Genomic DNA, 72,089 nt, shown 5'->3' with positions numbered 1-72,089 from the left:
AACCCTGGAAAATGATCCATTCGTCAGCAGGTTTTTGTTCTTCACTATTAACATCAAAATCTACTGTACATCCAGCATACAGTCAGTGAAGCATCTCCAGCCAGCACAAAAGAACGTGTGTGTGCCAGCATACAGCCATGCTTGATTTGAAATGGGTGCATTTACACTGGTGGTCTGAGACCGTTCTGCTGTTGACACACACACTGGCCTAGTGTTTGGCCTGAGCATGCTAAACATGAGCTGCACAGAGATAGCATCAAGCTCTCTCCAAGCTCCAGTGAAACAGAGTCCAGTACAGCCAACATTGAGGGAAAGGGGAAAATAACTAAACTTTTAAGTAGTAAAATTAAGACTGAGTGAGCAGGGAAAATAAATCGTCTTTATGAGAGCGGTGTCTGTTAATCTTGCGAAAGACTGGACTTTGTGTTTGGTATGAAAACATGCTGCAGTTTTGAGGTTGCGTTGTTTGCCAAGTAACCCTCTCCCCTCATCTTCATAACCCCCTTCGTGTGTGTATGTATTTGGGGGGTGTGTATGCGTGGCGCACGTCACGGGGTAGGTCAGTGTTTCTCCTGCCAGGCTATGCACAAAGGCAGCTTTCAGGTCTCACCTAGCTTTTTACCTTTTTTCTTTTTGCCCTTCTTTTGCTCCCTTATTTATTCTTTATCTCTTATAAATGCATCGATTCAGTTCAATTCAATTCAATTTTATTTGTACAGTGCTTTAAACAATGGACATTGTCACAAAGCAGCTTTGTAGAAATAAGTACACTCAGGATATAAATGCTTCTGTTCTCTCCTATCAGTGCGATTACGAGATAATGCATCAGCAAATAAAAACTGTAAAATGTGTGATTACTAGATTATTCAGATTTTTTTCTAAACGTGAAATGCTATAACGCATTTTTTAATCTGTATATGTTTATATTTCCGTCTGCCCCAGATTTCTTCATAACCACCCCTGTTTGCAATACACCGTGCCACCACATACAGATCTTAGATCCGCTTCGGAGAAATCCAGTGGCAAGCTCCTCTAATTACCAATAAGCAAATGTCATGTGCCAGTTGGAAATCTTTCCCACAATCCTGTACTCTGCAATACTGAATAGGCAATAATTCCACATTTTTCTCCACATTTTGCTTTTTCTCACTAGGCTCCCAATCCATATCTGCTTGAATAGCAAACTCATGCACAAATTTAAGAATTCCCAGAGAGCAACAAATTACTCTATTCTGTTTAGTATTGGAATCTAGCTGTGTAGTACAATATGGCTTAAAAATTCTATTCAACTTCTACTTGATTTCTGATTTTTCTTCTCTTTTCACAGTCTATGTTTTACTCTGCTTTAACCTTCATTTGCAGCAACAATATTCAATTTCTTATTAAATACCTATAGCAAATTCAGGCCTATAGAATACAGTAAATCAGCAGCAGCTCTTGTCCATAGATTTTGTTGGGGCAGGACGACATTATTAATGACATAGCCTAAAGCAAAAATAACGCTGAGAGGCTATCACACTTGACTTATGCAGTAGGCTACCATCTACTGAATTTTTGAGTAACGCTGTACATTTGAAACACACAGTATATTTGTTTAACTGGGTTCAATACAATATGCGAGATGAACACAGAAGAGCTAATATTATTAACCAGGGTTGCCAGATTTCAGCAGAATTTCCAACTACATCTCAAACCACACAGAAGACTTGAAACTAGCCCTACAATTCAGGCACTGGAAAAGTGAAACACATTTTTCTTCTTTTTCTTGGCCTTTGCATATGAAACACATTTCTGATGTATGAATATTATCCACTTTGTAAATCCCCCATTTCCCTCCCAATCTTTGCAATACACTGTAGCTATCTGACAATAGGAATGTTTCTGTACATCATAGACACACGGCCTGCACTTACACTTTGCATTCGTTTGTGGAAATATTATTATTAGAATTAATTCTTATTATTCGCTATAAGATCTTTGGTAGCTACAGAGTGTTTTACACTAGCCCAATTTAGCATAAAAACCGTGACCCTGGTAAACCTGTCATTAACTGTGCTGTCCACTGCTCCTCTTCCTCTGAATATGTTTACAGAGTGGGCATGGGGCAGCATGAGTCCTTCCCCAGTGACCTCTATTAGTGCTCATTGCAGTTCCTATTTTTGAATAATACCCCAACACCTTTCTAGATGCACAACACCTAGAAAGGCGAGCAAATCCATTAAACACTGGCTTATATGTGGAGGTGAATGAGGACTTCATGAAGATGAATATTTATAGAATGGCTGATATATATGCTGTTGTTCTGCCCCACCTGTCCCTATGAGCCACCACCAATAACAATAAAATATATATGCACATTCTGCTACTATACTTCTGAAGCTGCTACTATACTTCTGAATACTTATGATATTTCTATATAAGTGTATGAGATGCATATGTATGAAGCTGTAGGAGGTGAACTACTTTATATTCATATTCATATATTCACACATATTGAGTGATACATGCTGTACGTTTAAATGCTAAATAAATAAAGAGTTCTACGGTTTGGTGTATGTACTGTAGCTCTTTCTCCTTAAGATACCACTAGAAATCATAATCGTGATGTCATTGATGTTACATACATTTTTGTAATACTATATGGAGATGTTGATCCTGATGCTTCTAAGATGCTCAACGTAATGATTATCCAGTGGTTCTCCAGTACAGAGTGCATCACTTTATTTTTCTAATTTGCATTTAGTTTAGGATGCAGCAGTATTGCAATACGTCTTTTATTTTATGTCTATAACATGTTAATGGAAGTTTCTTAAAAAAGAAACATTTTGATCAAGTTGAACTTAGATCACTGCTGTAACTGTATGATTCCAGAGGAATTCTCTCTAAACAGTCAGTAGAACTGTCAAGTGGGGGCAATATATATGACTATGAAATGTTTAGGAAATCCATAGCCATAAAAATAATCACATATCTAGTTGCTTTTCCGGAGGTCATCATTTTCCCATGTGCCAGTGTCTTGGCAGCTGTGAATAAGAAATGACCCACAGCTGGCTAGAAAACAGCAACCAACTGTCCTACAGTCCTTTAGTATTGTGAGGTCTACATGTAAAAAGGACTCAAATTTCTATTTTCTTCACTTGATATACGTCACTAGTCCTGAATAGCCAAAAGAGGGCCTTTGATTAAAGCTGACATTTTGTATTCTAACTTAAAAAAAAATTGTGTATCACAAAATTGCAGATGAATATTCCCTGCTTCAAAAGAACATTGCCGAAGAATAATAAAAAAAAAAAAAGTAATCTATATAAGGCATGTGATATTATTGTTATTGCTGTGTATTAATAACCTTTTCATATGTTGGTATCTATTCATGATTTCTGTAGGTGTTTTTTTTATGAAGATTAAATCCAATCACGGATGTATTTATTTGTCTGAACAGAGCTGATGGAAACACACTCGAATTTGCATAATGTTTTGGTGATTTGTCAATTTTTGATTTAATTCAATATTTATGTAGATGGAAACAAGGCTCCTGTTTCATTTCAAATCTAATGAGCTGCAGCACAATATCTAAAACAAAGATTCTGCTGCTGCCCAACTTTGGGCTTTCATTTAAATTATGTTTAATACGTCACATACACTGTATATGTGACTACGGGCATGTTTCAGTGCTCTATCTGCATGGATATAATCAAGCATAAAAGCGTAAAATCTATAAGACACTGCTTGCTCGGTGACGCTCCTCTCACCGTGTGCTATGTGCCGAGTGCTGATATTAGTTACAAAACAGATGCCTGAGATTACGTTACGTGCTGCTCATCAATAATTCATGCTTTCCTTTAGTTAAGACATTGATTTCCCTTCTTTTGTTTCATTCGCCTTTTTCTTACCTCGCAGGTGAAGTTAATCTCAATTTTCCCTGCGAATCGATTGCCGTTAATACAGATGTCCCAATAGCAGGGAAGCCCTCTGCAATCCCTTGCAATAGATGATAGGAGCAGGAGGAGGGAGATAGCCCAGCTAATAAATATAGGGCAATGCAAATCGAGGACATGTGTGGGCTTGGGGAACTCAGCAGCAGGCTACAGGAGTGAGGCTGGAGCTGACAGGGAAAGACTGGTTGAAGTGACTCTCTGACACGAGCTCAGCCGTCATCACAGTCTGTCACTGATGGCGTCTCGTTTTAATCGCTGTCGCTCTGTCATCTTTTCCTTATCTTTTCCTTCAGCGAATGTGTTTGATCTTCTGTGGTAAACACTGGGTACAGACGAGCCTCCAGAATCAAGGTTGGTCTAGAACGAGTTTGCAATGAATTCGTAACCGCTAATGAGAGCGTTCCATCATCCTAATCGCTCTGTCCAATCAATTCCATAATGCATTTATGAGACTATCATTTAACTGCTATGCCTTTTCATTTTCCTTGGACTTAAAAAAGGTGCACAAGAAAAAATGATTTATAGTGACTTGAAGGGGTAGAAGAAGCAGGTGCAGCCATTGTTAGCTGTGCCATACTGGCCAGCCCAGACGGCGGCAGCCTGGTTTGTTTTCTCACATGGAAGAGCTTGCGACAGCTGGACTCACAGCTCATCCCTTCTCCTTCTCATATAATTCCTCAAGAAGCAACCTAAGATTGTGTCTTGGTCAGATAAATGTGTCTATGCTCCATTATGGTGGGTGACACAACTACTATTATTTCTTCCAAGGTCAAGTTGTTTTTCAACTAGGATTCTTACAGATTAGCTCCAGGTGGTTTTTCGATTGGGTTCAAGGAGCCTGGCATCTGGCAGGGTGCAGTTACAGGAAAGAATGCACCTTCACGTCAACAAGAATCAATTTTAATGAATACGGCATGCCTGATTTGACATCCATCTTGACATTCTTTCTCAGTTCATGACCCACAATGGCCTGAGTAACAGACTACACGCTGTCAAAGTGCTGCTTCTGTTCTAATGACCTACAACCACGTAGGACTCTCAGACGATCACTGTCACTGTGGCTCGATCCCTCCCAGCCTGGAGACATGGCTGATTCGGAGTTTAAGGCAATCATTGTGTTCACACAAAACACATTTGTGTGCCATATTTTTTTTTTTCATCTGTGAAGACCTGTTATTTTGTAACTGAAAAATGTGTTTACACGGCTCCAAGTTTGATAAACAGGATTGTAAAAAAAATCTAAGACAGAAAATCTCATTTCACTGATTTATTGAGCTGAATTAACTCCCACTCACTGTAATGTAACGCACTTCATTATGATGCAAAAGATGAGTTTTTAATATTTATTGAATCCAGACGCAGTCTGACACACAGGCTATACACACACCAGCTCTTTTAGATTGTCATGTTGGCCTCTTACAGCTATAATTGCAAAATAACCACATTGTCTGTGCACAGAATGTCTGTTGTTGCTGGCCATGTGTTTTGGGTTGCTCTGTGATTTTGGCCCCTGCTTAACTGCAGCTGGCTTCAGACAGAACGTGTAGGTTGTGTACACGGTGGCTGTTTTTGGAAAGAAACAAATGGGATGGTGAGGTGAGCAAGGCAAGATTTATCTAAAATTAAACATGGGACTCTATCATTATGGGCTAGAGGGAAAGCAACGGCGGGGCAGCCGTGGCTGTGCTGCATGTTTGTGGCACTGAGACTGACCGGGCCTGAGGCGGTGGTTCGGTGTGCTGCTGCATCATCTGGCCTCACCTCAATTTTTTTTTTTCATTTTTGAGCAAACACGGCGTCCAAATGACTCCATTTGTGAAGGATATATAAATCTAGTGTATGCTGTTCTGAGAATCGGTGTTGTTTTTAGCAAAATTGTACTCCGTCTCCAAGTAATTTCACAGACATGCAAGAGGAAATTGTAGAGAATTAAACGAAAGTGTTGCCTCAGAGGGCTTGAAAGGGTGTGACTGAGTTAATAAGATGTTTACCTTTTACTGAAAGCCCCCTGCTACTCCTCACATTTTAATTTCCAATCCACAATAATTACGAGTCGGCTTGATTAATTATGTCTCAACAATATGCTGCCCGCGCACATGCCTTGAGGGCTAATTAACGAACAGGATGAGCGAGGACAATTACAGCTTTTCTCTTCTGTTCCAGCATTAGTAATCTTGGCTGTAAGAATACTTTAAGCACAAATTTCGGCTGTGCACTCCACGCTTTAAGATGCTGTGAATGCACAGAACCTCCTCTGTGCCATAATGCAGAGCTATTCATGCCTACTGCCCCTCCTCCTTTTCACCTTCCCCTGGCCCACATGAAGTCATATACATGTGCTTGCATGACGCTGTGGAATGAGTTATTAAACGCTGTCAAAAGGGCGCTGAGATTCCGGCCATTTTTCCGCCTTCGGACCCTGGCCCTGATCACACTCTGGACAGTGTACTGTAAAACTGAAACACTATAAAACCAGGCCAATATTTTAAAATAACCATGACAGATAATACATAATATCGGATAGCTTGGTTGAGTCATGGCCACAGTTTAGTGATGTCTCCTCTTGGGATCTCATTAAAATCGAACGACCCTGACAGACTGAGCCATGAAACCAGCACAAGCTTGGACACCAGGTGGGTAAAGTGTCTCATATAGAGCCATCTAGAGAAGAAAAACGCTATCAAGCCACTCATCTGACGTGTAACTCTGACACTCACATCAATAAGCCACTTGAAGCATGACTCCATTAGATAATAACGGTTTGGTGTGAAAGGACATTATCAGCGCCGTTCTTGCTGATTAGATCTCTGCACCTTCTCGTGTGAGTAGCGCATCAGTGAAGAGAGTGTGGTACCTGCTCTTGGAGCGCTCTTCCCCCGGAGTGGCTGCAGGACTCTCGCATCCCGTCGTGCTTTATTTAACGGATCCTCGCGCTCTCCTCCTGGACACTTCCTTCAGCTTGGGATGTGATAAAGAGACATTTCATAAGTGCCCGAGAAGCCTACTCCCTAAACCCGCATGTCTTAGAAGCTCTTAGTCGTTTACACCTGTGGCCACTTTTATTGCCACAGTCATTATCGGAGCTGGGAAGCGTGTGAACTGCCTCGCACCGGCGCTTTTCTCGCTTCACCAGCGGTTCAACAGGATTGAGTTACGCGAGCGTTAAGACGCAGATATGCGCTGCCTCCTCCCTCATCCCCGCTCCCGCCCTCCACCTCTATCCCTCCAGCAGGCTATCTCAGTCGGATACAGCGACAGATCTGGCATCAGTGTCGCCTGCTAGGCCAGGTACAGGTGCGCTACACGGATGCAGCCGTGAACGGCATAGCGCGCGCACGCGCAGCGCGTCTCTTGCATCACTTGAAAGCGAGAAATCAGCGCGCGCACTGGATCCTTTTACAGTTTTACAGTACATGCATTGCACGCAAAAAAAAAAAAAAAAAAGGTTGCTATGCCCCCCTGTGCATAAAACTCGCTTACTGCATTAAGGCTGATCGTCACGACGACGTGTCTGTGATCTAAAAGCTGTGATGGCGCTGTGCAGGAAAGCCGTTCAGCTCTACCCCAAGGCGCCGAATGCTATTTACAATAACACAAGGTATGCGCTACCTCACCCTGCGCTCCATCACTGAGCAGTCATACCCAGCCTGAAAAGCGCCCAGTCCCAGCAGCTCTCACTGCACGCGCTTCCTGCCTGAGCCTCCATTCAAAAAGAAGAAGAAGAAGAAGAAGAAGAAGAAAAAGATCGCGTCCGGCTCTCTGAGCTGTCACAGCACATGGGGTTATTATTGTCCATTTCCATTATCCGCTCAACGTTCTGCAGGCCCCGCCCCCCGGCGCTTCTGATTGGTCCATGAGCATGGAGGCGTCTTGGCGAGCACGCACACACACACGCACACACACATCTGGCACGCTCTCGGGACAAATGAACCTCAATCGACCTTGGCCGCTAAACTGACACTCAACCAACGATGACAGAAAATCGATAACAACAAAAATCCCTGTTTACTGGAACATGCTTTAGCACGCAGATAAAATCATAGCTGAAAATTTTTAAAGCATTGGAGCAAACAGGATGATTATGTATCCAGAATATAATACCCGGGATATTATACCCAGAATATTATACCCAGGATATTATACCCGAGATATTATACCTGGGATGTTATAGCCGGGATATTATACCCGAGATATTATACCTGGGATATTATACCTGGGATATTATACCTGGGATGTTATAGCCGGGATATTATACCCAGGATATTATACCTGGAATATTATACTTAGGATATTACATCCAGAAATTTATACCCAGAATATTATACCCAGGAGATTATACCCGGAATATTATACCCAGGATATTATACCTGCTTTAACAAGTGGCACTAGAGCAGGGAAATCACTAAATTATAGTTCCTGGCCACATAGGACTAGAAATGAAAACCATAGACCATTCAGTTCTGTCAGTTAATCCATAATCCATAATAAATGGCATAATAATAATAATATTAAGATTACACCCATTTCAGCATTTCAGAATATAAACAAAGTGAAGAACACTAAAATAATCAAACTGAATTTATGCGAGGCTGCCACTGCTTAACCTGTCTCTTTTAAAAGAGGTAAGGATGTTAGAGAAGGTGCTGCCATCTTGTGTTCATGTTTAGAACTACACTATATGCGGACTCTTGACCCTCACAGCCATACAGTACGTGAGCCTTCCTCAAACCTTTGCCACAAAGTTGGAAGCATACAGATGTCTAGAATGTCTCTTTCCTTTTACTGGAACTAAGAGGCTCAAACCTGTTCCAGCATATGCCCCTGTGCACAAAGCGAGATCCATGAAGACATGATGTGTGTGAAGGTCGGAGTGGAAGAACTCGAGTGTCCTGCACAGAGCCCTGACCTCAACCCCACTGAACACCTTTGGGATGAACTGGAACACCGGCTGCACCCCAGGCTTCCTCACCTGACATCAATGCCTGATCTCACTAATGCTCTTGTGGCTGAATGAACACAAATCCCCACAGCCACGCTCCAAAATCTAGTGGAAATCCTTCCTAGAAGAGTGGAGCTTATTATAACAGCAACTGAGAATATTAATGCCCTTAGTTCTGGAATGGGATGTTCAGTACTCAGGTGTCCACATACTCTAGTTACACAATCTTTTAGTGTATCTACAACTAAGTGTACCTTAGAAACAAAAATACGTTGTATCCTGGTCAGTGTCGCTGAGTCTATCCTGAGAACACTGGGTGAGATGCAGGAATATATTATGGATGGAACACCAGTTGATTGCAGGGCACCATGCACACACACATTCACACCTAAAGCCATTTAACATAGCCAATCCACCTCCTGGCACATTTTTGGTGTGAGGAAACCGGAGAACGCAGAGTAAACCCACACAAACACTTGGAGAACATGCACAGGAACTCTCTCCACACACACACACACACACCGTAACCCGAATGTAGTATATATGATTTATTTAAAATAACTTTTCACAGGTGTAGATCAAATGCATAAATGGAAACAACCTAAATCACTTGGGAATTTAGCTTTTTCTTTTGTTACCGTGAGCACTTGAACAAGGCAATGTGGAAAAAATAAGATTTTTTCTTTGAATACCTGCTGGACAAGCTAGTGGTTAGTGTATTGATGTTGACATGCATACAGGAGATTAAAAAAAAAAAAACAGAAGCAAACAGCAGCCATTTGATTTGTTACTTTTTCTGTCATCTGTTTTTTTTTTTTTTTACTGTCTTCTCTGGAGTGCTGCAGCACACACACTAGCAGGTAATCGAACCATCTATGGGAAAACATAATCACTGTTGTGTTGGAGCAGGTGGTGTGGGTTAAAGGGTTCCTGTGATTTTCTTTAAAGATAAAAACCCAGCCAGATGTGCAAAGAATAAAAATGTCTCGCCAGGCTGCGTTACAGTGTGTTCTTCCTCAGGATCAGGCTTTGTGCATGGAAATCTTTTAACGCTGCCTTCTGATACTATGATAACGTCATTAATGAGTTAGGTCTGATAGAATAATTAAGGGATCATTCCGTGGTTTCGCTGTAATCATTTCAGGTATCTGTTGCTCTCTAATGAGGTTCATTCTGCTAATGAGGTTCATTTTTCAACTGCTGTTCTGTGATCATGAGGTAATGTCACCTTTTGGAAAATATGCAATAATGATTTTGACATTAAAGGTCTTCTAAATTTTAAGGCTAATTTTTAGATGTGCAATACTGTCATGATGATTGACATATTTAAATATAATTTTCAGTATTACAAGGAATACAAAGGTGTATTATTGAGATTTAGTCACTTCCACTGATTCTTGTGAAGAAAATAGAGCATTTTTTAAATGTTTGCTATTTTGATTACCCCAATAATCCCCAGGCTGCCTCAGCACTCTTCTGTCTTGAGTATAGGGAAATATAGTGTGTGTATCTATCTATCTATCTATCTATCTATCTATCTATCTATCTATCTATCTATCTATCTATCTATCTATCTATCTATCTATCTATCCAAACTCTTTACTAAATTTACAAGATATTTTCTTTCACTAAAACATCATTCCTAAAAGTCTGTTAGTTAGTTCAAGTTGGTTTTTGGACTCAGCAGGTACACCTTCTCTAGAAGCGAGTCTATTCCCCATGCTTTATATCTTTCTCCAAAGGCATCTCTAGTCTGCACCAGCTCAATGTCACAAGCATCACCTGTTAAAACACATGCACACACATACACATACACTCATATATATGTATATATAATTTTACTTTAAAAATTTTCCTTTGCATTAGAAGCAGCACATCATTGAGGTAAACTCACCATATAAACTTTTCACAGCTTCTTCAGGCACAAAAAATGGTGGCCCTGTTGTGTGGAAAAACCATATGAGCAAATAGAAATACTAATACACATTCTCACCAGTCTCTAAAGCAGATGTCCAAAACAGCATAAGTCAACTTTACTGTTACCTTCGTAAAATTCAGGGTTGTATTCCAGTGTGTCCAGTAAATACCTGCAGTCTTTGTCCATCAAGGACATGATGAGAGTGGCATACCTTCAGGACACAAATAAAGAATATTATAGTCATCAACAATACTTTTAAATTTTATGGCACAACAATTTTCCTCATTCTTATATTATTCTACTATATTCCTATATTCTAACTATTTATACCACAGCAGTGTGGAATTCTTGAATAGGATTGGTCTGAAGGTGTTGATTAATTTTCTGTAACAGTACAGCTCTGTGAGTAGTGCCAGCTGTAAGGTTTATACGAATGTCCTTGCGCTAATACAGTAACGTTTCTATAGTAACAACTTACACTGGGACTTGTATGAGACAGTTTTAAAAATGTGTATCATCTTTGATATGGTGAAGCTGTCTGTGTTGAGATAGTCATGTACCATTTTGAGAAAGACTCTCCATTGTCAGTGCTTTGTAATAATCAGAGGTAAAGCAGTTCCTTGAGGTTTTCTAACAAGGGAAAGTCTTCTGGACAGAGGGAATTGCACTTTCTGGTTTCTTGCTAACATGACAAGTTGCATTTTTATGTCTTATTAACTTCAAGACAGAGCAAAAAACAAAAGAGAGGTTGGTGAAGGAATGACTGTTTATAGCATATATGTTAAAACATAGGTGGATGTTCTACAACATTAAACATAACTACAAATGAATGAAAAGTATGTGTTGTTCTTTAATCAATGCAAATTTAAATCAATGTCAAATTGTTGTGGTATAAGAGGAATAAAACACTTCAGGACATGCTGTTATTGGAAAATAATCAACTTCATGTTGGCAACAGTAACTCCACATCATGCTGGGCCGCATCACACCACCCTGTTGTTACTTTCCTATAACAACCATTGTGGACCATTGTGTTTTATTCCTTACTTAATGACTTCCCATAATAACCTGCAAAAGTTTTGAATGATGCATTTGTTTAGTGCAAATTCTGACAAATCCAGCGACTTACTTTTGCCTGTCACATGGGTTTATGGCAACCAGTGAACCCCTGTCCCAAATCCCTCCAAAGTGACCCTCTATAGCACTACAAAAGCAGAGAGAGAGAGAGAGAGGGGGAAGGAGGGAGAGACTCAGAGTCCACATTATTTTTCTCAGGCATGCTTCATGATCTAAAACTGTTAGGTACAACTCATACCTGGAGAACTTGTATAAATCGCACTGATAGAGGGAGATCTTTGCATCAGAACTCTGGGAACAGAGAAAGTACACTGGCTGAGTGAACACGACTCTGATGACTACAACAAATGTGAGAAATCAAATGATTATATGTTTTTTGAGCTTATCATAGATATCATCAATACCAATTGAAACCTGAGGATTGATAAAAAAAAAAATGAACAATTACATAGAGAACATGTTACCAACTAGTAATAATGCACTAATTAACTGTATATTGTCTAATTGTCCAGCTAACACAGGAATCATTACCTGTGCTTTTTGTAATTCATTTCTGTAATTCATCTTCCATCTCTAATTACTGCCTCTTTCTCAAGTATTATGTAAATACATATGCATATCTCTTTATTTATACAGCTGTATATAGAGTAAATAATGCATGAATCTTTACATACATCTTCTGTTCCAGATTCATACACATTATTATTTTTAATTTTTTATTGTTAAGTCTTACTATTTAAATGTTTTCTGTTCTCATGTCAGATATGTATGCATGCATGTATGTATGCATGTATGTACCAAGAGCACCTTAAAAAAACCCACAACAAATTCCTTGTGTGTCTATGCACACACTTGGCGAATAAAGCTAATTCTGATTCTGATTCTGATAATACACTAATTGAAACTGTGCAGTCACGAGTTGCAGCACTAAGCATGAGCATTCGAGTATTACACAATTATACAGTAACAGTAAGCGATCCATCTCCCAGCAGCTCTTTATTTATACCTATTCATTATTTCGGCTTTTTAAAATCTTAGGCCCTATACTGTAGACTGGTTTTGGAGTTTATAAACAATGCCTGAAAAAATGTCAGATGATGCTTTCTGTACACTTCTTCAAAATCAGCTGCACATACAGTCTATAATTATCTTCTTGCTTAAGGATAATCAGTGTCGGCAGACAGAGCAAGACAGTACAAATGCTTCAGCTACACTGACATTGTCACTGTATTAATAATAAATGGCCACTATGTGTACTAGCTGCAAAGATATTTTTATACACAGTAGACGGCATCTGTACAGCATCTTGGACTTGTTCTTTATCCATATTTTTTAAGCCATCATTAAAAAAGTATTTATCAGTATTGTATAATGTTCTTCTGATCTGCCTTTTGGAAGTTCGCACAGACAGGAACATTTTTAGATAAGCTGCTATTCACTTGTACATTACAATTTTTTTTTTTTATTTGTAAAAGTGGCCAAACTGTGTCAGGACTTCATCTTGAGATTCGGCCACAACTCTTAAAGAGAAATGGTCAAGGTTTCACTAGGTCACACAAGGTCATCTTTTTTCCATTTTTCAAGCTTCTCAGTTGTTTATCTGGGAGAGTGTCACAGGACCCTATCTGGTTGGAAGACTAACAGGAAGACATAACTTTCCCCAAGTAAGAATAGTTTTGTCTTATCAGGTTTTCAGTTATCAGATTCCTGAAAGGAGCCAATCCAGTTTCTACATATCAGTTTTGCGTCAATCCTGTGAAGAGCGCTGGGCCTTGCTGCGACGTCATCTTAGGTAATATTTAATAATTAATACTGCAGTTTTGGTTTGCCAAAATAAAGACCACTGATTATTTTTAATCTGAGATCTCCCTTCCAAGTGAGCTGTTTTGCCTATTTCTAATAAGTTCTAATAAGTGGTAAAATAAATGAGATGAATGGGAAAACTATAAAAGGATTGCACTATACCTTGAACACCTTTGCTTCAGGTATAGCCGGCACTGGCTCTTCTTTGTACTCTAGGCTGTGTTCTTCAAAAAACTGCTTTATCGCTTTCTCAGAAATCTCAACCCCAACAATCACATGACCCATGTCAGCCAGCCTGAGACAAACAAAATACAATGCATGAATAACTCTGAGACATAATAGCTTAGTTGTTTGTCTAACAACAGGCACATTCTGTACCACCCTACTATAATTGTAAACATATGAAAAATCGACCACCTACCATTTCATGTCTACGGCCTTACCACAGAGAGGGAAGAAAACCCGAACCTGCTGTCGTCCACACAAGACTTTGTCTAGATTATCCTTTAGCATTCTGAAGATAGAAGACAAGGGGAATCACATGCATGTAAGAGAAGTAAATACAGATTATTCATGCCCATGCATGCCATGCATATACCCTCTACAGATGAAAAAATGTCTCCACGTAGCCACAAAGGTTTCAGATTGTGTGAAAGCTCTTACCATCAAAATACAGCAAAGCAAAACATTTTACAAGATAGAGGAAATATTACTTTATCTGAAGAGATGCAAATGATTCATTATATGGCCAAAAGTTTGTTGATACCTAACCATCACACCCATATATGGGCTTTTACTAAACTGTAGAATGTCTTTGTATGTTGTAGCTTTAAAACTTCCCTTCACTGGAACTAAGATGCCCAAATCTGTTCCAGCTTGACAATGCCTCTGTGCACAAAGCGAGGTCCATGAAGACATAGTTTGAGAAGGTTGGAGTGGAAGAACTCGAGTGTCCTGCACAGAGCCCTGACCTCAACCCCACTGAACACCTTTAGGATGAACTGGAACACCGACTGCACCCCAGACCTCCTCACCTACTGTAACATCAGCGCCTGATCTCACTAATACTCTTGTAGCTGAATGAACACAAATCCCTACAGCCACGCTCCAAAATCTAGTGGAAAGCCTTCCCAGAAGAGTGGAGCTTATTATAACAGCAAAGGGGGACTAAATCTGGACTGGGATGTTCAACAAGCATATATGGGTGTTATAGCCACGTGTCCACAAACCTTTAGCCATATAGTGTACATAGGCGTACACATCTGACCATCCAATAGATGCATTTCAGACAGCCCTATTCTGCATCTCAGTGGACTACTGAACCCTCTTGAGCCACTCGCTCAGCCACAGACCCCTAACCCCCCTGCCCCCTGACAATGTCTACATGGAATGGTAGACAGAATGATTAGATAGTAAAAGTGCCACTTGCTGGTGAATGTGAGGTTGGTGGAAGCCAATCCTTCCTTCCTGCCATTTATCCTCCCATTCACTTAGTGCCATCACTCTGTCTATCTGAGCTGCCATCATCTTCAACCTGGCACTTCAGTACAGTAGTCTGGAAATGAAGACAAGCAGTTAGTCAGTGTACACACTGTAAAAAATGTACTGTAGATTCTACAGTAATTTACTGGCAACCTGGGTTCATCATACACAGTATAAAATAACACATAACCCACTATGTTGATGCATGATATAGCTGAGCTGAAGGGTCTTGCTCAAGGATCCAATCAAGGTAATTTGATGGTAGTGGGATTTGAGCACTTGACCTTCTTATGTGCAACTCAAAGCCATAACCACTGAGCTTCCACAGCTAGCGTCCACTGATTCATTGCAATCTTTTGCGTTAATTCAGTGCTAGAAGTAGTTGAATCAATGCAAGCTAGTTGTGATGACATTGTGCTGTTTTTGTGGTGGCTCAGTGGTTAAGGCATTGCGTCAGTGTTCAGAAGATTGTGCGTTCAAATCTCAGTACTGCCAAGCTGTCATGGTTGGCCAAGACCTTTAACTTTCAACTCATCTGTATCCTGCATCAGCCAAATGAGCATGTATACTAGGTTTTGTGTCATTTTATACAACATTAAGATATTACAGTACTTTACTGCAAATATATTTTACAGTTGTTTACTGTAAATTTTACAGTACTTTACTAGCAACCCATAGTGTCAGTAATTTACTGTAAAATTTACAGCAATTTATTACAGTGCAGGTAAACACTCATCTGTAAAAGATAAGCTTAGATAAAAGTTCAGACACATGGCAGTCTTAAACCATCTGTAACATGTTGTTTTGGGAGTCACGTGGGTTAGAGTTCCTCATGACATTGCAGTAAATAATCAAGTGACACAATCTCTGCTGTCAAAGTGTCACATGCACATTTCCACTCACTATATGAATAAGTGAAACGCATTTATTTTGGAAACAAGTGCACCTACAGTACACCTAATACATATCTGTAACATCGCACAGTAACTCTGTGGTCACATGCTAAATTTTAATTCATGCCAACTGTTAGTTCAGAGCCTTTTAACAGGCGCCATTATGAATTTATTTTCACAGGATTAAAAAAAAATACTTACTGTCTCAGGCTTACCGGATTTTCTGGACTTGGATCCCCGGCAACAGTTCATACAAAAGGTTTTAGTAGAAGAACAGGAAAGGGCGGGATGAATGAGCGGATGCTTTGCAGCTACAGGACCAGCTGCCTGTCTGTCAAAGTTGACTCCGCCCACTTATCTGGAGCAAAGTGTCAAGTGCTGAAATTAAGTGAAAGCGAAAGCGACAATGAATAATAAATATTACAAAAAAAAAAATTAATCGCATTAACATCTCAGAAACAAATTAGGTTTTGTTTTTAATTGTATCTTTTCTTCTTTTTCTTTTTTTCTTTCCTTTTTTCCCACACTTTTTTGTTTAGTTTGTGTGCAGCAGCCTCTAGTGGGCTGTTGTGGTGTAGCAGGTGCTGCTAATATTTTAGAGCGCATAATATACCGTATAATACAGCAACCATAATAATAACAACGTAATAATTAGCGTATAAACAATGAAACAACGCTTTTTCTGTACAAAATAACATGTAGCTGCAGGTTAATGTAGCATCCGGCCAGCCAGGTGATCAGATATGGCAGCTTTCAGGAGCCAGTGTCTGATTGGCTGTTGCTAAGATACGGGCTATCCGCCATCATTGTAAACAGCCTGGCTTGAAGGGGGAGTTTGGTGTAGCTGAAGGGAGATGGCAAAGTTGCAAAAGGAAACGGTGAATATTGAATTTATCCTCAAATTAATAGTGCTTAGGTATTTAAAACTGCAATGATAATTGTTTAAAATAATTTCATTTACTGCATTTCTCTTTGTAGTAGCAACAACCGAGAAAAATACAGGTTTCTTAAAAGTTTTTTTGTATTTCTATGGGAGGACATGGTGGCTTAGTGGTTAGCACTATTGCCTCATACCTCTGGGGTTGGGGGTTTGAATCCTGCCCCTAGGGGGTGTGTGTGTGTGTGTGTGTGTGTGTGTGTGTGTGTGGAGTTTGCATGTTCTCCCTGTGCTTTGGGGGTTTCCTCCAGGTGCTCTGGTTTTCTCCCCCAGTCCAAAGAGAGTTATTGTAGGCTGATTGGCATTTTCAAATTGTCCAGGGTGTGTGTGATTGTGCCCTGTGGATGGTTGGCACCCCATCCAGGGTGTCCCCTGCCCTGTCCCCTGCCCTGTCCCCTGGGATAGGCTCCAGCCTCCCCGCAACCCTGTGTAGGATAAGCTGAACAGATGGATGTATCTTGTATTTATGTTCTTCACAGGTTAGTATGCCTCCTCCTGGAAAATGGACCTGGAACAGTGAAACACAAACCCTGGAGTTCACTTGGTAAACTGACTTTCACATTCTGATTTTGTCAGAATATAATATAATCTATAATTAAACAATTAGACAATCACATGTATTTTATGAAACTAGAGACTGACTATTGGTTGTTTTAACAGTTTCAACATCTCTGCTGGGATTAAAAAGAAGAGAAAAGCCTCAAAAACACCTTCAAACCAAGAGCTTGTTAGGGAACATCTAGTAAAGTAAATATTTTTTTCTCTCTATTAATGCTGAACCATTAAGACTAATTTTTCATCCATACATGATGTTCTGATATGTTAAACATGTTTTCTTTCACCTAACAACATAACATCTAGTTGAACTCAAATCAAGGGACGATTTAAGCAATTTTTCATCTTCTTTCTAATTCAAAATGACCATTTCAAACCAGGAGGCATGGTGGCACAATTGCTGTCTCACAGCTCCAGGGTCCCTGGTTTGTGAACATGTGTGTGTGTGTGTGTGTGTGTGTGTGTGTGTGTGTGTGTGTGTGTGTGGTGCCTTAAGATGGAATGGCATGCCATCCAGGGAGTATTCCTGTCTTTCACCCAGTGTTCCTGGGATAGTCTCCAGATCCACCACAGCCTTGAAAGCAGTTACTTAAGATGACTGAATAAAATTCTAACCAGCATCTAATTATACAATTAGCAAATATTTAAGGGTATGCATTCAAATAGGATTCTGCAAAAGAACGTCTCAAAGGTGTTGTGGTATGATATTTACACAACTGCTTTACACATTCTTAGCCTAATTGTGGGTTTAATAGTGATAGTATTATTTCTGTGCTGCATCAAGACTGCATCAAGACTGCATCAAACTAACTGTAATTCATTGGATTTTTGAAGAATTTCACAATGCAAGTCTTCAGCCAAAGGAGGGAGCTCTGGTCTGAGGAAGAGTGTGGGACTTGCTGAGCTGAACGCCTACAAGACTGCTGCAGAAGGCTCACAGAGGCAGTCGATCACCATTGAGGATATAAAACGTAACTGATATTACACACCAAAGGTGTCTTGTCCTTGTGTAGCTAATTATGTTGATCATTTTGATTTATGAAGTTGACAGTAATCCTTATAACAATCTCTGTTACACTCAACACTGATGCAATGCAGACAGATTCATAATTCAACTTGCATCTATACAAAAAATATGAAGTTGGCAAACTCTATATATTACACAATTTCTATATATTACAGAAGTGGCAGTCTCGTTAATGCAGGAGAATGAAGCACTGCCCATTCCACTTTACTTTTTGACTGTGATTAAGTAAGTCATTCTACTTCTTATTAACTAGAAACCATGATCGTGATTACGGTCATATTAATATAGCAGCTGTATTGATAATGAAATTGTTTTGAGTGCAGGAGTAAGGAGCTGGATGAGTTTCTGGCTGGTCTTTTGCTGTACCTGCACTGCCTCTGGCAGAGGAAGGCTCTGGAGGAGAAGTCCAAGCCCCTCATGGTGTGAGTCTAAAGTTAGGGATTAAATGGGTTTGAAAGGGATTATAAATAATCTCAGGATTGTACTTGACTTGTGTTGTATTTAATAAGTGAGAATGTGAAATGTGTAGTGGCATACTTTAAAGTACTGATAACATAATATACCAGAGTGCTGTTGTATTATAGTTAATTTAAAAATTATGTTGTTATGAAACAAAGTAAAATGTATAATCATTGATATGGTGACAGTTTCTGTAAGGAGACGTTTATTTAACAGTTATGGAAGGAGTCTCGGATATCAGGGCTTTGTAATGGTAAGTTTTCCGGACACCACTTTCCAGTTTGGTAACATGAGAAGCTGTGTTTTTTGTCTTATTAACTTCATGACAGAAAAAAAGAGAGGCTGGTGAGGGAATAGCTATAACATAAATGAGAACAGAGACTAACTTGTGAATATAAAAGGTTAAAAAGTGTGAAGTCCCATTATACCATTGCTGTGGTATAATAAGAATAAACTTTGGGATGTGCTGTTCTTGGAAAATAATCAACTTCAGAGTGTTAACAGTAATTCCATTTCATGTCTGGCTTCATCACACCCCCATCCTTCATATAACAGGATGCCCCGCCGTGTTCCGTGTTATTCCTTAGTTACTTTTATTGAAGGAATTCCTATCTAATAAATTTAGATATACACATTGTTACACTATATGGCCAAACGTTTGTGGAGACCTGACCATTACACCCATATGTGGTTCTTCCACAAACTGTTGTCACAAAGTCTAGAATGTCTTTATATGCTGTAGCATTACAATTTCCCTTCACTGGAACTAAGAACGCGAACTTTTCCGGCACGACAATGCCCATGTGCACAAAGCGAGCTCCATGAAGACATGGTTTGCCATGGTTGGTTTGGGAAGAACTAGAGTGTCACACACAGATTCCTGACCTCAACCCTACTGACCTCATCACCTTTGGGATGAACTGGAACGCCAACTGCACCCCAGACCTCCTCGTCCAACATCAGTGCCTGACCTCACTAACGCTCTTGTAGCTGAATGAACACAAATCCCCACAGCCGCACTCCAAAATCTAGTGGAAAGCCTTCCTAGAAGACTGGAGGTTATTACAACAGCAAAGGAGGAACTAAATCTGGAATGGCATATTCACAAAGCACATATGAGTCTGATGGTCAGGTGTCCACATACTTTTGGTCATTGTATGTATAGATATTGAAAGAGTAAGAACTGCTAGCAACTAGCAACAGCAGTGCTTACACTAACCTGACCCACTGAACTAGTCATGGCTAATTGTAAATCTGGATTAGCATAATCCTGTTTTCTTTTGGTTGTTTCAGGGAGCAGAGTATGACAGAGCAGCAGATGAAAGCAGAAGCAAGCATTAAACTGGAGCTGGCCAAGAAGCACCTGGCCATCTGTTACTCCAGTCTGGTGCTGGGGCAGGGTCTCTCCCAACAGCACCACATGGCCTGTGGCAGGTCAGTGGCAAGTCGCCAACCATGAGTAATTTGGCCTTTCATTGTCACTTAAAGATACACTCAGACACTAATTCACAGTAGATTGCCACACTGCTGCTCATTTTAGAAGTAGGCCAGATCTGAATAATTGCAAGTTGTAGAAACCTAGGATGAATAATGCTCTTTTGTGAAAACAAAACATGGACTTACAGGACATCATCGGTACTGGAGAGTTTCTGCTGCATGATGTATGACTAATATGTTATCTATGACAACCTGAATAGATATGAATAAATATGTCCCAATTTAAAAATAAATAACTGCAGTGCCATTCTGCTGTCCTTATGTGTGGTGCTTAATCATTGAGTTAGAGTTTTATAACAAATTATGATTTATGTCCACAGGAGCAGGGTGTCGTCCACTTACAGAGACAGGCATCTGTATGAGGTTGGTGAAACAAAGAACAAAGAAAAGCATCTAATCATTGAGCTTTTCTGTAAGGAGACATTTATTTACTTTTATGTAAGACTCCAGTCTGAAGCTGCTCCTTTAAGTTTTCCTTTAAGTTTTCCACAAAGGGAGAGTCTTTAAAACGGAGGGCTTTGCAATTTTCAGCATCTCAGCAACAAGCTGCATTTATTATGTCTTATTAACTTCAAGAGAAATTGAAGGAACAATTAAACATGGCAATAAATGGATAAAAAAATATGATATCACTTTGGGGTAGCATCATATCACCCTGTTGTTGATTATTTTCCTATATTAGCACATCATGTTGTGTTTTATTCCTCACCAATCACACTTCATAGCCGTACTCACTGTACCATTTTTTTTTACTGTCTATTTTAATATATGTAAAATAAATGTTTTACAGTTTAACAATCATTCATTCCTCTCCTGCCTTCAGCAACCAGGTTTTTAAGCAAATAGGGGTAATTGAAGCTTGAAGCCAGATTTCAATAAATGTCTGTCTGCTTTGCCTGTATATGCCAGTGTCTGTACAGCTTCTTCTGCTATGTGGCATGGGTCACCTTTGGAAGGCAGGATCTAAAGGGCATTCAGACTGAAATTGGTCGCTTGCTACGTCCTGACACATTCAATCCTGCCCTGAGGGCTCAAAGCAATGGACCAGAGGAAGAAGAGGAGGAGCAAGAGATCACCCAGAAAGAGAGTCAGAGACCCGAGACCATCCCAAGCATCAGGTCTGTGTCTCACCTTGTACCTGAGTATTGTAACTACTCTATAATGTCACATTTTGTGGTTTAAATGAAATTGTCCCTATCTCTAGAGCACAGTTGGTGAGTAAAAATGAGAACCATTTTATAACTTAAAATGATCTGATCTGATCTTTGATACAGGAAGTCTCGGCACAGGCCGGGCCTAATCTCTATGTTGACCCGGTGCTCTCCTGTCATGATGTCCATCCTGCCTTCCACACAAGACAAAACATCTCATTTCTTCCAGAGCTCCAGCCTCCACAAGCAGCAGCCAGATAAGCTCATAGACACAGATGTTCTCATGGAGGAGCTCAGCCAACAGCTGGCATCGTGCAGGTGACAAAGGACTTACTCTAGCTGTAATATTTGTAGCTATATTCGTTAATTGCTCCTGTCCATTTTAACGTCTCTGTTTCCTCTGTCGGGTTCTTAGCTTTGGTATACTGGGAAAACCTCTGAGCCAGTTGAGACACACCACACCGATGCCCCATGGAGCCAAGAAGGAGGATGAAGAGGCGGACGATGAAGACCATGTTGACGATGGTGAAAACGATAATCCGCTAACAAATAATAGAGGTAGGAAGACAACCTTTATGCATCAGAGATCCTCCACAACAACAGCAGAGAAACGCAGCAGCTTGAGCCGGGCTCACACTGTGACCTCGAGAGCCACCACAGAGGCACCGCTGTCAGATACGGAATGAACTTCACTTCTGTGTGTGTGTGCATGTGTATGTTGTAGGCGTGTAATGCAATGCCATTATCTGTATCTGTTTAGTGCTCCAAAAATTAATATCTGTATTTGTATTCAGACAAGTGGGTGTAGTCTGTACCAGAAAGGTTTTTTTTTTATGTTAATTAGAAACACTGATAAACACTGAAATACAAAGCTGCTGTAAAAAAGAAGGCATATTTACCCACAAATTATAGCATTATTTTCTGCAAATAGCAATTTGCAAATGATCACTTTATTCAGCTCCTGAACCAGACGCTCTGTGGAACGTTCTTCTGTCTAATGTGACTAAATAAGCAAGCGAACTATTTTTCAAAACACCAAAACACCTTTCCCAAATCAACAATCTGTTTGACAACATTTGACAACAATAGCCATCTAATAACATTTTATCAAGTTTACTTTAGTTTTTCATACATTCCAGAAAGACCAGAAAAGTTTGCCGGACACACTTTCAGAATCTGTTATAAAACTGGGACACAAGCTGTGAGACAAAAGCAGCATTTCATTACAATTCTCATATGATTTTCTGAGAACAGTTTCTTTTAATTGAAAAGACGATCATTTAAGAATGACAAAAAATATACACAAGTTTTACAATATTAAAAAAAATAATTAAATGATTACCTTGCGCACTCTGCGTGAGCTATATGGAGCAATGGCTCAATATATGAACGCATATTTCTTTTGTTTGGACAGAAATATGGTAGAAATGTGGGTTTATTTTGGAGCTCAGTAAGACAGTCAAGTTAAATCCAAATAGTTCATCTCCCATTGTATTTATCATGCTCTTTTTTACGTTCTGTGAGCAGGGTTGCCAGCTTCTGTGTATAATGTCCACGTATTGCAGAGATATACTGCATTTCAGAAATGCGCACCACTATTAACTTTTTTAAAAAAGAAAAAATATATATGTTCCTTTCCCTAAGCTCGAACATTTTGGGATAGTTTCAAGTCTTTTTGTGTGATTTTTGAGCTATAGTTGTGGTGGGAATTTTGTCGAAACCTGGAAAACCTTCCCACAAGCATCTGCAAGACTGTTCTTTAAAGCTCAGAATTAAACCTTGTGCATTTTTTTTTGTTTTGTCCAGTGGGATTCCACAATTCCAGCAAACTTTCTAAAAAAAAAAAAACTATATTCACCTATTTTTTGTATCTGTATTCATATTCTTTTAGGATGCATTATCCAAATGCAGACAGTGTACTTGTATTCGATTACACCCCTAGTATATTGAGACCACGTATTTGATTAAGATTCTGCCATTTTTTTCCCTTATCATTTAATATTTTTATTGGTATGGCATGTTTTATATCATCCTGTTTGCATTTTATAACAGAAAGTCCCTAAAAACTCTATGATGAATCAGTATTATACAGTAGTAGTAAATCCATCATCATATACACTTATATATTATATGAAATAAAACGTCTTATGTCCTTTAAGTGCCAATTTGTTATTACACATGACATTCTAAATTCACTTCTTTATTTCATCGTCGGCAGTCCATATGGCGTAGTTAATGTTTGTGTGCTGAAACTTATAGAGCCTAACTAATGAGCATAGCAGAAGCAGCTTTGCTATCTCGCTAAATGAATGGGTAATCTGGGCCTTTGTGGTGAGTAATCTGGGTCTGTATAGGTCTGCTGAGGAGAGCAGGGCTGCACAGGGTGTGTGTTTGTATGTGTTGATTTTGTAGGGACAGGATGGCATGGTTTCATTTCTGAGTGTAGAGTCAATCACTTTAAACAGAGTCAATTAGAGTCGATCGCTTTTAAAAATCCAGTGTAATGCAGTTCCTAATTTGTAGTAATTGCAAAACCAGGTGGTTAACATTCTCAGCTGGGTTGTTTTTAATCACATTGTGCTGAAAAATGTCCCTGGGTTGGTTGACATTTGGACTACTTTTGTTGATGGTTTAAATTAGCTTATGGTGTAACTCAGTGTTACAGTATGAACTGATTTATATTTGTACCATATCTACGGTCATCTCCGAAATGAATGAATGTTGTATAAAATTAACATTAAACTAACATTAACATTCATCGATAACACTGATTCAGATTTTCACTCCAAATGAAGAAACTACTAACGTTTTTCTTCTTAGGGAAATCATTCTGATAAGTATTTCTATTTTTCTGCATTACAGTGTTTTCTCTAAAAACATAGCAAAATTATTGACACCCATAAAATGTAAAATAAATGCAAATAAATTGTCATTCTTAGAGAAAATATACATTACAGTAAGAAGCTGTAATTGCTATTTTGTTGTTTGTTTTGATAAAAGGCACACATGTAAAATCCTGTTGTCTGTTATACTGGGACAACCAGTGTGTGGGAGGGATGGCATGCTCTCTTCAATCACATCAACACTAACCAATCATGGGCTTCTGTGAGGAGAGTTAGCATTTTCCTCCGAGTGTGTTACACTACAGCATGAGCAGCAGTTTGAGAAGACGTGTCTTGGAGGGAGCATGTGAAGGAAGCCTTGGAGGGAGACGTGTCTTGGAGGGAGCATGTGAAGCCTCCACTTCCCCCTGTTAGGAGCAACCCTATGATAGAGGAGAGCTGAGGGTGGAAATTGGCAGGTGACCAAATTTGGGGAAAATGGGGACAAAAAAAATGTTGCCAGGATGAGAATGCATGGTGCAACTTATAAAATCAACTATATAACAACAAGCTGTTTGGAAAGAAATTGTTCCAAAGAAAATTTTTCTGAGATAAACAAAAAAAATACAGTGCCTGAACTTTCCCAGGCTTTTTTGGTGATACAGTGGAATTGTGTGTTGTGGTCAAATGAGACCAAAGGTTAACTTTATGGCCAAACACACCGTCATCATGGTGGATCATTGATGCTTTGAGGGGTTTTTTTTGCACGTAATGATCCAGGGGCTGTTGTAATGTTTAATTCCACTAAAAACCAAGATAATTATTCCAAGTTCTGCCTCTGCCAGCTTTACAATACTAATTGTACCAGTGCAGAAAATATTCACTACTTTTTGTGTTTAAAAACATTTTATGTTTGAAAATACATTTTCAAACATAAATCATTGCATATGTTATAGGTGGTGCGGTGGCACAACAGATAGCATTGCCACCATGTCACCCTTAGTGCTGTGTTACTCATGTTATATATTAATTTCACTCACCAACCACTTTATTAGGAACATCTGCACACCTGCTCATTCATGTGACAATCATGTGACAGCAGCACAATGTATAAACCCATGCAGAAACAGGTCAAGAGCTGTCTCAAACAAGCTGACAAGAAGGCTACAGTAAGTCAAATAACCACACTTTACAGCCATGGTGAGCTGAAAAGTCAAGAGGACCACATCGGGTTCCACTCCTGTCAGCCAAACACAGGAATCGAAAGCTACAGTTTACACAGGCTCACTGAAACTGGACAGATGAGGACTGCAAAAAAAAAACCAGGTGAAATTTTCAACAAATCTTCAACTGTACAGTTTATACTGATATAATTTATATACAGTAGATATAAAAAAGTCTACACACCCCTGTTAAAAGTGCAGGTTTATGTGAGGTAAACTAAAGGTATCAGATCTTTTTCCACCTTGAATCTGATATAGCAACCAACAAAAATTCAACTGAAAAACAAACAGAAATGTTTTAGGAAAAATGGAACAGAGAAACTTACAATAACCTGGTTGCATAAGTGTGTTCACCCTTTTATAATGGGTCATGTGACTGTGCTCAGAATTAACAAATTACATTCAAACTCATGTTCAAAAGTAATTATCATACAGCTGCAATCAGTGAAGTAATTCTGATTAACCCCAAATAAAGATCAACTGTTTCTGTAGGATTTTCTTGACATCTTCTTGGTTTCAACCAAATGCTGAAGCCATGGTCCACACAGAGCTTACCAAGCATATACAGGATCTCATTGATAGATGTACCATGGAAGACCATGAAGGCCATCATCAACAAGTGGAGAAAATGAGGCAGGACAGTGACATTACCAAGAACAGGACATCCCTCCAAAATAGAAGAAAGGACAAGAAGAGCCTGGTAAGAGACCTACAGCAACATTAATGGAGCTGAATATCTGTCATCAAGTACTGGCCACTCCCTGCATGTGACATCAATCTCTTGTATTCTTTACATGTCTGGGCTATGGGGTAGGGTGGCCAGATGGAAGCCCTTTCTCAAGAAAAGCCTACCTAAATCACCCTAAACCATGTAGAAAAAAGTGGTCTCATCAGACCAAGTTTGTTTGGGCGTAATTCTAAAATATATGTTTGCCACAAACACAAGACAGGTTATCACCCAGAGAACACCAGCGTGAAGCATGGTGGTGGCAGCATCATTCTATGGGGCTGCTTCTCTTTAGCTGGGACTGGGACTCTAGTCATGATAGAGGGAATCATGGATACCTCCAAATACCAATCTATTTTGGCACAAAACCTGCAAGCCTGTTAGACTGAAGATGAAGAAAAATTTTACCTTCCAGCACAATGACAAATCACAAATCCAAGTCAACAAGGGAATGGCTTCAGAAGAAGAAGATCAATGTTTTGGAATGGCCAAGTCAGAGTCCAGATCTAAATCCTATCAAAAACCTGTGGAATGACATCAAAAGGGCTGTGCACCCGAGATCCCCTCACAATTTGATAGATCTGGAGCACCTTTGTAAGAAAGAATGGAATAAAACTGCTAAATCAAGATGTGCTAAGTTGGTAAACTCTTACCCACAAGCACTGAGTGCTGTAATACAAGCAAAAGGTGCTTTAACAAAGTATTAGTTAAAGGGAGTATACACTTATGCATCCACATTTTTTCTTTTTTTAAATTTGTTTTTTTGCTTGCTATATCACAGGAAAGGTGGAAAAAGGATCTGAAATGATTTATCTCAGTTTCATTTCTTTTTTACATCACAAAAACCTGCAATTTTAAGAGCCCTGCTGGGGAAAAAAACAAAAAACAATAGAAACCCTCATTGAATCTGTCATTTTTTTATGGTTGTAATGGGAATTATATTGGTTTTAATGGAAACTGTAATGGTCCCTGTGGGTCTCTACAGGTAATTTGTTGCCTTCTATATTGGTGGCATGTTATTTCTAGTGGATACCACTAAGGACCAATAATGGTAATGGTTAGCTGATGGTTTTGTAAATGGAATTTGTAATGTAAAACATTAGAATGATGGCTTCTATTGTTTTTTTTTTCGGCAGGGATGTCTGTATAGACTTTTTATATCCACTGTATATTTTGCAGTTTGCTACTTTTTTTTTAAATATAAGACCAGAGCTTTTTTTTCCCCCTAAAGTGATACCCATGATTTCTCATAATTTCTCCTAATGGCAGAAGATAAATCATCTGTCTAACAAATCATGGAAGTAGGGAAGCTACTGTGCTGCTTATCTGTTATGACCTTCCCAGTAGTAGATGGTCCCCTAGATGTCCAGTAGGGGGAGACAGTTCACACCGTACAGGTGGACAAAGTCAGTGATGGGCAGAGTGTGTGATTTGTACAGAATTACACAAATACCAAAAATAGATTTTTTTTAAATTTAGGAATTACAAAGAAAAGAGTAGCATACCAAAAGAAAGGTTAGTGCAGAGAAGAGAAGAGAAGAGAAGAGAGCTATACCCCACCCACTCTGTCTCATAAGTGGTCGGTAGACATGTCAATCATTGCCCACCCTCCCCCCTGCCCTCCCCCTCAGCTGACCTGGATTTGCTGTTGTTCTGCTTTCAGTAGTGCAGGCGAGTGCGCGCGCTGAGTAACACACTCTACAGACTGCGAGTAAAATAAACAGTCATTTTCATGATTATTTCCTCACACAGCACTTCATATTCTGGCAAAAGAAAAAAAAGTGTGCTGCAGAGTAGTCTGAAGGTGGGGGGAAAAAAGAGCAACACGTATCCGGTGGGACTGGGCTCCTGAGTGGGTGAGAGAGAGAGAGAGAGAGAAAGAGAGAGAGAGAGAGAGAGAGAGAGACACACACGCACGCACGCGCACGCAGAGTTACTCAGTAGAAGAGATTTGCTCGCTTTGCTGCACGAAGCCTCGCGCTTGTCTGGGAATTATGAGGAACCTTTGGATGATATTGACCCTCTGCTTGACCTTCTTTCTTTCTGGAGAAAGGGTGAGTTTACCTTTTCTTTCCTTACTTTCTTACTGACTGGTGAAAAACTCTTCTGAAACAATCTCTGCCTTCTGTGTTGGGCTACACAGTAATCCCAAACCCCTGCAACCTTAAGGTTAGTTCCTCTAGAGTCATTTCAGAAAGGTGCTATTATATTGTATATTCCAGCAAACTGAAACCAAACTCAGTGTAGAGCTTCAGCTTCAACACAGAACCACAGACACTGCTTTTAAAGTTCACACAGCATGAGAGCCAACATGGTGCACAGCTTTCAGAGCCTTGGTTAAAGGTTAGAATTAAAAGTAGCCCATGGGAATGGGTAAACATTAATCTAATTAAATGTTGATCTAATAAGGGTCAGTGGAAAACAAATAGACATCTCTGCTGAAAGAAAAAGAAAAAACAACAACAATAGAAACCATCACAGAAATCCTAATGGTTTCCATTCCACTACAAGTACCATTACAAACCATCAGCTAACCATTACTGGTCCTTAATGATATCCACTAGACATAACATGCCACCTATAGAAGTTGAGACCCACAGGGACCATTACAGTTTCCATTAAAACCAGCACAGTTCCCATTATAACCATTAAAATCATTAATATCACTAGACATAACATGGCACCAATAGAAGGCAACAAATTACCAGTAGAGACCCACAGGGACATTACTTTATCCATTAAAACCAATGCTATTGTTTTTTTCAGCAGGGATATCACTGAACTTGCATTACATTTTCACAACCGCTTGTACAAGCCTTGGTAGTTCACGAGTGGGCGATTTTGATTTGAGTCTTTATTAAATGATGAATAATGTTAATTTGTAGATAATAAACCTTCCCTAGACTTGGCAGATTGCTTCAGTCTAAAATGACTCACACTGCTATCTGTCCATGCCATTAATAACTAGGACTCTGATAATTCTGTTTATTTATTTTCCTGTTTATTTACTTCTCTTTCTTCAGCTGGTTCTGGGGAAACTGATTAGGCTATTGGAAACGGATTGTTTGTATATATATATATATATATATATATATATATATATATATATATAGAAGCAGATATATATATATATATATATATATATATATATATATATATATATATATAAATATAAAATTTTAAAATGTTAGGCACTTGCAAAGAAATGCTGTAGAGCAAAGATGTCTTTCGAAATAATGAAATTTAATGCTTCTACATTTAAAGAAATACTATAAAGAATAACGAGCAGTAAACAGTAATAAATGCAACAAAGTCAATATTTGGTGAGAGAACCCTTTGCTTTTTTTTTTTTTTTTTTTTAAAAAAAAAAAGAAATTCTTGCAGAAGCAGCCACAGTTCTTCTGGAGACTTTGTTGCACTGGCGTCTTATTTTTGCAGCAAAACCCAGCAGCCTTCATTATGTTTTTTTTTTAATCTGACAAGTGGTCTCTTAGGTAATGTGCTGCTTTCTTTACTGACATCCAGACATTTTTCTGTAACATGTAATCTTCTGCTGGAAAACTAATGTTTGCAAATCTGAAATGTTTCTGTACTAAAAATAAAAATTTATGACAAAGTTTGTGCCAAAAAAAAAAAAAATAGGGTGTCTAAGGCTTTTGCACAGTACTGTGAGTGTGTGTGTGCGTTTATATATATATATATATATATATATATATATATATATATATATATATATATATATATATATATATATATATATATAAACTATAAATATATATAAACTATAAACAGACTCACAGTATACATGTATATATACATATGTAGCTGAAGGATGCATAGCACCCATAGCAGCTAAGAGTTATACTCTGTAAGCATAAATGCACAGCTCTGTAAAAGTGACTGGAAAACACAGTTTAAAGGTTTTAACCCACAGCTAGACATGTACTGATTATACAAATTTTCATTTCAACATTACTGCCTATTCCTATCATGCCTTACAGTAATATGAAAATGAAAAACCTACCTTTCATTTTAATTTGAAAAACCTACCTAAATATCTACCTGTAATTATCTTTTTGGGTGGGAAGAAATCTCGACAGGCTTTAACATCATTTTTTGAGGTCATGCGCACGTAACATTTGTTGACATGCACTCACTCATCATCCTGTCAGCTATATTTTGAACTTTCCACAATAGCAGTATGATGTGTATTGAATAATGTGGTATATCGTATCACCAAACATGAGGCATTTGGTCAGAGCCGCAAGGAATTTGCGCAGGGATGGAAGTTTGAGCCTGTGTGCCAGAAATACTTTTAGTGTACTTCTAGAAACTAGTTTGATGCTGCAGGATTATTTTAACAAGGTACTAGACAATGCAAGAAACCTTCCAGTAATATTACAGTAATCTACATTCTCATGTGCACTATTGATAATCTTTATTATAATAACACAAGAAAAACAACAGCAATAAACAAAGCTGTAAAGAAAAAAAAAAAAAAAAAAAAAAAAACGCATGAATTGTCCTGACATGCTTTTGGCAAAGTATTATAGCATACTATTTTGGCACTGTGCCTTCACACGGAAGGTATGCTCACAGTGTTCAAAAGTACACGTCGAAAATAGCTTTAAAATTTCAGTAATCTAAAAGAAAACATGGCCTTAACGTGGTTAAACTGTAGCCATGTTAGCTAACTTGCAGATGCATTACTAGCTAGATAATGTTTAACATTAAGTCTACGATAACTAAACTTGTAGTTACTCACTCTCCAGATGTTGCTGTGGTTCAAACAATCTTTCCATTCCTGTCCATTTTGCTCTCTTTCTCTTTGCCTTGTTACTGCTTTTAGGCTCCACTTCTATCCTTGTATGTCTGCAGAGGCATTTTTGTTCTGAGCTGGATTAATTTCATTTTATGCATTCAGATGATTGATGTTGGACTTCATACATATTGCTCAATTGCAGACATCTTTGCAAAAGAGCGTGATTTTGACAGCTTCATGACAAAGTAAGAAAAGGATCTTTAGGCTTTAGGAAAGTAGCCAGCCCCAACGGCAAGCAGACCAGCTGCACCGCTGTAATTGCGCCACTGAATTCTCCATGTTTAGTCCCTGAAGGCACAGCATATGCAATACAGGTTACATGGGAGACAGGCCTTGCATCCTATAATGCTAATTCCACCATTTAACTAAGTGATACTAAATCAAATGAAATTTAAAAATAAACATGTATTGACCAGCCAACCAACAAGTAGACAGTGGATAATTGCACAGTAACACTATTTGTTGCTGCTGTTTTTGGTCCCTACACCAAAGCATTAGATTTGAGTTGGGTAAAAAATTCCTCTCATCTTACACTGTGGATTGTGAGCTTTAATTGAACGTTATGTGCACTTATACACTTTTTATATGTAAGGGATAAAACATGACCAGGCATGCGGTTATAGGAAAATAAGCAACGGTGGTGTTTTATTTCTTTTATACCACAGCAACTTGCCAACAATTCAAATTTTTTGCTAATCAAAGGAAGAAATTTTACATTTTTATCCCTTTGGAGTTTGACAACATAGACATATTTAATGTTATGGAATGTCTGTGAAACTAGCTAGTTCCCATCATCACCTAGGTTATAACGGCTATAAACAGTCTTTCCTTCGCCAGCTTTTCTTTTTTTTCTCTCTTGAAGTTAATAAGACATAAAAACGCAGATGGTCATGTCAGAGAAACCACAAAGCCGTCTGTCCTAAAGATTTTCCCATGTCAGAAAACGTAAAGCTTTGCTTCTGACCAATCAGAATCAAGCATTCAACAGCACTGTTGCATAAATAGTCTGAAAGTATGGCACTAAACGTATTCTAACGATTGGCTGTTCAGTTTCTTGGGTAGTTGTGTTCGGCTGCATCTTTATTTCATACACAGATGAACTAACTGAAGGTTGAGAGTTAATTCTACTTGTGTTTTAGTGTCTAGATGTCTAAAGAATACGATTTAGGATGTAGGAATAGAGGTTGAGACTAGCATAAAGAAAACAGTGCAGCAACTAGAGTTCATGATGCACACTTATAAAGCCTTATAAAGATTTATGGATACATGACATGAAGATGAACCCCTACCAGTGGAAGAGTGATGGAAAGAAAAATGAAAAGCACATACCACCTTCTCTGTGAAACCTGGCGACATGGTTATGTACAGCTGCCAATGGAACTGACTCACTTCTCTTTAGTGATGATATGACTGTTGACAGCGGCAGGATGGATTCTGAGGTGTATGAAAGATTCATAACTGTTCCAACCATAAGTCTCAGAATTTACTGGATGGAGCTTCACCTTGCAACGATTTGAAATGCATTACCAAAGCAACTATGGGATTTTTTCACTTTCAGACGACTGAACTGAAAGCGCAACGCCCCTAAAACAACCACAAACCTTTTAATGGCTGTTTTAGAGGAATGACCAAGCAAAAGAGAAGATGCCTAGTGTCAGGTGACGCCTGAAACACAAACTTCATATGATGTCATATATTTTATCTGATGGTATCTTGATGTGTTCCGCTACTTTGGTGCCTCTGGAATAGACCTGTGTAAAAGCTTTCTATATGGGCTGTTCAGTTACTATATGGGCATTATTCACTTTAAGCTTTCGTGAAATATTTTGATTCGCAATGTCAAAAAAAGCTCAATTGCTTATGGGCTATGTAATACCAGTGCTTTTTGCAAATTGTGAGATGTGTCTCGGTGTCAGCGTGGCAAAACACAGCTTTTACACTCGCAGACAGAAAAAGACAGTTGTTCAGCTCTATTCTGGATTTCTGTAATTCGAGTGCAATACTGGCGTCATCCGCTGTGACACCATACATAATCATTGCAGCTGGAAAGAAGAACATGCTGGTGCACTGAGATCAGGCAATTCCTGATGTTTTCATTTGGACTAAAGCACATCTAAATATTTCAGTAAAAGTTTTGTAGATTACATCATGTCATTGCCCTAATTTCCCCATTGCATCATTTTTTTAACGGCACTGTAAGCTATTTTCAACTTTGCACATATGACTCATTTTTAATGATTGCGTTTCCTTAAAAAAAAAAAAAAAAAAAAAAAAGAATGTTGGGAATGTTGGTGTCATTGATCGAAAGATTAAATTAATGTTTAACACACTGATTCATGAGCAATGTGATTAGTATTTGGTGGGACTCAGTGGTGCAGAGGGTAGCATTGCTGCCTCACAGCGCCACGGTTTGATCCTGAGCTTGGGTTACTGTCGGTGTGAAGTTTCATGTTCTCCTCGTGTCTGCATGGATTTTCTTTGGGTTCTCTGGTTTCCCCCTATCTTCCACAGTAGGTGGATTGGTTATTGGACTGGCATCCCATTCAGGGTGTGTTCTTGCCTCACATCCAGTGTTGCTGGGATCGGCTCTGGATCCACCATGACGGGATTAAAGTGATTACTGAAGATGTTTGAATGAATGAATGAATGAATGAATGGATGAATTATTTGTTTCTTGCCTTTACCTTTTTAGCTTGCACCAGTTTAGAGAAATTCACCTTCATGCTGCGTCATAGCTTGTTAACTATTATCACATTTAGACTTTCCTGGCTAATACACTCATTAAATGAAAGTTGACCATTCCTTTTCACAGTGAGTAGTACATGTTTCTATGGCATCGCTGTACAACACAATGATTCATTGTTGTCGGTGAAGAAAGTATTTTATTTGGTCAGTCAGGTAACACAATACGAGGAGCAGATGTGGAAAAAAAAGAAGGCGCTAAAGTAAAGTGTGTTTATAGATTGCCATTTTATGGTCCAGTACATATTGTTAAAAGTTAAATCATGGATCTCATTAACTTGGTGCTTCTGTATTATCAGCTGTTGTTATGTTGTAATTTGGCTTAGTTTGCTGGCCTTGTGTTTTTAATGGCTCATTATTTTGCATGAGATCACTAATTATAGCAGTCAGCCATTAGAAAATTTGATAACTGGTCCAAGAAAAAGAGCTGTGCGTTTGAAGTACTTTTGAAATGCTTATTGTATCATGCACTCTTATTGCGTGGTTTTTTTGTTATGTAATGGAGGACTATCGGTGTACATTACCGCCTGTGAAGCAGGCTCGAATCTTGTCTAGGTTTTGGTGAAGTGCCATAGGACTGGCACCAGCCAGAGAGTAATTCCATGCTTCACTGGCACGCTGGTTTGTTCTGTGTCCTGTCATTGATTGGAGCCTCAGTCAGCGTGCCCTGTAGCCGTGAAAGCTGCATCAGTCTCAGTGAAAGCTGGCGTAGCACATTGATTCTCTATGCTGGCACTGTGTTGACATTGCAATTAAAGTGGCCTGTCTGGAAACCAGGCAAATCTGTGTTGATCACAGTTGATGCCTTTGTTGAAACCACATTTTGCCTGCTGACAAAAAAAAAAGGCACTAAAGGCTTTAGGCTTTTTAAATTTTTATGTATTTATTTATTATATTAGGGATGCTCTTTTCAGCTTAAAACTGATAGTCTATTAAATACATTAACACATTTATTAATTACAAAAGGTAACATTTAAATACTCACCATATCAATCAGCTCAATCTAAGATTGGGAAATGGTGGTTAAGGTTTCTTCTTTCCTGCGCAAGTCATCATGCATACGTTAAAACAGCACTAGCAACCTGTTCGCTGTTTCTTTAATGAAAAAAGCTGTAGAAATTGCAAATTGTCCGAGCTGCTTTAGTAATGTGTGCTGCTAGCTATGAATATACACATTTTTTTATTCAATACCTTATAATTTCATCCAAGGGCATAAACAAGAAACAAATTAAATTAATCTAATTTATACAGCAGTACAAAAAAGGCAGATTAAAAAAAAAGTTTCCGTTTTTCAGTCCATTGCATCTTTAATTGAATTTTTTGCCTTGAATTTACATTTTGTTGCATCACTAATTAGTGGCTCATTCACCTTTCGTTGTTGTCCTTGGTGGAAAAAGTTTTGTTTGAGTCTGCGAAGAAAGGGCTTCATCCCAAAACGGGTGTGCTGTGTTTTACTGTACGTGGGAATTTGTCAGAAAGTAAGGTCACTCTCCTGCTTTCAAAATGGAGATTTATGCGAGGTCACGAACACCTTGCCATCTGAGGCAGACGTCTAATAGCCGAGCATTGTGCCTTTTCTGAAGGCAACGACCCGAACTGTTAATTGTTTTGTCTTACTCACTCATTTCACTGTGTTGCAAATTGTCACGGCTGTGTGAAACTCATTTCGCAGCTTAGATTAACGAGAGTGACGTGGGTTTGCTACAGGAAGCGTCCGAATAGCAGATGAGCTTGATTGTTTCCAGTGAAACACAATTTCTCATTGTATCAGTTTTGTCAAGTTTGTGATGAATGCCTATTTTCTGCCCTTTTTTTTTTTTTTTTTTTGCTCTCTTAGGGATGGGCTTCCTGTTTTGTGTGCATGTGTGTTTTAGAGACGAAGAGTCAAAAGTGAGGTGTTCACACTGATTTCTCACCCTTCAGACACTCTTGGCTCTTCAGAAGCTCTTGGCTGTTGGTAAAAAGCTTGTACGCAGTCTAGTGCACTCCAAAAAACAAATCCTTAAAAACCAGAATTATCGGTAGTTTCTATTTTGTGTTTGATTTGCTATTGTTTTTACTGAGTAGAATCATTGTCTGAAATAAAAATATCCCTTTTGGCTTAGGGTGTACTGTATATTGACTATCAACTGGATCTAAAAAGTTGCTTTATAATTATTTACATGACAGTGCTCTTTCAAATTCTCGATTCTGATTGGTTAGTAGGTGTTGATTCATTTTCTATAAGAGCAGCTCTGACAGTGGTGCCGGCTACAGGACAAATCACAGGTTTATAGCTTTCACAACTCTCATTCTACTGTTTCTATACTAACAATCGGCACAGGGACTTGTATGTGATTTTAAAAAATGTGTGTAAAATGTGTGGAGCCTCCAGTGTCAGCGGAAAAGCTGTAGCTTTGGTAACATGATAAACCGTGTTCATTTTTTTTTTGTATTTTTTTTTCTTGGTTTTTTTTACTTAATAATGTAAGTGATAACAGGACTTGTCTCGCAGACTTTACACAAGCTTTGCACAAATGTAACTGTATTGCTTTGGTATAAGAGTAATAAAAAATACTACCAAGACAATTACTTTCCTATAATAGCATGCCATGTTGTGTTCTATTTCCTTACAGGAAATTATATTTGTGGCAAATGAGAATGGGATTTCTTTATTTGTATGTATGTATATTTATATGTAGTCAGTAATGGTGCTTTCAAACCAAGTAAATTTAGCCCTTTTGCAGGCTATTTTGCATTACAGTTTGGTTTGTTTGACAAGTGTGAGAGCTTCAGTGGGAAAAAAAAAAAAAGAGGACCATTGCCAGATTAAAAACACAGGTGTGTGACTTCCGTGCAGTCCTGGTGGGGGTGTTTATGGGAAACCGCACGTGTGAATATCAGCTCATTTAACTAGAAGAAGTGATTAGTGCAGCGGTTCCGAGCTAAGGATCATAGGTTGTGAGTTCAAACGCCAGCACCTTTAAACGAATCCCTTAACTCTGAACTGCTCGCTTGCTTTGAATAAATGTGTCTGCCAAATGAGCAGATGTAAATGTAATAAGTCTGCATGGGCTATCATGGATGCAGGTCATAGCTTCTTTGTAGTTTCTGATTCTACCTTCTAATGAAGTTGGTGGTGTACGCTTGTAATTGAGCCACAGTGGAAAAAGTGTCGATGCAAAAAATGCGAATGCAGGTTAAATTAAAAATAATTAAACATGCCAATGCACTAGAGATAAGATGGAAAATGTAGAAGCAGCTTAAATGACATGGCAGCCAGTCAGGTGTCTATTCAGTCACATGGCAGAGCAGAAACGCAGTGAGCCTTTCCAGGCATGTCGAGCTTCTCAATAGTGTCATGTGTCCAGTAGGTGAAAAAGGAATGATGGAAGATTGCGTGCATGGACTAACATTCCAGCTCCCTGATTGCTAGTGCTGTCACACAAGAGAGGAGAAACCTACTCTGTCAGGAACAGGACAGTACTGACTTTGATTAATAGAAAAGCGAAAACAACCTTATTTTTATTCGAACCCTTGATAAATAGAACAGACCTATTGCAAAGAGCAAATATTTGCATACATTTATGAGTATCATTATAGCTGGTCTCTTTCCTCTCCTTTATCTCATTTATCTCCTATTAAAATTGCCTTCATGTTGCTTACACACTGAAATGAGTTGTTCGAGCAGGGTGTCTTGACTCACTCTGTCTCTTCACATCGTCCTTAATGGCCTCCACAGGCCAGGCTCTCAGGACCGTGAAGGGACTCTTGCTCTTGTTTTGCCATCAGCCACGCACTTCCAGCCCGACCGATTCTCTCCCCGCAGTGCTATTATTACTCTGGCTAAAGCTGCTCCCATGAACACTGACATTATTCTTTTTCCCATTTTCCCCCCACAGATGGAAAGAATGATGAGGTGATGGTGGTGGTGGTTGGTGGTGGTTGGTTGAGGGGGGCGTTACTGGGAAGGGGAAATTTGTCTAGCTCCACTCTCCTGATGTTTACCGTGTATATATCAACAGCAGAAACATCTGCGGGACGTATGTGCATTTGTTTTCTAGTGGCCATTTTTTTCACCCTGAAAACTGGAAGCATGTATGTAAAAGTTTTGCTGTGGCAATTCACAGACGGTTCAAGCAGGGCCGAAAGCGGCAGAAAGTAGCAATAGTCCAAAGCTATTGTTAGTTATTGTAATTCTGGTTAATCCTAATTTAAGTATTTTTTTTTAAATGGCTTGTTAATAGGATTTTCCTTTTTATGAGGGTGATTCAAATGAAAGCCTTAATGTTTCTAAAGAAATGTATAAATTTTCTACATAAGCTCCATTTTATTCACTTCAAATGTTTCATCACGGTATCTGGATTTCGGTTCTAATTTATGTCACAATTTTAACGTTTGACTAACATTCTTATAAATAACCGAATAGAATTGTATAGCGCAGGGATGTTCAATTTGTGAAGGTCCAGTTACGTAAAATTTCTTGCACAAAGGTGCGGCTAAGCAACTAGCAAAACTTTTTGAAGACCATATTCACCTTTTATTGCTAACTGAACCATTAGTTATTAGTTTGTGGCTATGTTTTGGCTATGTGGCCATGTTATGTTTCACAAAAGCTAGAGCCACAGACTATGAACAAATAAGACATCCGTTTTGGGAATAAAGTGGAGAATAAACACTTCAGCCAACTTGAAACATTGTGTTTTTGTCGTATTGCCGTGTCATCATTTCCCTTATTCAGAGAGGGTAAACAAAACGTCAGAGTGGCAGAGTGGCGCAACAGAAAAGTGTTTGCCCTGTTGTTTGGAGATGGGAAGTTCGAATCCTGAGGATACCACATCCAAGAGAGCAAAATTTACCATGCTGTCTGGGTGGGAGGGGTGGCATACTCTCTCTCCTATCAATCACAGCAACGCTAACCAATCATGGATGTCTTCCGAGTATGTTACACTGCCCTGTGATGCAGCGTGAGCAGCAGTTTGAACAGATGCGGCACATGGAAGCATGTGATAGCATGTGATAGCACGTGATAGCCTTCTTCCTCCTGGGTTGGTAGCTGTCGTATGATAGGGGAGAATTGGGTGGACTAAATTAAGGTGAAAATAAAGAAAACTGAAGTTGTTTCTTTATTTATAATATTTTTGGTTCAATCCCCTAAAATACTTAACCGAAACTGCATCCAGACCGTGGTCGGCCAGTTGATGACACCTGGGATAGAGAGTGAGATTGTCAGATCAGATCTCAGACACTAAACATGTTCCTGAACAAGCTCCTCTCATTTCCTTTTGCTTTTAGCTCTGGCATGCCTTAACACAACAAACTGAATGCTCCCCTAGAGGATTATGTTTGTAGAAAACAGTAGTTAAAGTCAGGGAGGTGTGGAGAGTGTAGAACCCTTTAAACATTCTGTTTTCTGCATTTCAGCACAGGTCAGGGATCTGAGCGCCTCACCGTGAGGGCTCTGTGCTGTTTGGTGAGAAACAACAGGACACTCCGTGTGTTAATGCAGTCATGATGTGAAACAATTCAGCCTACAGAATGGTGACAAATGCTGAGACATGCTTCCTGGATGAGTTGTTTGTTTATTCGAAATACCATATGGAGATCAGAGAAATGCATGGCTCGGACATTTTGAGTTTTGCCACGCTGCTCTAAATGGATTAGAATGATGAAACGACTGAAACCTCAACTAATCTGGAATGATTACAGCGTGCATTTAATTTGACTCTGACACCATTCTGTCTACATAACATCCCAAACGCAAGCTGCAATTTCTTTGCTGACTTTGTCATGTCCCACCAAGGCATTAAGCTGACATCCCATAATTGTAAATGCCCCAATCCTATGTTGGCACAAACGTGTCACCATGTGGTCAGCGAACTTTTCCTTTGTGTGCTTTAAATTGCTGCGGAAAACGCCACGGTACATTTAGCACATCTGCAATCACTCATAATCACGACCGCTCTTTATTATCTCTCAAACACGCCTTATTGAAAGCTCCACTGTGCTTTGTGGAGCAGAAGAATGCACGTTAATGTAATTTCCATTCTTTCCAGCTTTATGGTCGGGCTACATCGCTAAAGCGGAGTCAGATTAGGCAGCATGCACGTGCATGCCAGTGGTTGCACACTTGCTGTATTTTACAAGCTTACGCCTTATTTCATCCTTCGAATCTATGATGATTAGAAATACACAGAATTGGAGTTCATATGATTAGAAGGTATACAGCTGTGTTTCATGGAACACACATTATCTTATCATCCCAAATCCTAATGTATAAGAAATCCTATGATCCCTATGGAGAGTAAATAAATATGACATTCCCTATGACATGAGTTTCTCAAAGTTCAAGTTGAGTGGAGCTCTTGTCTAGTTTCTCATTAAAAAAAAAAAAAAAAAAACAATTTTCTCTTTGGCAGAATTTAGAGTACTGAAAGTCCGTCTCGCCGGCTGCTGTGAAGCATCGATTTCTAGAGCACTGGTAGCAGACACCATGTCCAATGCATTTAAACTGTGACTACCTAATCAAGCAGCAAGAGGGTACATTTCACATAAAAGAGGGGCGAGACAACAAGGGGAGTTGTTCAAAGACTGGACAGAAGGAGAGATTTTGTTGATCTTTAATAACCGTGGGTCAAACAGCACGCAAACCGCCGGTGCAGTTTTTAACATGCTCAGACGCATTAATGTGACAGCTCTGAGAGCAGGAGTTAATCTGAGCTAACGCACTGTGTTAACTCTCATCTCCTTGCTGTAAACTCCTGCAGGCCTTCGTTTTGCTCTGTTTAAAAGACACTGGGGGATTGAGAAGCATTAGAGGGGCACAAATGTGTTTTCTTTTATGCAGATACAAATGACAGACTCCTTTTAGAGCAGTTCTTTGAGCACCGCATGTGGTCTGTCATCCAGAGCGGGAATTATTGGTCTCTGAACAGGGTAGTGTCATCCACAGATGATATTTTTGTTTTCCCTCTTTGCTCACTGATGCAAATTTGACAGAATGTTCCAAATCCCTTGGAGACAGTAATTACTAGGCATATATATATATATATATATATATATATATATATATATATATATATTTATTTTTTTCAGATTTCATGAGACGGCAAGCTAGGAGGTTTGAAAACCGTAATGTCGTAAAGTTTTTTGTAATTATTTTAAAGTGTACTGCTGTGCTGGTTACTCTACTTGATGATGAAAAAATGAATATAGTAGTGTTTGAATATGGCTTCTGAGTATCTGTAAAGGGTGCACAGTCAGAATACACCATGGGAAAAAAACAGACTGTTTGGCTTTCCTCTAAAAAAAAATGGTGCATGATGGTAATCACAAATCATCACAAAATACACAGTATTTGTAAGGAATAAACACGAGAGAACACGATGTTATGGGAAAATAATCAACAACAGCGTTGTGTGAAGCCATTACAGCCATTACAATCTTATTATCCAGTAACATCATGTCCAGAAATGCTTTAGTCCTCTTATTCCACAGCAGTTTGTCAACAATGGCATTTTATAAAATGAAACAGCGACATGTTGTACTTTTGATCTATTCAAAGTTGCATTTAATTTTGTCACTTAACAGCTATAATCAGTCGTTCCGTTAATAAGACAAAAACTGCAGCTTGTTACAGAGAAACCACAAGACCCTTTGCCTCTAACTGTTAAAAAGCTCTGGAGACTTTTTTCCAAAAATGCTAAATAAACATCTCCTCACAGAAAACGTATTAACAATTACACGTGCTTTTAATATGTTCATGTGGACTGTCCACCATAAAAGTCCTCGTGTAAGTCGTCACTATAGAAATGATAACATATAAGAAAGAGTACGTTAATATAAACCTTTGATTTGCCTTGCAGCAGGAACTAGCATTGCTGTTACATAAATTAATCATCTTTTGACCAATCAGAAGGTCAAGCATCAAGCATTCAAAAGATGTATGGTATAAATCACAATAATTTGGCTGAGGTTTGGCTAACAAAGCACCAACAACGGCTACTATAAGTTCAGAGATTTTTTTTTACAAAGAACAAAGAAAAAATGTGAACAAATGAAGTAATTGGTGCAACTGTCCAGTGAGTTACTTTGCACAGGAAGTAAAAAAAAAAAAAAAAAAAAAAAAAAAGATTTGTAAGAGCATTGATATCTGATGATGATAATCCTAAAAAAAGTATGGTGATGTTATTGCAATATTAATATTATATCATCATATTGCAGAGCCCTATTTAGTACAAATGGATATTGGATATTGTTGTGCAGCATGTCTTGGCTATGCCAAAGAATATTAACATTTAACAGGGGAGAGTTTCATAAAGGAGGAAGGTGGATGGTGCTATTTAGTCTAAGTCGAAGCAGATCTTGGTGAGAGATTCTGGGTTCTTGGGTTACTTTTAAAGGAGGCGTTGATTGCTAGTCATTTTGTTTTGGTTTGCTAGTGTATTCTGGTCCTAATTGAAGTAGACTAGTTGACGGAACATGCATAATCATGTTTGAAATTCCAGCAAGTGTTTAACTTCCTTCAGGTTCGATAAGATTTCTATGCACGCTACAGTTCTTACATTGCCGTGTTCAAGCACTTGTGATATATCTAGGCTCAGCACCGCATTGCGGCTCTTTATTGCTTTGTCTTTTACTCTCAGTTCCCTGCAGTTCTCTGTGTCTTTTTCTTTACTGTAACGGTTATTCGGGAAGCAAGAAGTATTTCCACTGTGAATGTGCTGCTTATTATTTTAGATGTGAAGGAGCGTGGTGTAAAAATGAGCTGCCTTGCACAAACCACACTCCAATTAAAATGAAGGTGAAAAATGTATACTGTTGAGAGCTTAAGCATTTCAGTTATATTAATTAATAAATACTCACTGCTAAGGAATTTGGATTAATCATTTCTTTCCTTTTTTTTTTATCATGCAAGTAGGAGTTGATGCTTGTGTTGGCTTGTGAAGTAACAAGAGAGGTGAAGTAATGGCATGATGTATCACCTTTAATGTACATGAAGCAAAAGCCTTTTTTTTTTGATAAATGTTATTTCTAAACTCTTGCCAATGTCTATTATTTTTCTATCATTTTTCTATGTTGCTATAATATTAAAGACAAGCCATATTTAATATATATCCAAATAAAAATTCCTTCATGCTTGGATCATTTTATACATTGGGAAAATCAGTTAAGTTCATATTGTCCTGAATGGTTGCACTGATTTCATTTAATTTATTTGTCTTGACGCTTTGAGAATAAAGGCCCATCATGACCTGCATTATAATAAATACAGGCACACAGTAAGATCATCTGGGACTGAAAAGCACTCGTTCCAAACACACCTCATTCCATGACTGTAGCCTGACGCACATCGAATGTCTGTATTTGTCTGCTGATCAAAAGAACATGACAAATCATGGCAGCCGATTTGTTTGTCATGGCAGACTAGGATTTCAATGCTTCCCTGGACAAGTCCGAATGATCCTGTATGAATTCTACATACGGTTAGCCAGTTTCTCAAGAGTGTCTCAGCCCACTATGGGTCAGGGTGGATTTATGACAGATTCTGGGATGGTGGAAAGGAAACTTGCAACCCTGTGAACTGCGTACATTTGTTCATAATTACAGCAGGGAGAAAATGGAGCAGGGCGAAACACCATGTGCAGTTTGTGAGACATTTGAAAAGTGATTTTAACAGGAACATTTAATGAATGATCTTTATCTCGTGTGTTATGAAGGACAAAATGGGCTGTTTTTATGCTTTAGTGTAAAGTTGGTCCCCTTGGTGCAGGAGCTTTCTGTTCTGATCCACGGCTTCAGGGGCCTGTTGGGAAGAGGTGCATCCTGCGACATGCTTTTCATCATGAAATATTTAAAGCACAGGCAAGCTCTGGGTACGTGACCTATTTCTGTTTGCTGGAATTATTTACATAACATAAAAAATGAATTTAAGTTATGGCCACATGCTTTGAATGTACTCCGCAGGCGATTGAAGTGGCCAGTGACATCCTCTGTGGTACTGCTCCATCCTCCTGTGTATGTGTCCTGATTTGGCTGGTGAACCCCAGGAAATCCGACTAATCTCCAACTTGTGCCACAATGCCCCTGCTCACTTCCCAAACTGCTAATCCCCAGTGTAGCCGTGCCTCTGTGTGAAAGGGTTACAGGCCTACAGGATTCCTGCTGTGTCTGGTTCTGTGTTGCAACAGTTCATTTTTGTACGTTACCACTCGTTTCACATTTCTAAAAGTACAACCAGTCTTTATGCTCATGATGAAATCCTCCATTTTGAGCTCTAACCGCAGACTATTCTAAGCTTAGATGCCATGAAGACTGAGATATAATGCCTTCCGTTCCTGGAACAGATATTGCAGGTTAACGCTGTTCATTGGTGTTAGCCTGGTGCTTTTAGTGCACAAACGGAAAATCTTTTAGTAGCGCTGCAGATTGTGGATAAGCCCCACATAATGAGATCACAAATCACCACCTGGTGCTTTCGCCTGCGGCCTGCATACCTCCTTTATGCTATTATTTTGTGATTCTCCTACCTGCCCCGGGAACACAAAAGTGTTCCTCCGCTTCTGACTGCAAAACCAGTTTAGACACCCATCCCCGATGTGTTTTATTTCTCCAGTCCTTGAGGTTAATGGCTACTCTCCTGCCTCTTAACTCAGTTATGTGAAAACTCCATTGTCGTTTTATCCTCTTATTGTTTTCACTTGCTTTTTATACTTTCTTTCATCTACTCGTCTTATTCCTTTTTTCTAGCCATCACTTTTTTGCCTTCCTGTGCGAATGACCAACCCCCACCAAATACCACAGCCTTCTGACCCCTTAGAGGCCAAATCCTCTTAATGGAAGACACGCATTAGTTCCATCGCTGTGAGGATTGCACTCACAGGATTGACTCACGGATATGAAACAATTTACCCTAAACTGTTATCTCTAAAAAAATAGAGGCCCAATTACTCCTCCAGATTAGGTACAGTCATCATGTACTGAGGTCTGTGTAAAACATGTCATATGTTGGTGCAAAGACTTTACAAAGTGTAACCATAATAATAGTTGGACACTGAAAAACCTGAGGGTGTCGCCTGTTTCTGTGGTTCTCACACTACCCTGGGGGGTCCAGGGCATGTTTAAGAATCAGCCCGAAGCAGATCTAGGCTCTCTTTTAATTTTCTGAAAAGGCCATTGTGGCATTGTTGTCTGTTGGCCTTTACCCCCTTGCCCGGTTGAGACTCTTTCATGGCCTGCCCCCACCGACCACAGAGAGGTTAATGAGCTGACACTTAAGAAGAGTTTCCTGTCATAGAGAGGAAAAAAGGCCAGGCCTGATACTGGACAAAGCATGCCACAGGCACTTGGGCAATAGCAGAAATCTGGATTAAATTAAACTTTGAACTGGCAGCTAATTTATACATCAGTGACCCACGAGTAGAGAACCCGAGGGGGTGCTTTGGAGCATAAAGCCATGGCTTAATGCTGACTGAGACCTCACCTATCTACATCTGGGCAGGCTGGAGGACGTATTGCCTGTTTAGAGTGAATAATGTGAAGGTCTTTTTGTGAGAACCTTAGTCACACTGTCGCTAAGGTTATCTCCCAATGTACATCATTGACACACTGCGGCTGTCTGGATACGGGGTCTGCTGTCGGTGCTTTCCTCTGCATGCTACTGAGGCTATTAGGTCTGAGTGAGTAGTAAACTATTTACTCACAGCGCTGTCTGTATATATGCCGTGGCATATAAAAAGTCCCAGCTGACACATTTGATTCAGACAAGCTTTCTTTCACATTATAACGCTTGAGTTTACTTAATTCTGTTTGGAGCTCTCTCAGTTATTGTCTAAGAAATGAACTGATTGTAATCTTTCAACCCCTTTGCCTAGAAACCGTAAATCCTCCCTCTTTAATTTCCCAGTGCCTTGGGCCTTATGTAGCTTTGCAGTCAAAATACATAACCAGCTGCGTTGCCTGCTGGTCCATGTGCTGTTCAGGGTGATTACATGTGCTATAAGGATGAGCTTCCTGCTGACTTCTTCCTCATGTGCCACCTGTGTTTAGAGAGCACTGGAGGAAATTCCAGACACGCTGCGGTCTGAAAGAGTTCATTCATCCTCATGGGCAGCGTGAGCAAAGCTGGGGGTTCCTGGAGCACTTTGGGGAATGTGTCGAAGTTAGGATGTGTGTACTCACGTTTGCTTTTCTTCTGCGGCCTGATGGATCAATTTGCTAGAATAGCCTTTTGCTATTAAAGGCTCTTGTGTACATTTATAACCACTTTCATAGTCAGCGAGTGTTGTTAGCGCTTGTTTGGACGTCGTTACATTGCCCAGTTGTAAAACATTCTCCTACGCTTATTAAACGTCAATATTCCACTTTGCGTCACACAGTAATTGGCGTAAAACTCTTGCAAAAAGCCGCTATTATTCAGAGCATTGGCAGGAAATTTCAGCTGGATTCTTTCTCCTTCATCCAAGAAAGATCTGGCATGTACACTAGAGACAAGTCTTTCGGTAGGGAATGTCATTTAAACACCGACAGCATGCAGCAGTGAAAGTGTCCGAGCTGTACCAGATACCAGCCAGCGGGACTGTCCAACTGGGTTTGGGATCGGCTGTCTGGTTGAGTTACACTTTCTCAGGCTCTGAGCTCAGCACATGACAGGCTTTTGTAACACAACCTCACTAACGGTTTTGTAATATGTGCACCTCCGTGCACACATTGCCTGTTCACTGGTCTCCTGAGAATGTACATGCTCCCCTCAGCTTATATTTCCAGTCCAGGCAATATACTGTGTTGGTGTAAGCCTGAAAGGTATGCAGTAAACCTAGAACACTGCAGCGTGCTCTGGTGTGGCCAGATGTGTGTTTTGTAGAAACGTCCTTCCAGAGTCAATGAATCTAAAATGGCTGTCTGATTTGTCCTTTGTTATACTATATGATATTTTAGAGGAGGTTGCTATCATTTGGAAAATAAATTAGCCTTGGCAGAAGTTAATTTCAGCTTGATCTTGTTAATCGCGCTACAGGTCATTAATTTTTTACACAGTTAAAGTTTGCCCATGACACATAACCCTGACGCATAATTTTCATGTCCATAGAGAAACTGTGTCTGTACCATAATATTACTTTGATATGGTTACTTAGGAGTTCAGGTTTGATTTTGTCGAATAGATTTGCAACAGAAGGCTTGGCTTGTTGTGTGACACTCATCCAAGGTAATAAGAAGTTATGCGTTCCCTTTTGTGTGTGTCATGTGAAGCGTTTGTGTGATTTATGAAATGACAAAAAAAAATTATAAGACAAACTTAGATAATTATGTTATATACAGCTTACTGTGTATTATGAGTCTTGTCAAGTTCATACCAGGTGAACAAAATAATCACACATAATTATGTGGCTACTTTTTCCAGTTGTGTGTGGTTTGTTTGCAGTCCTAGAAAGCATGCAGTGAGTCTTGAATTAGTTATGTAAGGAATGCAACGCAACTGGGAGTGCTGTTATTGGAAAATGAATCAAAGATGCGTTGGTGTGATGCCACCCTGAGGTTGATTATTTTCCTATAATAGCACATCCCGAGGTGTTTCTTTCCTCGTACACCCCAGCAATTTGCCACTAACAATTTTTAATATTAATCAAAAGATGATGTTGTGGAGCAAAGAATCAGTCATCCTGACACCCTCTCTTGAATTGAGACTAAAAAGTGCAGCTTGTCATGTTGCAGAGAACCTACAAATTCCTCAGTCCAGAAGTCGTTCCTGTGTCTGGAGACTCCTTCCATAAATGCTAAGTAAACAGAAAGCGTCACTATATCAACAATTACACACATTAAAAAAATCTGTTTATGGAAGTGAATCAATTAATAGGAAATTAATCAACACTTTGAATCAAGAATTCTAGAGCGCTGTGGTACGCAAAGTGTTAATGTGTGAAGGAAATGTAATAAATGTTCATTTAAGTGTTAACCGTATACCATTGTGAACAGTAGCAGCAGTAGTTTAAGCTTCGGCCTACTGATTAGAGGGTTGTGAGTTCAAATCCCAGCACCTACAAGCTGTCATTGGTGGGTTGCTTAGCAAGTTGTGTTCTCACCCATTTGGAAGTTGCTTTGGATAACAGAATGAATATAAATGTAAGTGTATTATTGGGGTTACAGGTGAGTAGGTGTTTTTCTCAGGCACTTTTTGCTCCATTATAGGCAGATTTGGAAGAATTGGCCCTTAAAGCCATTCTGTGTCCAGGCATAGGAAAGATTCCATGGTAGATTCCTTGGCAGTATAATAGAGATTTATATAATTGTACTTTCGGAGTGGTTATTTTTAAGATATAGCTTCAACCCATGCTCTTGACACATCATCAGTGTTTCAAAATGTGCTTCAAACCTACAGACAGGTATTCTGTTACCAACCACTACTCTTTCATTTATTTTTCCATGTAGTTTATCTCGTCTGCTTAGATATCAGTTTTCAATATGAATACAGTATATTTATAATGGAACCAGTTTTCCTGTTTCTGATGAGTAAAACCTATTCAGGATAAAACTAATTGCTCTTTTTTGGTCACTGTTATACACTGAGCTTGTTTCCATCTTTGACTTGAGCCTTTTAGAATCTGAGGCTTCTGAAAGCAATTTTCTGAAACCATATCCATGCGTTCCTCCAAACTCACCACCGACTTTTACATCCGCTCCTCCTGCCCCTGTTTAAACTTGACTGGACAGACCTGCTGCGCTGCACCAAATCTTTAAGTATTTTTATTCAAATCTTGACTCAGAGGGTGAAGCCCATTTCCCAGCATATAATGTTTCACAGCACACAAAGAATTCTTGGCTTTTCTGTGTGAATCAAAAGCTGTTTAACTGGGTCGAGAAATCACAGGGTGGCCATAATCCACTTTGGAGCCACAGGGAGCCAGGGAGATATGAGAGCAAAGCCCCATCACAACAGTCCTCTGGGTTCCATTAAAACTATCCTTGAAAGCGCTGTGAGCTAAGTTGTGCCTGTCAATGGCTTTATTAGGGCTGATGACTGTGTGTTTATGAAGTATATAGATTATAAAGCTTATGTTAATTAGACATCTTTATGCAGTAATGAGTCCGCAGTTCAGGACTCTTCATCTGCCAGTTTTAAGTAACACTAATCCATAGGAGATGTGATTATTGAATTTAGACATGAGTAGGATTTCATGATGTGTTCATCTGTGATTACTGCATGGAGATCATCAAACTGCCAATTAAAAAAAAAATGCAGCTACTCCACAACCCAGCCTTCATTCGATCTTAGCAACAGCTGGCTATGTCCTGTTTTAATTTGCTAACCAGATGACAAACTCACAATTGTTTACTTTTCAATTTTCACTGCTCAACTATGAAAATTCTTTTTTAAAAGAAATAAATAAAAGCAAAACTCTGAAGTTCCTTTTAGAGAGAGTACATTTTAGAAGATTCAGTTTTAGGTTGTTTTCTGGACTCGGAGCCATTTGCCCTGAGAGTTTAGTACTTTTTGTGAAGTGTGAAAGCCGTTTTCGAGGACTGGAGCACTGTAATTAGCTCACCTTTGTGGTTTGAGTGCTTGCATTCAGAGCATTGCAAAAGAAATCTCACTGGCCTTATACGAGAACGGTTCCTACTTTTCAGGTATACCTGCACAGTGACATGCCGTGCATCCAACAAAATGTTCTTCACCACTTGAGAGTTGGTACCAAAGAATAATAATAATAAATAAGAATAAAAACGGATGAACCTAGTGCCTGATATTTTGGAAGCCTGCGTGCACGTGTGGAATTGCACAAACAATTCGGAAATAAATGTTCTATGTGAACGCAAACCTGCAAATATGAGCCCCTCCCCCAATCGATTCCAGAATCAGTCCTCAGAGCGTTTAGGAGTATTATTTAGTAATTACGAATGACACACTTGTTGGACGGTGTGTGGCATCATCAAAGCATGCTCACTGTGGATTCGGTGCAAATCTGAAAGCTATTCAACAGACAGGTTGCTCTTTCTGGATGCAGTTTTGTGAAAACATGAAGAAGACAAGGTTTTCTCTGTAGAAAATCGGTGGTTTAGTGGATGTGAAGTGCCCATCGTCTGTCTAGAGCTATATATCTTTGGCGGTACGGTAAAGACACAGTTACGCTAGCTAGTTAAACACCCTCGACACCTCGTGAGAATGTTGTGAATTTAAATGAAATGCAGAGTGTGATAGTGCGTGCTGGCAAAAGCGAATTTAAAGTGATACACTCTCAAGGTTGGGTAGAATACTCTAAAATTGATTGGCTAATTGCTGTGTACATCTTTCTAAATATATTCAGTAATACTGTATGTTCCATAAGAATACATGATAAGGGAACTTATTAAAAAGACAGATGGGAAACAGTGGTAAAGGTGATAGTTAAGATTTATTTTAGACTTTAGTGTTATTACATATTTCAGAAAGTACTGAGGTCACAAAAGAGGGAGAATACAAACTAATACAAATGTGAAAACCAACACCAAGTGCAACAGAGATAAAACGAAACACAAATGCAGTCACAATTCTGACAAAATAATAGTAGTAACAATTACAACAATCCATTTTGGTGTGTGTGTGTGTGTGTGTATATGAGTGAGTGAGAGGTAACTATTTTACTATAGACACTGTTGTTCTCTCAGTAGTTTTCTTTTATGCTTTGGAAGGGTGAAGATAATTACGTTCGTAAAGGTAATTACTCTTTACATAAAATAGGCAGGGATCAACATGAATGGATGTGAAATGTGAGAAAGACCAAACTACTCAAGCTGTTTACACAAACTTTCTTTGTACTACCTATTATCATTAGTAGTTTAGATAGATCTAGCCTAGTTCAAATCAGATAACAGAATTAAAGTTTTATCAAAAGCACGAAACATTAAGCATACACTGATAGAGCAGGATAGAATTACACTGCATAAGGCTTTGAACTACAAAAAAAATCCTTCTCAAAATCAGATAAATAAGACATTACATGCATGAAGTAATGACTACTTTAAGTACTTATACCTATTCAAGTATACACGTTTTTTTAACCTTCAGTCAGAGAAGTGTGAAATCCATTCTACTGAGCGCAGACATTCATCAAAAACATACTGAATTCTGACTCCAAACCCAGTGGAGCACAAAGGGATGTCAGAGCAAAATGATACTCACTGTTTAATAGATTACAAAAACCTTTCGCCACTTACCGCTGCTATCTAGTATGGGCGTGGTGAATTTAAAATAGTTAATAAACAGCTATTGGTGGTGTTTCTCTTAAAAAGAAATTTTTGCCACTTTTATTATTCATGGTTAAAATTCTGTGCTGAACTGTCTTTGCCCTTTGGGCTGAAATCACATTAAAATTCAGAATGTATAATATCTGTAAGTGCTGTGGATAAAAATGGTCAGTGTTCATTAAAAACCTCTCAAAGCATAAATCATTTTGAAGCGCATTCGTTGTACTGTATCTGTGAAGCATTTGATAAGCCAGCCCTGAAAAACCACTAACATTCCCTTAAATATTTTTAGTGAGTATAATTAGATAAATAAGAAATGGGCTTCATGGTGTAATTGTTTTTGCAATTAGGTCAACCTTAAGAACAGATACTGCTTATGGATTTGAATAAGTAGCAGGAAATGCAGGTCTGGGTTAGACAGGATAGACGGTGAACTGGACTCTACAGTACTGAGTGTATCCAGCTGTTTGTGTTTTATATCATGACGTTATTGATTGATCTGCTGGGATAGATAGTCTAGGGCTTATTGTGCATTTGGGGCATATTGTTGTTTGGACTGGAAACCATGAAATTGAAAGTCTTCCTCTGAGGAAGCAATACTGGAAAGAGGAAGTCATTGTGGCAGTATGTGTTGTCTGATGGCGTGCCAACAGCTGGGGTTAAAAAACAAACTCTTTTTTGCCCCGTTGCTGCCTCAAAGTAAAGTAAAGTGAATTTGTTTGACTGGGATTTTCCATTGATTTGATTTGAGGTTCAAGGCACGCTTTAGATATACTTATTTTTGAGGATTTTTATGTGAATTTAATTAAGTGGGAGCCGTTTTTCTAAGAAGACCATGGAGGAGTGAGGTTCTCAGTTTCACCCTCTATGATGTGAGACTTCTGTTATCACAAGCTGATTAAAGTAGTTCAGAACCTAAAACACACTGATGTGTTATTACAGTAGCGATACCTATTGTGAATAGCAATGAATAAGCGATGTGTCCATTATCAGTTTAATATTTACTATTACCATTCTTTCAGAGATTCTTGGCCACATGTACCAACACTTAGAATACTTTCTAAGGAGATTTTCAACTATTAAACTAATTCTGTACAGCAAGGCCTAAACTCATTAGCTTACATGTGGATGATATGGCAGACTCATACACTTTACCATTTTTACTGTGTGAAGTCAAAAATGCATAACGACCGTTTAGCGTAAGGTAGCGCTTGCCTGATCTTTGAGATACACTTTTAGGCTAAAGCTTTGTAGACATCTGACCATCACATTCATTTGTGCTTTTTGAACGTCCCATTCGACATTTAGCCCCCCTTTTTTGTTATAATAACCTCCACTCTTCTGGGAAGGTTTTCCACTAGATTTTGGAGCGTGGCTGTGGGAATTTTTGTTCATTCGGCCACAAGAGCATTAGCAAGATCAGGCACTGACGTTAGGCGAAGAGGCCTGGGGTGCAGTCTGCATTCCAGTTCATCCCAAAGGTGTTCAGTGGGGTTGAGGTCAAGGCTCTGTGCAGGACACTCGAGTTCTTCCACTCCAATCTCGCCAAACCATGTCTTCATAGAACTCGCTTTGTACATGGCGCATTGTCATGCTGGAACAGGTTTGGGCCTCTTAGTTCCAGTGAAGGAAAATTGTAATGCTACAGCATAAAAAGACATTCTATACAATTGTGTGCTTCTAACTTTGTGGCAACAGTTTAGGAAAGAACCCCATATGGGTTTGATGGTCAGGTGTCCACAAACTTTTGTCCATATAGCTTACGAATGGAAATATATCAACATTAGTATATTTATTCTGTAGTTGGGCTGTGCTTCTGGCATGGTCTGCTGGTTATAAGTCTTCCTCTTACTGTTAAATCATGAAGATGAATGTGAATGCAGATTTAGCAGGTTCCCATAACTCATCACAGAAAGGTTTAGCATGGCTCAAGCTGTGACGCATGGTAATGGTTTACGTGTGTTTTGAAATATTATCTGCTGGATCGATGTACATTCTGGGCCTCCCTGCTCATAGTGCTTTCCTAAACTCTTGGAACCATATGAGGGCCGCAGAGACCTTGCGTGAAGTCCTGCCAAGAATGATCAGAGACTTTCACTCCACTTATACCTTCAGGCTTCACCTCACTCTGCAGTATTCCTCAGAACTGGATATGTCCATTGATTCCAAGATTTCACATGAGAGATTAGAACTCAGCCATTCTGCAAAGTGGATAGTGAGGCGTTTAAGTAATTGCTTTGATCTGTCTAAACCAGCTCCTTCGTGTGGTTTCACGTGCCTGACTGAGCATGCTCCTGTGCAGATGAACAAATTTCTGATTTGCAGATTAGTCTAATCTTGGTCCATGAATGATATAATTTCACAAACATTTTACCCCACCCACGTGCTGGACCATATCCAGGCCTCTCTGGTTTGGTCTTGACTTTGATTTGTGTTTGCTTCCTCCAGGAGCCCCCACTCCTCCCTCTTCCCTCGCCTCTCTGAAAGACTATTAATTAGTTCCTGATTATGATCCCCAGCAGTGCCATAAAATCTCAGGCTTGGGAGAATGTAGAAATCATACCACCCATTCTTCTTTTTTTTCAGGCTTTACTGCTGGAACCAATTTTTTAACCTCAAAATGTTTTCCATAAGCATCTTCCATTTCTTGAAAACCACTCACGTTTTGTCTGTATCACTCAGTTCGGCCTGTTTGTGCAGAATATAGCTGACCAGTAAATCACAGGTCAAGCATTAGGTGCTGTGTAAAATGGATATCGCCAGGTGCATTTGCGGTGCCTCTCTAGAGGTAGACTCCTATCCATTACACAGTATCACTCTTCCTTTTCCCTTCTGCACAGTGCAGAGACAGGAAAGCTATGGTCAGCGGTTTTCCTCTTCAGAGGTGATAAAGCTGACCTAATAATTTTGCTGCTGACTTATGGAATGGAAGAGGTTCTACCAGTGACTGAGGGATCAGTATTGCTTACAGTATAGATCTTTTCCTCTGCGGCTTCATAGATAAACTTAGATGTTTCAGTACAAGCTCAGCGGAGAGGCAAAGCAGTCTGAGCTGTCTCCCCAGAAATCTCTTTCAACTGAGTGAGGTTTTGAAATTGTATGCTGGCTGAACAAAATAGAGGCTAGTGGAATAAGAAAAACTGAAGACACATCTATTGAAACATTTCCAGGAAGTTAAGTTTCCTTTTTCCATCATAATAAGAATGTATTTAAAGGATCTCTGGCCAAAATGTAACCGTTAATACATGGGTAAGCCAGTTTTGTCAATAAACTTCGCCAAGAACTTCCTGCTTTCACAGAATGAGGCAGTTCTTACATGGCAGATGGCCAACCACAGACCTTCTTGTAGGCTGTCGTCAGACACGCGCCATTAACTGATTCAAACAAAACTCTTCAACTTTTAAAGGTGGGATTACGTGGACTTTTTCGTTCGAGTGACTACTTCTTGCGCCGAAAAGTTCACTGTGTTTCGCAGTGTTCCTCCTGAAACTCAGCATAAAGAAGTGCGTAGACTCATGCATGTGTCAACCTTCAAGATTTAGATCTTCTTGCCAGAAAAGTGTACAAAGGGTATCACACTGTGTTGCTGGTGCAGATTTATGAGACTTGCTAATTGTGCATCTCAGAGGTGGAAGTCAGTTTTGAAGGACTACAACTGCTTTCGGGATGGATATTTGTTTAGATGTTAAATTTTTTGTTTTCCTTTGCTAGCAGCCACACTGGTTAATGTGAAAGGAAGTGAGAGGTTCATGTACAGTATTATGTATTTGCATTGTATTATCCAAAGACTGATGGATGTGATGAATATAAGATTGTGCCAGAATCTCCCTTTAAGGTGAAAGATGAGTCCGGGTGGAAAGAATACAAGCCCGATTCCCCATCTCCCCTCCTTGCCATCCCATCTGCTGCCTGCTTGAGTAATAACATGACTTACAGCTAACCACACACTGCACCGAGGGACCCTTTCTAGTCTTTCAAAGGTTGCTAGGCATGAATGTGCAGTTTGACAGGCTTTTAGTGAAGTAACCTGCAGGCAACAGAAGTAATCTCTCTCACTCCTCTGCATGCTCCCTGTGTTGTTCCCTCCTCTCCCTTCCTCTCTCTGTCTGTCTTTTTTCCATTTCCTGTCACATTGTTGTTTCTCTTTTCTCCATAATCCATCCTTTGCTTCTGTGTGTGCATCTGTGGAAAGATGTAAGCCTCCATCTGGCTCGCTGCTTGTTACACACAGATGTAAATAACTATTGAGGCTGCCTATTTATAAGGGGCCACAAAGTCATAAGGTCTCTTGTTACAGAGGACTTGTCAGACTTTGTCTCTTTCTGAGGCTTGTTAGACCATCCAACAGGCTTTCGCACTGATGGACGTAGAAGCACGCTGAAAAGAAGTCACCCATAAGAAATCACTGATGTTCACAAGGACAGCTTGGTCATTTACCTCTAATAATGTTTTGTTGGACGAGTGGGTGGGCATTGAGGTTTGTTAGTCAGGCTGTTTGGGAGTTTAATGTGTGTGTGTGTGTGTGTGTGTGTGTGGGAGTAGACGCACACGTGATGGGGGATGGGAGAGTGGTTTTTGCAAAAGAGTGCAGTACTGTAGATCAAAGGGAACCAGCAGATAGGTTTAGAAAGCAGTGCTTTGTTGCATGATAGGTTGTCAACTTCAGTACGTTCCATTTCAAAGTGAACGAGCCCAAGCAGCCGGTTTTGTGGTCAGATCTGCACTGTACGTGTGAACCCTATTCTACAGGTTTCAGATCAGTGGTGCAGAAGTTCTTTGAAGTCATGTCAATGGTCTTGTCCTCAACAGGGCTTGGGAGGGAGTGTATTTTCAGGAATTCCGTCTTGCCCTTTTGCCTATTGTGAATAGTGCTCAGTGCCTTGCAAGCGGGCACATTTATACGACAAAGACAAAGCTGCTCTACAACCTTTGTATCAACAAGGCACATGCTACAGTGCTTGTGTGGGTTTGTGTGTGGCCTACATAATAATCGCCAGGGCTTTGTTGATTTGGATGGAATTCCTTATGTGCTGTATTGTTTTGATTCACATGTATAGTGTTGATTGCAGAATTGCTTGGCGAGGGATGAAGAAGTTAAGTTGCTTGGATCAATTTCTCCTTTGATTATTCCAAGCTTGAGTAGCATTCTTTAAGTAGTTAGCACTGCGTTTTGAATGAATCTATTATTGCTCTGTAGTTTCATCCCTGCCTTTTTGTTAGTGTCTTTGAATTCTTTGCTTGACTTCAAATACACACGTTCACATTAAAAAGCGTTTGTGTTTTAAGTCTTATTTCTCTGTTTATGGACTTTCAGACATTATATGAGATGATTTCATGAACAAGCAAACACTCAGAACAGGAACGTAAACCTCAGGGATGGCTGTATTTGTGTGCCCTGTGTGTAAAGCCCCATCAGTATGGAGAGGCTGACTGAATGATCCGAGACTTGGTAAGGTTGGCAGTGAACTGAGGTTGTCATGGTGTCTGAGAAGCTATCCCACAACACACAAAGACACACCGCTGATTCTTCTTTGAGCAACCCTGCATATAAACAAGACATGGCCTACTCCCATAAAGCACACATATATGAACATCAAAAAAAATGCCCATCTTTCATTAAGTTGTGTTTGGATTCATGTGAACTATGTGTTTAAAGTTTTTGGGTCCAGTGTTATTATACAGTTTTTATTATGCAGGTTTATTGTCTTGTATTGACAAAGCTCCAGCTAGTTCCTGAAGTTTCAATAGGACACTTGTAGCAATGGAAGACAAACAAGTCATTCCTCCCAGGGTGGTTGCCAGGGGATAAGGAGGGGGGTGGGGGCATGACTCCTCTAATTTGAGAGTGAACATGTGGCGCTGCTGCTGCCTGTGCCATAAACCGGTGACGCGTCCCACCAGGAAGCCTTTCCAGCACAGGTGCAATCTGCACTGCAGCATGTAGTGGAGAGAACAAAGCCTCTTATCGGCAAGCAGACTTTCATAGATAAGCAGAGGCATGGAGCAGTACGTGCTATGACTGAAATAGCACTTTTCAAGCTCCAGTAGCGATTAGGGAATGGACACAATGTCACAGATTGAATGTCAAATCATACTGTAGGTTTTACATATCAGTTTACTCTGATGCCATAGAAAGCATCTTTTAGAGCAAGAGTATTCAACTAAAATTTATAAAAGTCTAGCTACATAAAATTCCTTTCCAACAGATAACCTGCTAACATGACTGAAGGATGACAGCCAACGACCTTTTAATTTATAACCATTAATGATTACTTCATGGCTACAAATAAGAGAATTCAAAGTGGTTCATCATGGCATCATGTTACCACTTTTGACTAGTGCCAAAGACTCTAAACAGATGACAATTTGACATGGGGAGATTCAACACATGCTTCTTTGTCCATTTGTCTTTAAACGTTATGCTTTTTTTTTTTTTTTTTTTTAAACAAGACAACTGTTGGTTCTGGCTAGAGAAGGTAAATGAAAAGAAAAGTCTATGAAAGTCTGTGAAAACCCTAGCTAGTCTCTGATCTGATGAGCTGCTTTCAGCTTAAAACATTTACATAAATGCATGTGATTTAGATAATTTGCAATAGAGTAATTTTTCCACGTGCTCAGTTCGCTGAAATACTTTGCTGGGTCCACATCTGGACCGCGGTCTACTAGTTGACAACTTGTAACTTAGTTTGATTAGCAGTTTGTTCTAATACCAAGCTCAAGTTGTGTTAGTTTTCATTGTTGCAGTTTTGTAATTGCCCATTAGTACCAGCTTTGTTTCGACAAGACGGCATATGTACTGGTCACACCAAATAACCAGCGAGCACTAAAACTCATTAATGCCATGATTCATGTTGCTGAGCAGGAGTGCACTCCAACTAGCATTGCTAACACAACATGATCTGCTTAGCATGTCATGTATTTGTGTTGCATTGCTTAAGCCAAATCCTTTGGTCCCATTCTGATACTACATCTAAATTTCACATCACATCTGCTCAAACAAACCAAACTAGGGAAGCAAACGGACCATTTGAAATCCTCGAACATCTGTTTAGGAAGCGCTCCAGCAGGCTTAATCCTCAAGCTGTGGGACAGGGTGTTACGTTTCTGGACAAATATTCATTAAACTATTGGTACTTATTTGCACTATTTCTCCCCTGTAGATATTGGTCATGGCTGCAAAGTCTTCATCGTCCACAGATGATCTATACCTCGAGGAAACGGGGTCTGGAGGATACCCTGAAGATGATGATGACTTCAGCTCTGGATCAGGCTCAGGTAAGACATCTTCACCTCCAATGGTTGTTGTTTTCCTAGAATCCATTACAAGGCTTAGCTCTTGGCTCTCTGGACTGTTCTGCTTTTGTGTGATTGATTTTGGTGCTCCTTTCAGGTGCTGGTGAGGAAGAGGAGGTGATGGTTACAGTAAACACGCTATTCATAGCACCCAAAGCTAAGCCTACACAGGACAGCACCAAAGACTTCACACCCAGAGTGGAGACTTTCACAGCCCGGGACTGGGACCACACAAGAGAACTGCCTAGACAGCCTGTCAGGACAGAGGTAGGTTTAAAGCTGGAGCGTTTTTTGCTAGTAGGCCGCTTTTTAGGTTTTAAATACTGCGTTTTGGGCTGCATACTTTTCCTTTTAGATGTACCATTTCATATAGAATTGTGTCTAATACTGTGTGTACTTCCACTCATAACCCTATAAATACATACACATACATGTCAATAGATGAATGACAATTTTGTGAGTATTATATTTTTTATTGTATGTAACTTAATCTTTCCATTGAACAAATTTCATAAGCTATAAAACAAACATAAACAAGGCTAAAAAAAACTCCAAATACTTCTCTATTATATTTTAACTGATACCCGGATACAGTAGGACTAAAGTTGATAACTGACCTCTGTTATCAAACAGGCGTTTCCACTCACAGAACTGTCGCTCACTCAGTGTTTTTTTTTTTTTTTTTTTTCTGCACCATTCTGTATAAACTCTAGAGACAGTTCTGTGGGAAAATCCCAGATGATTAGCAGTTTCTGAAATACTCAAACCAGCCCATCTGGTACCAATACCCATGCCACGATCAAAGTCACACAGATCACACTTTTTCTTCATTCTGTTGTTTGATATGAACATTAACTGAAACTCTTGACCTTTACCTGCATGATATTTTTGCATTGTGTTGCTGCCACATGATTGGCTGATTAAATAAATGCATGAATGTGCAGGTGTACAGGTGTTCCTAATAAAGTTCCTATTAATATGAAGGATCATATTTTATTGTAGTGTTTCTAGCTAAGAACTATGCCTGTGCCATGCACAGCACGTGACAGAAATGGAAATAGAGAAATGGACTTCATGCGTGTCTCAATCTTGCTGAACTTTGTTCCACATGGAGCCCATATTAAAGGTCACATTAACATGGGCGTGTAATGGCAGCAGCGTGTGTAGGTGCTTCCGCGGCACATCACACCTTTTGGAGGTATTAACTTATTGCAGGATAATACCCTGGAATTGTAATCAAATGGAGAAAAAAAAACATTAGCCTGCTGGGTTGAATTAAACCAACCAGCAGGCTGTGTGTGAATTATTCATTAGAAAAATCATTAGAAGAAGAATGTATGCACTGAAGCTTTATTGAACTATTTATAAATGTCTATTATATTAGAACGTGAATGCTGTAAGCCTTCTTTGTGAATTATTCTTCATGTATAATTGGTCTGCTGGGACAAATATTGGATGATGTGTAACCAAATATACGGTATATAAGTACATTTCTGTGTCACAGTGTACACTGGACAGTGAAAACAGTCCATTGTGATTGCTTGATTTGTGATTGCTGCCATTGTGTTACATTCTTATGCCAGTTCCTCTCCTCTCTTTTCAGCCCCCGGTTCCCGTCACGAAGGATGTGCGCAGAAATCCAGGCGCCGGCACCACCAGCTCTCCTCGCTCTCCCGTAGAGCCCTACGAAGTGCACTCAGAAAACCTCTTCCAGAGGACAGAGGTTCTGGCAGGTATGTATGGGGGCCATTTTGGTTGTGAGCCTCTTTAGTTTGGGCTTCCGTGTTAAATCCTGTGTGATCCGTGGTGTACATTTTTTTAAGTTAAGATGTTTACAGTATGAAACCACTTACTTTGTCTTGACTAACTAACATCATTGGCTGAAATTCAATGACAGAAAAAAATCAAATCCATCTTTTGTGCTTTTTGGGTAATATTAGTACAAGAAGTATTGCTACAATCCTACACTAAAAGAGTTTACAGTTAGTGGCCTTAGTGTTGTAAGGCTCTATCTGGGTGAAGAGCTGTTTTAGGATAAGATTTTACATTCCAGCTTGCAAAAGTGTGTGGGACTGAAATCTACATTTACAGCTCTACAAGGCTTACACTTTAAGGTTACTTCAAATGTACATTATCATAATTAGGAGACAGTTAGAATGGAAATTTTGAACACTAGCAAAATACTTATAGAACCTGTTATAATGTGCTGTTTGTTTTTATAAGGTTCTATCTGCCTGTTTTTTTATTAAGCAATCTCTTAATCTCTAATGCTGATAAACTCAGCAGAGAAAGATTTTTAAGCTTGTTATGACCACATTATGATCATATGTGAATGTATTCTCCAAATTTCTAAGAAAGAAGATATTTCACTTTTTAACACCTGAAGTAGTTTCTAAACAAGATATTTTACCTTGAAATTTCATTGTAAAACATTTAACAATATTTAAATTGCTAGCTGCCACTGTAAAGTTCAGTTTATTAAGCACACTGCATGTAACTAGCTAATGTCAGTAATATTTAATGCTAATGTTATGGGACCTTAGTTGTAATATTAGCTTTCCAGCTGTGCTGCAGATGTTTTAATGTGCCAGCACGATTATACATTGTCAAACCAGGAAGTGCAGGAGAACTGTCACCAATTGTATGCACTTAATTTTATTATGCTCATGGAGCATATGTAGAACATCTAGAGCTAAATGTTACTTATTGTTGTTCTTTGTTAGAATATGAATAGAACGTGGTGCATTCATCCTGCATGATGATTGGCTGGCGGATAGATGACGTTTATGTGGTTAACTCATTATTAAATACCAGCTAGAACCTTACAACTCTGACAGTTCAATCTCTTCTATGATGCCTCCTATGCCTTTCCACCACCCCCACCCCAGAATCCAGAATAGAGGAAAAAAGCATGCAGCACTGCCTTCAAATAACTGAACAATTCCATGAAGTTTACCTCCAGAGGGGAAATATTAAAAGCAAGTTAACTCTGCTCTGTCTGGGTAATATGCTGCACCAGAGAGGTTTTGCAGTGTGGGTGGACAGACAGCTTCCTACATCCTCCCACCTTTCTTTTGTTCCTTCTTTTCAAAAGGAGCTGAAGAGCTCTTTTTATTTAATTAGGCAATTAAGTGAGGCTTAACTGAGGAAGAGCATAGCCTGCTTTTTATGAACTGTAGAATTTAGAAAGCCAGAGCCTCAATGTACAACTCGTACGCAGATGATTGTCACTGCCATTAATGCTGGTGAGGACACACACAGAGCTGCCTTTAACCTCTCCTTTATTTCTTTCCTTTCAGCTGTCATTGCAGGTGGAGTTATTGGATTTCTCTTTGCCATCTTCCTCATCCTCCTTTTGGTGTACCGCATGAGGAAGAAGGATGAAGGCAGCTATGATCTTGGTGAGAGGAAACCCTCTGGAGCAGTGTATCAGAAGGCTCCTACCAAGGAGTTTTATGCATAGACTCCCTTTCCACAACTGTCTCGTAAGCTAAACTTCATCAGTGACAGCAATGACGGTCCCATATCGCTGACGACGACAAACACGTTCAAGTAAAGATCAAAACTAAGACAACAACTGAGGAACATAAGTAACATAAAGAAAGCTTTTGCATAGAGTATTGTAATTCAGACCTTTCTTTCTTTTTTTTTTAATGGAAAAAAAACAAGCAATTATGGTAAATCTCAGTGTATTTAAACTTTTATTGTGTATTATTTGAAAAGGATGAAAAGACAAAAAAAAACACACACACACAATCTGTAAAGGTGAAGAATTTTCATCTGTCTTCTGTCAAAGGAGCTGTTTTTAGTCGCTGACTACTTTTTAACTGTAGCAGTATGTATTTGTAAAGAAAAAAAAATTTAAGTGGAAACAATTTGAATAGAATTGTTCTGTATCGGTCCTGCTTTCTTTTTCAGCATTATTTTGTCCTAGCATGTCTAATGTTGATGTTAAAGGTGTATTTCATTAACTTATCTTTTTCTCTGGTGTTGAAAAATGCCTTTCTTTACTTCTCATGGAGCTCTTTTGTCTCTGGATTAACATTTATCCTTCAGTGTAAATGTTCTCCCTGTTTTTTTTTTGTTTTTTTTTGTCCACCTGGTCAATTTTCAATGGAATTTTGTGTTACTTTGTTTTTCTTTTGGTGTAGCTCTAGCTTCATATGTAATATCGCTTGTGGTTCGGTCAGTAATTGGACGTAAAGGTGATAGGTGACAGTACATGTAGAGCAAAATCTACCCACATATAGCTTTATTATTTAAGAGAAAATCCCCCTCATTTTTCTCCTGGCGCCACTGCACAGTGTTTGGACGCTAATTTCAGTTTCGTTTATGATGACTCCCAACTGTAAAGCCTGGATCCACTATGAATTTGCCTTGGAATCCATTCCGGTGGGACCTGATTGTTTTTGGCATTGACATCATTCATATCTGTGAGTTTATATTAGTGATTAGAAGGAAGTGACATACTGGTGTTTCAGAAAATCCTATTTAAACATGACTGGTGCATTTACGCATAAGCTCATGTTCTTTGGCTTTCGCTTTAATCTGAATGGTTGAATCTGCTGCCCCTGATCTGTTTGTTCCTCTCTCTTGAGTGTGATGCCTTTGGCTTTTGAGCTTGGCTCGGCTGACCCCAAGACACACGGGTGGCTTTTTGCCAACGTTTTGGTGCTTCTGATAAAGGCATGCATTTTGTCTCTAGAGTGATCCACGCCAAACAGTTTTGATCTAATCAGTTTCCTTTTGTGTTAGAAGCTATACTTAGAAGAGGAGAACTGCTCCTATTAATGGTCTGGTGCCCATCTAAAATGATAACGAGTCCAGGAAGTTCCTTCTCAGTGGTTTTCCCCCCCTCTGGAAGTCTGTATGAATTCGGCAGGTCATGAAGTCGTACTGAAAAGGAAAGCAGAATGAAGAGGCCCCTGTTTCCGAACATGTCACACACTGCATACTGAACTCCACACATTCATGGGTTTAGCTTCCTATTTCCAACCCCATGTAGTGACAACCCCTCTGACATGATCCGTCTTAGCTGGACATGAACACAGAAAGTTACTGCAAAAAAGAAGTAAAGGATTCTTATATTGTGGTATCATATTCCCTTGGTCACCTTTGAGTTTTCACATTTTATTGTGACTTTTTCATATTTTTTTTTTTAATCCTTTAGACTTTTTAAAGATGAGTCCAAATGCTTATTCACATATAAAAACTATATAGAATAAAATATATAAATGTATATTCACAAAACGTTTTAAACCTTCAAAGTGCCTATCATTTGGAAATGTGCTTGTGTGTGTATCGGCTGAAGGCAGTGTGTACATCAGAGTGGCCAGAGCAACTGGTATCGTGTAAGCACAGCTGACTGTAATGGTAACCTTTTTTAGTCTTACAAAATGCAGACAGTATTGTAAGTTGAAACAACACTACTGAATAAACATTGTGGCCTAATGTTGATCATTTCCTGACTGTTTATTGAAGTGTTTCCTCAATCAGAGGAAATTATCTAGTGGCCTGGGAAAACCATCACATGGTCAAATGCCGACATTTTCTGCTATATATAGTTCTGAAAACTAAGGATTTTTCTGAACTGAAATTAAAGTAATAGCATTTTAAATTCTGGTTTCCCCCAAAGGTGAAAAGGGAGAAAATTGGATTTAAATATCTTGTTCTGACTGTGGTGCACGAGCCTCACTGACATTTTGACAGCCGGTATGAGGTTTATGTCCATTTCACTGTGGCCTGTAGATATCCAACAACTTGATCAAAGTGTGACATTATCTAGCAAAATCTTAGACATCAGTAGGCAGACTGTTACACCACCACTGTTATACCACCAGTTTTGTTAATCTGGCTCCTTAGCCAATTATCTTTTCAGGAAGCCTAGACAAGATTACAAATAAATAAAACATTTCCAAATCATTTTGGTGAAATATATTCAAAAGTGTATGTTAGGCAGAAAAATCTATGTTTTTTTGTTTCTCACAATTGAACCACAGAGACATCTGATGGGTTTTCCCAGACTGCCAAAAATATGAAGTGGACTGGGTGGAGAAATATAGAGCTATAGGTGCTTTTATAATGGAAGATAACAACAATCACTGGGTCATGCTAAACAGGTTTACATACTTACATATGCATTGGCTTTAGGTTAGTGGGTAAACCCAGGCAACAAAGTGTTTAGGGTTAAGTTAAAATAGACTGAGAATTTATTATTCCCTTGGCCAAGGGTTTGTAGACACCTAACCATCACCTCCATATGTGGTTCTTCCCCAAAAGGTTGCCACAAATTTAGAAGCATTCCATAGCATTACAGTTTGCTTCGACTGGCTCAAACCTGTTCCAGCCAATGTCCCTGTACACAAAGCAAAGTTCATGAAGACATGGTTTGTGAAGGTCGGAGTGGAAGAACCCGAGTGTCCTGCACAGAGCCCTGACCTCAACCCCACTGATCACCTTTGGGATGAACTGGAACACTGACTGCACCCCAGACCTCCTCACCTACTGTAACATCAGTGCCTGACCTCACTAATGCTCTTGTAGCTGAATGAACACAAATCCCCATAGCCACACTTTAAAATCTAGTGGAAATCCTTCCTGGAAGAGCGGAGGTTATTATTACAGCAAAGGTGGTCTAAATCTGGAATGGGATGTTCAGCAAGCCAATATTTGACATATATAAATATAAAATATGGGTCAGGTGTCCACAAACTTTTGGCCATATAGTGTAATTACACTGATGTTGATTACAGTTAATCTCATATGGCATGAAGTTTATATAATATCTGTAATCCAACCAAATGTTTAAGGTACACAGAAGCTTATTATTAAATGTTAAATGGTGAAATTTTGCCTTGGCTGGTTTTGCCTTAGTAAGAAATTGATTGTGGTCAAGTGGAAATCACTGAAAGTAGGTTTGTACATGAACATTTCCATTGTAATTGTGTTTTTTGAAATTAGATCTTGTGTTTAGCTCCTTACCACTGGTGCCCATACAACCACTTTTTTCCTCTCTCTCTCTCTCTCTCTCTCTCTCTCTCTCTCTTTATTTTTTTTGCTTGCCTTTTTGTTTTCAGTTTTTGGTCAAGGGGTCAGGCCAGACTTTAACCATGGCAGATGTACAGACGTGCTTCTCTCTATAGTCTGAGATGAGTGTCATCTGCAGCATCTGCCCCAATCTCGTCCAAACAGCACCACGAGCCGGCCACAGCGAGTGTCCTCCATATGCACGTCCATCCATTCACAGAGTCATACACACGTCACGTCCTACCATTTGTGTTTGTGTGCATGTGTGTCAAAGTGCACCCTGGATTTATAACCCACTGAATAGGTTCCCTATGTTTGTGTTTGGGCTGGGGTAGGGGTCTGTGTCAGAGTGTGCCTTTAAATTATAGCCCTCTCAATAGGGTGCATGAGGAGGGAGGGAGGGAGGGCATGGATGGCTGCATATGGGAGACAAAAGGGATTTGGGTCTGCTCTTACAGGTGACAGAGCTAATTCAGTAATAAGACCAGCGGTTGTTGCTAAACCATGCAGAAATTTCAAACATGTAGCGTCCAAAGCAAATATACTGCAGGTTTCATAAGAAGCACTGGCTGGAAGGTAGAGTCAGGACCAACACACACTCATTTGTCTATGCTGAACCATATACACTGTATGTACACACAATTCTGTTCATCATACAATTTTTTTAGCTTAACTATCCTCCAAAAAAAAAAAAAAAAAAGAAAAATTCATGTCCAGCTAGGAGAAAAATTCCAGATACATCACAAACATCATAAGATCTCATTTGTAGTATATATGCAAAATAACATTGTATTCTTCTGGATAATGTATAAACTCACGGGCCACTTTAATAGGAACACCTGCTCGTTCAGGCAGTTAGATCAGGTGAGGTTTTTCCAGTCTTCAGCTGTCCAGTTTTGGTGAGCCTGTACCCATTGTGGCACGTCTGAGATGCTTTTCTGCTCTCCACTTTTGTAAAGAGTGTTTTTTTGAGTTATCATAGCCTTCCTGTCAGCTCGAACCAGTCTGTACATTCTCCTCGGACCTCTCTCATGAACAAGGCATTTCTACCCACAGAACCGCTGCTCACTGGATGATTTTTTTTTAAAAATCCCAGGAGATCAGGAGTTTCTGAAATACTCGCACCAGCCCGTCTGCCACTAACAAAAGTTCCACGGTTAAAGTCACTGAGATCACATTTTTTTAATCCATTCTGATGTTTGATATGAACATTAACTGAAGCTCTTGATCTGCGTGCGCACGATTTCATGAATGGTGCTTCTTCCACATGATTGGCTGACTGGGTAATTGCATAAATGAGCAGGAGTGCAGGTGCTCTTTTTTAAAAGTGGTTGGTGAGTGTAAATCCAATTCAGTTTTCAGCATGGCACATGTAACATCAACAACAATAATACCAGTTTGAATCAAAACATATGCTTCTTTTGGAAGCAGAATTGTTCTGGAGTTTTTTTTACAGGTTGCAGAAGAACCAGCTGCTTCCCAAGATTACTGTTAAAACTATAACAAACGTTTTACTGTGCCTTTGATTTAATCTTCACAATTTGTAACGCATACTTTAGAAGTAGGCTACTTTTGATTTATCTTGCATGTGATCTGTCAGAGTTTATAACAGAGCTGCTTTGTGATTTACTTGGATGATTTTTTAATATGCTGTTCTTTGATGCGAGTCATTATTTATAGAGTGTAGCTCTAGGACAGTGTATGTTACTCCTCCGGAAGAGGCACTGACACATGGCCTGACTTCAAAGCCATATACAATTGCTTGAGTTTCTCTCCACAATAATTTATGACATGCATATAAAGCAAGTGCTTTGTGTGATTTAAAGGACACGACTTGAAGCATTCAACCATTGGAAATCGAAGGTAATGAAGGAGAGGTGGCTCGTATAAATCCTAGATTTCACCAAGAGCATCCATGGATTAGGTGTACACTACACAACATAGAACACCTATACAGGATGGATAATTGGAAGTCTGGAGGGGGAAATCAGACAGGTCTACATTTAACAGACTGGGTGAACTGCTTCCTGTCAAATTCACAGTATACCATTCCTAACTGCACTTAGCTGCCATATTGTATCCACCAGCTCCATTTTATTTATTGCAACCTGTTTTTATGCAGGGAGGCAGCCCAAACCTACATGACGGAACAAGGATGTAAGCCATCTTCGTTATGTACAATATTTGCAATTTCCACATTGATTGGAAATTACTAAACCTGTTTTGCATTTTTCATTTGCATTTACAATGGAAGACATTTTTTGGAGCACTTTCGCTGACCTGCAAAGATATGACGCTTGTGCAACTCTTTCTCTAACTATCTGGGTTTCTTGTATTTTTTAACATTGCATGGCATCAGTCCTTGAACTAGTGGGTTGCTACGCAGTGTTGTACAACTCAGAACACTTGTATAATAATAGGTACAAACAGAGACAACCTTGTTACAGCTTAAAGCCATAATGCTGTGTGTTTTGTGGCTTGACTCTGTACATGTTAAATTCTGTTCAAATACTAATGACCTCTTTTAAGTGAGCAGTTTTTTTAAAGCTGTTATTTGACAGATATAAGCCAGTGTTGCATTGATTTGCTCTCTGTTGTAGATGTTGTGCATTTGTGGGGCAGCATAAGCACTGCCCCATTTAGCTTCCATAGAGTTAGTATTGCACCTAGTGGTCAAAAATGGGAACTTCAACAAGCACTAATGGAGAAATGGGGCAGGAATCATGCTGCCCCTTGCTTTGGGGAGGAGAAAAAGACAAGACAGTTAATGACAGAGTTGTCAGGATTGCGTTTGTGTACACCAAATTAGGCTAGTTTAAAATGCTCATTGGCTAGGCCAAGATCTTGTTTTATACTTAATTCCAAGTAATCAGAATTAAATCTGATACATTTCCACAAACAAAGTGTAGTGTTTTGCTTGATGGCAAACTGTAAGTGCAGGCACTGTGTCTGTGATGTACAGAATCATGTCTATTGTAAGATATACTGCAAAGATTGGGAAAGGGAAAAGGGAATTATGGAGTGCATACATCAGAAATGGACATGCACTGTGCTGACCTTGTATCCCACACAGACGCTGAGAAAAATAAGAAAACTGTGTCTCTCTTTCACAATACCCAAATTGTTTGGGCTAAATTCAGGTCTTTTGTGTGGTTTTTGAGATGTAGTTGGGCTGGAATAATTGCTGTAACCTGGCAACTCTGGTTAATAATTTTAGCTATGTTTGCCTTGTTGGCAATGGGAAACACACCTACTGTATCAGACACAGTTGAACAAATGTAGGTCTAAAACCACTGCAAATGAGCTGCTAAACTGTTTGCTGGATGACTGTAGGTTGCTGACTCTCAACTGCCTATTACGAGGTTACTCTAATAATTCTCTACATAGTAGTATATGTCTGTGGTCATAAGCCACTGGTGCCCTTGTGTCCAATATGTGTCTAAAATTAATTATTCATTTAAATAAATCACATCAAAATGAAACCAAATGCCCTACATGTGAAAGAATTAACATGTGAAAATAAATGAATCATGCATAAAAAATAAAACCAAACATGAAAATAAAAACACATGCACATGTGAAATGTCCACTAAGTTAATCGTGTGATTATATATTTTTCTCTTCTCTGTAAACACAACCAGGCAAAATACGTTGCAACAAGGTGTGGGAAAGCAGATATTTTCAATATCGGAAAGTCTCTGTATTATCATTAGCTTAAAGATTTTACAAGGGAAAAAAAAATCTGTATTTTAAAAAATGCCATGTTACCATACTGCATTACCATGTGACTTGCAGGTCTGATTGTGTTTGGAGAGAAGAGGAGAAGTTAGGCTTATTTCATGAACCAGGTAAGCCTAATCATATGTCGTAAAAACCAAAAACTTTATTGGGCTACACTCAATATGTTAAAAAAAGGGTAGTGGTAGATGTTAGCTTGGTTAAAATATGTTGCTGAATATGATATACAGAGTGAAAGTTTGGGTGAAAGTTGGATACATTGCTATGCAACATCCGTTTACGTCAGAACATTGCTATTCAGCATATAGAAGTACAGAAGGTGCACTTTTGAACGTTTTTCTGTGAGACTGGGTTGGTGACGTTTGCGTGACCTTTCTGTAAGGGTCTGGAAGTGTACTTGACAACTCTTCACTCTCCACAGTGAATGTGTGGGAGGTATAACCTGCTTATTTGAGAACATTTATGAATTACATCAACTTCCTACATGCACCTCAAGCCTACAGCACCATAAATTTCATGAATTATCCACCTGTAGAAGCCGCACAAAGAGTCAGTAGTTAACAGTGAACAACAAGGTGAAAGCATATGAGCTGTAGGAAATAACAGCCGCTAAAAATGTCTTTTCTCCCCAGAGACTGCATACTCATTGCATTTACTGCGCCAACCAATTCAGCAGCTTCACGTTCTCAGTCTACCCTGAGGGAGGCTCGCAGATCAAAAAGCCGGCATATGTAGACCATACTTATAGGTGGTAGCACTGTTAGCACCAGACTCTTGATTGCACACATCTTCTCTGGTCTTGGGATAATTCCTAACAGTGTTCACATGAGCATTCACTCACATGTATGAAAGTTCTGACAGGTGATTGGAAAAAACATGCTCCTTGCACAAAATGGCTTGATGCCAGAGTAATTGGTCCCAGTGGGTAAGAGGTGTACATCTATTTGCAATCTTAGTCTCTCTCCCATAGAAGACAGAGACATGCTTGAATGCTTAAGGCTGATGCAGAAAAAGAATGCTGTAATTACAAATGAATCATGCACTGCCATTTTGCCAGTGAGATGCTGTTCATTATGTTTCACTGAATGTGCTCGGAGAAGATGATTAATATCAAAGCCTTTAAAAGGTAACCTGTTGGGGTTTTGCTGAAGTTGAGGCTGTCTCTCTTAAAACAGATTTCCTTTGACTTTGAAAATTATACACATGAGAGGAAGTCTGTGCATCCTTTTAAAGATGTATGACCAAATGTTTGTGGACACCTGACCATCACACCCATATGTGCTTGTTGAACATCCTGTTGTAGATTTAGCCCCCTTTTGCTGTTATAATAACCTCCACTCTTTCGGGAAGGCTTTCCACTAGATTTTGGTTGTTGGTGTTCCAGTTCATCCCAAAGGTGTTCAGTGGGGTTGAGGTCAGGGCTCCGTGCAGGCCACTCGAGTTCTTCCACTCCAACCTTCTCAAACCATGTCTTCATGGAGCCTACACTGTGCCCATTGTCATTGTCATGCTGGAACAGGTTTGTGCCTCTTAGTTCCAGTGAAGGGAAATCTTAACGCTACAGCAAAAACAAAAACATCCTGGACAGTACTTTGATTCCAACTTTGTGGCAACAGTTTTGGGAAGAAGTCCACAAACTTTTGGCCATATAGTGTACAATATAATTGCTGGGAACTGTAAGTAGAAGGTAATGTTTATGTAGCCTAATGGCACTCAATGCTTTCGAGAGTCTTTTAGTTATGGTATTTAATCTATCAGAGAGTGGCATGTCGCTACAGCAGGTAGCATTGCTGCCTCATAGCTCCAAAGGTCCCAGTTCAATCCTGAGCCTGGGTTTTCTCCAACCTCCAAAAAAATGCCAGCAGGTGGATTAGCTATGTTTAACTGCCTCTAAGTGTGAATGTGTTTGTGCATGGTGCCCTGTGATGGACTGGTACACCTTTCTGGGAATATTCTGGCCTCACGTGCAGTGTTCCCAGTATAGGCTCCGGATCCACCATAACCCTGACCAGGAAGTGCTTAATGAAGATGAATAAATGCATTTCAATATCCTGCTAATCCATGCATGTTAACAAAAGTCATGTACTCTTTCATATTCTCTCTGTTTAACTGAGACTAGGCAGGATGGGATGTCTTCCTCTCTCTGATGCAGAAATAAAAAGCTCTTATTGCTGTGTGACTATCCTACTGCAGCTTCCAAACTTTAAGGCTTAAATTACTTTGAGGAAAAGATTAATAATACTCCACTCTCCGACAACAATCTCAATTTATAGAAACGGCAAGCGTCTCAATTTGCCACTAAATCATTTTTGATTTTGATTAAAAGCACCCAAGTAATGAATGCCAAGATGTCAACTTAGTTACACTTGATAAGTTTGAAAATGCATTTGATTTGACCTTAAAGCTCCGGTGGAATTCACGGCCATATCTATGCCACGACATGATAGTAAGGCTTCATTTTAATAGAGAATGTCTACTGTGGCCTCTCTGGAAATTAAAATTTGTAGTGATTAAGATCCTTGGAACCCACCGTGTGTACTGATTCATTTTAATTAAATTGCCAAGCTCGTGAGTGAAAATTATATGAAACACTATGTGATGTGATTTGGGCTTCAGCTGAACTTGAATTGAGATATGAGTCTCGATTCTAACTTCAAAGTCTAAAGTTGTACTGTTCATAGGAAACAATATACCACTTTGGTATCTTCATTCAATTATATTATTGCACAGAGATTTGTATTTATGCTGTCATATAGCATATATAATAAAATGTAATGTATTTAAGCAGAGCTTTTATTTAACTTTGCACGTACTGATTTATACTATA

General features: G+C 39.3%; 4 protein-coding genes across 6 annotated transcripts in view; 2 read left to right on the top strand and 2 right to left on the bottom strand.

Annotated features, from left to right (window-relative positions):
* LOC113535988 (exostosin-1c) overlaps positions 1-7,736 on the bottom strand; it is a 50,496-nt gene extending 42,760 nt beyond the window's left edge. Inside the window, exon 1 of the mRNA XM_053228376.1 lies at positions 6,790-7,736. The gene's annotated coding sequence lies outside the window, so the exon portion shown is untranslated. The remainder of the gene's footprint in view (positions 1-6,789) is intronic.
* Positions 7,737-9,407: 1,671 nt separating this feature from the next.
* Positions 9,408-16,350, bottom strand: LOC113535912 (probable thiopurine S-methyltransferase). 3 transcript variants are annotated; one of them, XR_008300817.1, is made up of 10 exons: positions 16,249-16,350; positions 15,102-15,227; positions 14,094-14,186; positions 13,835-13,967; positions 12,108-12,160; positions 11,922-11,996; positions 10,918-11,003; positions 10,769-10,813; positions 10,466-10,656; positions 9,408-10,405 (listed from the first exon to the last, which is right to left on the bottom strand). XR_008300817.1 is itself a non-coding variant. In XM_026929477.3 (9 exons), exons 2-9 carry the CDS (start codon positions 15,197-15,199, stop codon positions 10,532-10,534), a joined length of 708 nt encoding a protein of 235 aa, XP_026785278.2. In that variant the 5' UTR covers positions 15,200-15,227; positions 16,249-16,350; the 3' UTR covers positions 9,408-10,531. The 3 variants fall into 3 exon arrangements, 2 of the variants coding, with proteins under 2 accessions (XP_026785278.2, XP_026785279.2); XM_026929477.3 differs by having other exon boundaries at positions 9,408-10,656; XM_026929478.3 differs by having other exon boundaries at positions 9,408-10,656; positions 16,263-16,350.
* Positions 16,351-16,780: 430 nt separating this feature from the next.
* LOC113536216 (protein phosphatase 1 regulatory subunit 36) lies at positions 16,781-24,565 on the top strand. Its single transcript, XM_026930055.3, has 11 exons — positions 16,781-16,925; positions 17,464-17,528; positions 17,645-17,731; positions 18,374-18,510; positions 18,722-18,791; positions 18,890-18,988; positions 20,319-20,459; positions 20,843-20,885; positions 21,432-21,640; positions 21,797-21,991; positions 22,089-24,565. Exons 1-11 carry the CDS (start codon positions 16,902-16,904, stop codon positions 22,357-22,359), a joined length of 1,341 nt encoding a protein of 446 aa, XP_026785856.3. The 5' UTR covers positions 16,781-16,901; the 3' UTR covers positions 22,360-24,565.
* Positions 24,566-28,098: 3,533 nt separating this feature from the next.
* On the top strand, positions 28,099-63,949 carry sdc2 (syndecan 2). The gene is made up of 5 exons (XM_034298603.2): positions 28,099-28,499; positions 58,366-58,480; positions 58,596-58,765; positions 60,102-60,231; positions 61,798-63,949. The coding sequence occupies exons 1-5, from the start codon at positions 28,440-28,442 to the stop codon at positions 61,959-61,961; spliced, it is 639 nt and encodes a 212-aa protein (XP_034154494.1). The 5' UTR covers positions 28,099-28,439; the 3' UTR covers positions 61,962-63,949.
* The last annotated feature ends 8,140 nt before the right edge of the window (positions 63,950-72,089 follow it).

This window comes from Pangasianodon hypophthalmus, chromosome 23 (genome assembly GCF_027358585.1).
Source record: "Pangasianodon hypophthalmus isolate fPanHyp1 chromosome 23, fPanHyp1.pri, whole genome shotgun sequence".
Taxonomy (NCBI): Eukaryota; Metazoa; Chordata; class Actinopteri; order Siluriformes; family Pangasiidae; genus Pangasianodon; species Pangasianodon hypophthalmus.
This window is presented reverse-complemented; position numbering and strand designations above follow the sequence as displayed.

Excerpts from the sequence above, each read along its gene's own strand:
- LOC113535912 (XM_026929477.3), bottom strand. The coding sequence starts at position 15,199 with ATGATGGCAGCTCAGATAGACAGAGTGATGGCACTAAGTGAATGGGAG. Across the intron at positions 13,968-14,093 it reads AAGGCCGTAGACATGAAATG|GCTGGCTGACATGGGTCATG; the intron begins GTAGGTGGTCGA and ends TGTTTGTCTCAG. Across the intron at positions 10,657-10,768 it reads AGCTGTGAAAAGTTTATATG|GTGATGCTTGTGACATTGAG; the intron begins GTGAGTTTACCT and ends GTGTTTTAACAG.
- LOC113536216 (XM_026930055.3), top strand. The coding sequence starts at position 16,902 with ATGGCAAAGTTGCAAAAGGAAACG. Across the intron at positions 16,926-17,463 it reads CAAAGTTGCAAAAGGAAACG|GTTAGTATGCCTCCTCCTGG; the intron begins GTGAATATTGAA and ends TGTTCTTCACAG. Across the intron at positions 20,460-20,842 it reads CACCACATGGCCTGTGGCAG|GAGCAGGGTGTCGTCCACTT; the intron begins GTCAGTGGCAAG and ends TTATGTCCACAG.
- sdc2 (XM_034298603.2), top strand. The coding sequence starts at position 28,440 with ATGAGGAACCTTTGGATGATATTGACCCTCTGCTTGACCTTCTTTCTT. Across the intron at positions 28,500-58,365 it reads TCTTTCTTTCTGGAGAAAGG|ATATTGGTCATGGCTGCAAA; the intron begins GTGAGTTTACCT and ends TCTCCCCTGTAG. Across the intron at positions 60,232-61,797 it reads GAGGACAGAGGTTCTGGCAG|CTGTCATTGCAGGTGGAGTT; the intron begins GTATGTATGGGG and ends CTTTCCTTTCAG.